General features: G+C 46.2%; 4 protein-coding genes and 2 long non-coding RNA genes across 7 annotated transcripts in view; all 6 read left to right on the top strand.

The window, feature by feature from the left end:
- LOC310891359 (zinc finger CCCH domain-containing protein 11A-like) overlaps nucleotides 1-3,048 on the top strand; it is a gene marked incomplete at its 5' end in the record, with an annotated part of 4,890 nt that extends 1,842 nt beyond the window's left edge. The window contains 5 exons of the mRNA XM_083853617.1: nucleotides 56-118; nucleotides 377-472; nucleotides 683-748; nucleotides 1,262-1,648; nucleotides 2,764-3,048. Of these exons, the coding sequence (XP_083709743.1) occupies nucleotides 56-118; nucleotides 377-472; nucleotides 683-748; nucleotides 1,262-1,648; nucleotides 2,764-2,972 (821 nt within the window). The 3' untranslated portion in view covers nucleotides 2,973-3,048. The remainder of the gene's footprint in view (nucleotides 1-55; nucleotides 119-376; nucleotides 473-682; nucleotides 749-1,261; nucleotides 1,649-2,763) is intronic.
- A 16,353-nt stretch (nucleotides 3,049-19,401) lies between these two features.
- LOC310891358 (zinc finger CCCH domain-containing protein 11A-like) lies at nucleotides 19,402-24,215 on the top strand (the record flags this gene model as incomplete). Its single annotated transcript, XM_083853616.1, has 8 exons — nucleotides 19,402-19,444; nucleotides 19,953-20,033; nucleotides 20,450-20,560; nucleotides 21,299-21,361; nucleotides 21,620-21,715; nucleotides 21,926-21,991; nucleotides 22,505-22,891; nucleotides 24,007-24,215. The coding sequence occupies 8 exons, from the start codon at nucleotides 19,402-19,404 to the stop codon at nucleotides 24,213-24,215; spliced, it is 1,056 nt and encodes a 351-aa protein (XP_083709742.1).
- Nucleotides 24,216-37,916: 13,701 nt separating this feature from the next.
- Nucleotides 37,917-45,453, top strand: LOC310891357 (zinc finger CCCH domain-containing protein 11A-like; the record flags this gene model as incomplete). The annotated part of the gene is made up of 10 exons (XM_083853615.1): nucleotides 37,917-38,445; nucleotides 39,228-39,351; nucleotides 40,563-40,682; nucleotides 41,191-41,271; nucleotides 41,688-41,798; nucleotides 42,537-42,599; nucleotides 42,858-42,953; nucleotides 43,164-43,229; nucleotides 43,743-44,129; nucleotides 45,245-45,453. The coding sequence occupies exons 1-10, from the start codon at nucleotides 38,434-38,436 to the stop codon at nucleotides 45,451-45,453; spliced, it is 1,269 nt and encodes a 422-aa protein (XP_083709741.1). The 5' UTR covers nucleotides 37,917-38,433.
- Nucleotides 45,454-47,210: 1,757 nt separating this feature from the next.
- LOC310891356 lies at nucleotides 47,211-48,603 on the top strand. The gene is made up of 3 exons (XR_014577540.1): nucleotides 47,211-47,405; nucleotides 47,877-48,274; nucleotides 48,586-48,603. It is a non-coding gene; the product is annotated as an uncharacterized lncRNA (long non-coding RNA).
- Nucleotides 48,604-56,596: 7,993 nt separating this feature from the next.
- Nucleotides 56,597-64,506, top strand: LOC310891353 (zinc finger CCCH domain-containing protein 11A-like). 2 transcript variants are annotated; one of them, XM_083853611.1, is made up of 10 exons: nucleotides 56,597-56,784; nucleotides 57,918-58,041; nucleotides 59,253-59,372; nucleotides 59,881-59,961; nucleotides 60,378-60,488; nucleotides 61,227-61,289; nucleotides 61,548-61,643; nucleotides 61,854-61,919; nucleotides 62,433-62,819; nucleotides 63,935-64,506. In XM_083853611.1, the coding sequence occupies exons 1-10, from the start codon at nucleotides 56,731-56,733 to the stop codon at nucleotides 64,141-64,143; spliced, it is 1,311 nt and encodes a 436-aa protein (XP_083709737.1). In that variant the 5' UTR covers nucleotides 56,597-56,730; the 3' UTR covers nucleotides 64,144-64,506. The 2 variants fall into 2 exon arrangements, with proteins under 2 accessions (XP_083709737.1, XP_083709738.1); XM_083853612.1 differs by lacking the exon at nucleotides 56,597-56,784 and adding an exon at nucleotides 57,117-57,135.
- Nucleotides 64,507-68,078: 3,572 nt separating this feature from the next.
- Nucleotides 68,079-68,829, top strand: part of LOC310891352 — a 6,506-nt gene continuing 5,755 nt past the window's right edge. The window contains exon 1 of the long non-coding RNA XR_014577539.1: nucleotides 68,079-68,605. This is a non-coding gene — a long non-coding RNA (uncharacterized lncRNA). The remainder of the gene's footprint in view (nucleotides 68,606-68,829) is intronic.

The raw sequence follows: 68,829 nt of genomic DNA, 5'->3' as shown, positions 1-68,829 counted from the left end.
TATTTCTATTGGCTACTGGTTTCTATGAAATAGAAAAATTTTACTTTTGTTTTAGGGGAGGAACCTGTGGTTCGACTAGATCTTGCTGAGAAACAAGGAAAACGGAAAGCCTCCGTGGGTAAGAACTTTTTATGAGCTGTTATTTAGGTGCCGCCTTCTCTATATGACTGCATTGAAGAGTATTTTTGACGTATGAGAGGAAAATGCATTGCAGTGGAGATCTGTGTTGACTGCAGAAATGGCAAAAAAACCATTTAGCAGCTGAAAGGCAATTTTATGAAAATATGCTTGAAAAATAGAAGCTTGTGGTTGACTGTTCTCAAATCTTCCTGCAAAGAAATGTTCTTAAAATATTCCTTGTTTTCTCTGTCTGAAGCTGATGTAAGCGCCCTTCCGGTGAAGCGCAGCCTTGCTGAAAGGCTGGGGAAGAAGGTGGAGGTTCCGGGAAATGCTGACAAAGCACCAAAGAGAGGTACAGCTACTAAACAGGCATCTGGATGTGATTCACGGGTTTTGTATTTAGGCTTTCTGTTTGTCCTTTTCCTGCGATGTTTCTTTTTGCATGTTGGCTGAGGTCTTAATCACCGGGATTCAAAGTTACCTTTCCTGCCTTGTTTTCGAATGTGAACACAAAGTTGACGTTTATGCAGCCTCCCTAATTTGGTCTTTTTCTGTTTTGCAGTTCAAGTTCCCAAGTCTGTGAAGGAGAGGCTAGGATTACCTTCTCAACGGACTAGTGCTGCGAAAGGTAACAACTGGCTATTAAATATACTTTCTCCTTCTTCCTTTCCGTGAACTTAGACCGTTTTCATACAGCCCTAAAAAGGAATTCAAATGAAAACAAAGAACTGATTCCTCTTGCTTGAGTGCTGAAGCTCTTCTGACAGCCACTATCAGAAATCTGCCTCTAGGTGTGTGTTTATTTTCCGCTTGTGCCTTGTCAAGGTTTTAAGCTGCTTCTGTGAACCATCATATACAATTAGAATAGAGCCACTGCCGGGAGCAGGAATTTGAAATGCAGTCTGAAAAAGTAATCAAGTAAACTAGCATTTCTGTGTAGCAACTCTCTCTGGATAGGGCTGGTCTTCAAAATACAACAAGTGGCTCAGAGGAGGAGGAGAATGTTAGGCTATTGTCCTAAGATGCGTTATTGGGAACGCTCAGGCTTAGTTTTCCTTAGTACTGTGACAAATTTTGGAGACTTAAACTATTGTTGGACTCTCTTTAAATGTTGGTGCTTCTCATTTCTTGATGATGACAGGGAAGGCTGCTAAGCCAAAGGGAGAGATCCATGTGAAAACACTGGAGGAAATCCGTCGTGAGAGAGCTCTTCAGAGACGAGAATGTCAAGCCAAAGCCCAGGCTGAATGGCATGGTAAAACCAAAGATCCCAGCGCAGGGGCAAAAATTGAGGGTGAGCCCAAGAAGCAGAGCGTGCTCACTCTTTCCGGGCCCAGCAAAGTGCAGTCGAAGGAGCCGGCAGGTAAAGCCAAGCCAGAAGGAGAAGTGCGTGTTAAAACCCTGGAAGAAATAAAGCGCGAGAAAGCTCTGCGGATGCAGCAGAGTGGAGGAAATGTGCCAGCTCCCCCAGCACAACCTGGACCTGCCCCAGCCGGGCAGAAATCGTTATGGAACACAAAGCTATCAGGTAATAAGATGCTTTAATACCTGCCCCGGTGAGGTGCTTCCCATATTGAGCAAGTTCCGTTTGCTCAGGATCTGCTTTGCTTTTTCCTTCAATGCAGAGGATAAAAGAGTTTAAGGCTACAAAGTTCAAAGGCAAAGAAGGGCCAGAACATGCAACCATGTCTGTTTTCGTTAATTACGTGATGGTATTCTGTATTTCCCACTAGAAAATTAACACATTGAGGGGCTTTTTAGTCTAATTTTGGTATTCTGTTTTTTTCTGCCATCTGTTTACGGTATGAAGTCCTCCCTGCGTTGAGTTCAAGTTCACCTTCCTCTTTGGCATGTGTTGCTTAACTTGACACGTGTATGTGTTTGTAAAGCATGCATCAGCGTCTTAATGTGGGGGGCCAGTTTCTGTCAAAAATGACAGAGGATCAAAGGCCTCGTTGTTAAGATTATATCAACTTTGTAAAATGAGATTGTGTGAGGGAGATAAGGAGGGCTTAAAGGCTGCATGCACTGCACATTGTAGCCTTTCTCTCTGTCTCATGGGACACGAGGAAATAAACACACAAAGAAAACAAGTACCCAGCCTTCTTTCGTTTCTTCTCCTGCCAGCCAGATGTTAGGTCAGGAATGGGAGACTAGAATATGACTCTACAAATTTGGATTTTGTAGAACAACTTAATAGATTTTGTGGGACATCACTGCAGGGGAGAGGAAGCTGGTACAACAGTTGCATACACTCTCTTGTCTTACTATACCTGCTGCTTTTCCTTTCCTAGAGGGAGCAAGACTTTAAATACAAAAGCTGTCAACATTTGTGAATCTTACTAGACTTCATACAACGTCTTAGAGTATTGCTTGCACTTGGGATCGCTCTGTGTCTGAGTTTCCCTCGTCCTGGATTATGATTTACTGTAGCTATTCAGTTCCTTTGTTCCTTTGTATGGATTGTTGGTAGACGGAGTTTACTATGTGGAAGATATTGCTGAGAATCCAGGCAATGGCAGTGTACTTCTGCTGGCCAAATACAGTTAACTGTGTAGACGGGCCGTGGAAATGAGGAAGAGAACGTGGATTTTTCATGAGGCAGAGCAAGACTGTATCAGTTCTCTCTTCCTTTTACTCTAGCCAACTTTGACATGTTTGCGAAGCCTTGGGATGGGAAAGTCGCTTCCCCCAAGAAGAAGGCACTGAAACGTAAGGCACCTGGCAGTTTTCCCTCTGCTGTAGCAGCTGTGAAGCCACGGACTGCCTCTGACGCTGACACAATGGGACCTCCAGCCAAAAAAGCAGCTATGGTAAGGACAGGGGCTAATGCAGAAATGGATCCCTTGTAAAATTTACACCCTCCTCTAGGAGAAAAGATGGAAAACTCAAAAGTTCTACAGGCTTTCTGTTTCCTTTTAAATCCAGTAGCTGCCTACAGAATTCTTGTAGTACCCTTCCATATTTATTAGATTAATGGCACTATTTACTTAGTCCTCTGTGATTCTGTGATTTCTCTGGTGTGGAGGATTTTGTCCATTAATGCTGTGTTCTTAAAAGACACAAGATCATTAGTAACCTCCAAGTGAATATTAACTTTCTTCAGGAGCACCTTGGTTTTGTATTTTGGCTAAGGCTCCGCAATGCCAGAGGAGAAGCAGCATGGAGGAAAAAGCTAGTAAGGAATCTTTTACCCATGAGTCCTAAATACTGTTTTGCTGCTTTCTAGGCTGTTCCAGCCACGCTGGAGCACGTCCCAGCCACCAGACTTGAAGAAAATCCCCAAAACAGGTGATGACCACAACTTGTTCTTTTTCTCAATCGGTGTATATCCCCAGTGAAACATAAGTTCTGTCACACGTGGGGAAAAAAGGAGGGTTCTGAGATAATTAAAGCCCAAATCCATCAGAGGAATAAGTCACGTGAAATGACTTTCTAGCAGCTAGCAGGAATGCTTAATTAGACTTACTTTCTTTAAATGCTGCAAGTCGGTACAGCTTTCCAGTGACTTCTTGCTCTGTCTGAATACCTAAATGAGGATGAGGTGAAGTTCTCCTACTTCCTCGTGAGGTGATAAATGATGAGTAGTGTCCTCTGCCTTTTGGTCCTCAAGAATGCCACCCGAACAAACATACAAGGTGACAAGAGTGCAGGGAGAGCAGAGGGAAGTGATGGCTGCAGATCAGCTTCCTGTAGTGGGGAGCAAACTCTGCTGAGTGTGCCGTGGGAAAAATGACTAACTTAGCAAACAGATATTTGCAGATGGAGACTTCTTACCATTTTTACAGGAAAATTAAGCAAGGTGGCAAAGTGCCTCTTGCTACAACAATTGAACCATCTTTGCTAGACTCCAGGTGCTCTGGCTTCACAGAGAAACCCCCAAACTGAAAAATGTACCTGCTAATATATTGGGCTCTAAATGTAGCCCTGGGTTAATTGAATAACAATCCCTGGGTAAGATTGAAGTGCAGGAGGGGTTGGCTACGGTTTTAAGAGCCGGTTTGCAGAAAAGGGATTTCCCGTTAAGAAATGGCATATACTGATTGTTCTCTTCCTTGCTCTGCCAAGACCTGAAGCACATCTTGGAAGCCAGGCAGAATCTGTGGAGCCAATGGAGTTCTCAAGCTCGACTTCAGCTTCTTCCCAGCTAGAAGAAGCAAGGACACGCCGGCTGAGTTCCACAGGCAACGCGCCCGTATCTGTAGACGAGGATTTAGAGACGCTACTTTGGGAACTCTCAGACGGCATACTGGAAGCCGAGCTCGACTTGGACCCAGGGAAGGATGAGGATGACCTCCTCCTTGAGCTTTCCAAGATGATTGATGATTGAACTGCATAGTCCTATGGTATATTAAAAAAAAAAAAAAAAAAAAAAAAAACAACTCTTCTTCTTGTTGGATACCCCGAGGTGATCCTTTTTCGAACTGAGGCTTTGCAATGAGACTTAAAGCACAGTTGGAACTGGTAGAAATTGGCAGGATCTGCACTCAGTTGTCCTAAGTTTCCCTGCTGGTCAGAGTTAAGGTCTTGTGCATGGTTCCGTAACTATAGGTGGCTACCTTTGATATCAAGAGGACAAAGCACTTGTTTCTTTTGGCACAGAAAGATGACCATCGGCACGCTGCGGTGGCTGTGAATTGACGTAGTGATGGAGCGATGCTCTGAAGGCTTAAACGGAAAGCTTCTTCCTTCCCCCCCGCCTTGGCACAGCTCGATGTTGGGCACATTGTGAAGCCTGGGTGTTCTGATTTCTCGGACAGTTGATACCCAAATCCCGGAGTTACTATGTCAACTCTTGACTTTTATTTGTGTATGCCATTGTTTTGACTGTAATCTTTTCAGATGATGAAGCTGTAGGGGCGGGAGGGAGCAGAATAATTATTCTAGCGTTGTGGACCAAACATGCTGCCAGGAGTGGTGGTGGTGGGGTCAGCCCACCCGGCCTTACTTTCAATTATCAGGGATGATAAAATGGTGTGAAAAGCAGCAGCTCTGCGATACGGCTACGCTACCCCCACTCCCTTCTCTTGTGCTGTACCAAAGTTCCCCCAAGCTTTGGTTGGTGCTTTTTGCTGGTGACAGTAGGACTCCAGGGCGAGTAGTCGGGACTCTCCTGCAGTAACTGGGTCAATTAAGGGTTGGTTTAAGTGCCTCCTGGTTTTTAAAATTGCTCCCCTGAGCTGCTGGCTCTGCTGCCTGCTACAGCAAATGTTCGGGTGCCATCAGCGTCGCACTTGGGCGTGGGCACTGACCCTGCGGAGGAGAGCTGAGACTCGCGTGTATTGTGTACCCTGCCGCCAGTGATCGTTTTCCCCTAGCAGATCTATTTTGAATCATTTCCCTAAATTTTAGAGGAACTTTAGGCTCTTTGTGCTATGATTTGTGAAGCTGTAGGGGCCCTCAGGCATTTGTTGCTGGCAGAGAAAAACCGCTTGTCGAATTTGTTGTAAATACTTTCTGTTTGGACAACAACGCCTGTGTGTGTGTGTGTGTGTGTGTGTGTGTACGTGCGTGCTTTGATGACCCCCTGCGACGCCCCAGCTCCGCGAGGGAAGCTTTGAAGCGGCTCTGCGAAAACCTCTGCGGAAGAAACTGCTGCTGGCGACTTGCGGAAAACGGACTCCACAATCAGTGAGATTGTAAAGTAGGTATGTTTATTCAGCGCTGGGCAGCACGGGAGGTCGTGGGCATGAAGATTGATGACTCTTCCTCGTCACCGCTAGTTGACCTCTTGTCTTTGCACAGACTCAGTTGCTCCTTGGCTCTTGTCCATCTGCAGGACCAGTTTCTCCCAGTTTCTTAAGATAGGCTCGCTCTCTTATTAGGAGACTGACCTTGGTAAGGGGCCCAAGGCTTCTTGCTTTAGTTAATTGGCACAATGCACCATAGTTAGCAAAGACACCAAGTAGCATCCTAGTTTAATGCCGTCAGCGCTCTATCTCTACTTGATAAGATTCTCCTAACTCCCTCTCTCACTGGAGCCCACGCAGCCCTCCGTCCTGCCGAAGGACTTCACGGGGACTTCTGCCGGCTCCGGGTGCCCGCACACAGACAGAAATGGCTTTGAGAGAAAACAATCAGGAGGAGGAGAGCTCAGAGACTGCGGCCGGCTTCGGCCACCTTCCCCTCGCTTTCCCTCTCCGAGTTCAAACCGAGCACTGTTCTGCCGTCAACCTTCGCTGCCTCTGCCCGCGGCGCTGGGCTTTCGCGTGTGCCATTGCTCCTCTACATATTTTATCCTTCCTTTTGTAAGGAATGGTCCAGCAATTCGTGTCACTAAGGGATTTGAAGGGTTAACATCGAGGTCCGGGTCTAGGTGATAAGAGAACAAAGGGGTTTTTAGGGAAAAGTGCTGACTACTGCAGGGGATGTTGCTAGAGTTTCTGAAATCCGGCGCAGAGGCTCCCAAACGAGGAGGAAGGGGGAGCTGAAGGACAATTGAAGGACAAAAGCCTGGGAGGAAGACAACCAGCATTCAGCCCGAGCAAGCCCCGAGAGACCACCAGAGACTGGTACGCAGGCGCCCCTGGGAGGGGTTTCGGATTCCGGAAACCAATTCTAATAACCCTGCCTCTTCTCGAAGTAGTAATGAATATGTATTAGCCTGGGAGCATCAAAACCAGCCGCCTTAAGTAACAGGTGTGCGTCCTGGGGGAGCAGAGACTCCCGGCGCACCCAGCGCTGCTTGCTTGCCTCTATTCGTTTAATAAATTGTAAACTTTGATTGTAATCCTATTTGGATTTATAACAGCCATTTATAACACTTTTTATATTTGTATTTTATTTAAGGCTGTCTTGCCCCCCTCCCCCCCCCAGCCTCGCTGCTCACCAATAAAGCTGGCGCAGGGACTCCTGCCTGCGACCATAGAGGCGCAGGGACTCCTGCCTGCGACCATAGAGACGCGGTCCTCCCGGCCTGCTAGAGCGGCCCGCCACGCTCCTCCAGCATCCCAGCGTCCCTTGCGCGCTCCCGCCCGGCCTCAGGGGCTTCCGGAGGCGGCCCAGCAGGGGCGGCGGGAGCAGCGAGGCGGCGGCAGCCATGGCGTACCGCGGGCAGGACCAGAAGGTGCAGACGGTGATGGTGCAGCCCATCGTAGCCTTCCTGCGGCTGGGGAGCGACGGGGGAGCGGGTGGGGGGCGGCCCGGGCCTCAGGGGTCTCGGCCCGGGCCTTGAGGCCTTGTCCCGGGGCCCTGGGGCCTCGTTGCAGGGTTTGAGGCCTTGTCTTGAGGCCTTGTCCCGGGCCTGGAGCTCTTGTCCCCGTGCTGAGCCCTTCACGCAGTGCCCCAGAACCTCATCTTCCGCTACCTGCAGAGCGTGAGTAGCGCGGGGAGAGGACGGGGAGGGGATGGGGATGGGGATTTGGGGGGGGTGGGGGGAGCGGGGAGGGTCCGGGGATCTCCCTCGCTGAGTTTTCGGCTCCCACCCGTTGCTCGGGGCAGGTTTGTGGGGAATGGAGAGCTGTGCGGCGTGCTGGTGGGTACAAGGAGCTGCTGCGCAGCCCGGCGTTTCCCCCTCGTGTTAACGGGAGTGGGATCGTGCAGCCGGGCGTGCAGGAGTGTTCCCTTGTGACTGGAAACGTGTCCTTCAGCAAACGTGTAGTATTCACCCAGTCATATAAGACTCTAAAATGTCAGACTGTTAATTGAAACTGCCCCTGAGAGTTGCTCCTTGGAGTGTTTGGGAGCTCTAGCGGCTATGGTTAGCGGGTATTTCTGAACACACGAGAGAGAACAAAACTGCTCGCGGTGTTTGTGTTCCAATTTACTCTCCTCCTTCGTTCTGCAGAGCTCGAGGATCCAGGTGTGGCTGAGCAAGTGAACGTGCGGATAGAAGGCTGCATCATCGTGAGTGTCAGCATGACCCCACGTTACATCGTTAGTTTGTTTTCCCTCATTCACAATCCTATTTTTTCTTGTCAAGAAAAACTAGCCCAAGGGAAAAAAGAAATCGTGCTTCTCTAACAATTAGTCTTCGTTGTCCAGCCTGGGTCAGCAAAGCTGACGATGGTTCGTGTTGTTGCTGAACTAATTGCCACTGTTGCCGATTTCTAGGGCTTTGACGAGTACGTGAATTTGGCGCTGGACGACGCAGAGGAGATTCACTCCAAGACAAAATCAAGGAAACAGCTGGGTGTGTCGTGTGTCTGTGCAACCCGAGTGACGCGCGGTCTGAAACCTGCCCGGGTGAGCCTTCTAGGTAGCAGCACTGAGACGTACCAACCGTGTGACGAGCCTTGCTGTTGAAGTTCAGTGAGCAATTCCTGGCTACATCTCTGTCCCTGATGATTTTTGAGCTGCTGATTTTGCTGGATGAAGGAGAATCTGTCCCTGCCTGAGACCAGTTCTGGTCTTTGAAACGTGTAATACCAGGCGGCCTGCACTCTGCATGATGGGCAAAACCCTGCTCAACCACACAAAACACTTTCTGAAAACACGAGATTATTCTCAGGTTCTGGGCTCTCTCTAATCCCCTCTTTCCCTTCTCTTTGCTGCAGGCCGGATCGTGTTAAAAGGGGACAACATCACTCTTCTACAGAGCGTTTCTAAGTAGAATTTGCCATCCTTAGAAGAAAGGTGGCTGCCGTGCTGCGGAGTGACTGAGTGCCAGGGGAACGCGGCCCGCTGGTAGATAGGAAGTTATTTGTAACTGGGGTTGCATGCTGAGGTCAAAAGTCTTTCCTTTGTGGGAGCGAGTTGTTTGTAGCTTGAAACAATACGTGATGTATTTCACAAATAGCCATTTTTCACATTAACTGTAAATGTAAACCACAAATCTGCTTGTTTTCAGTCTCTTCCTTCTGTGAATGGAGAAGGAGGAGAAATATAGAAGCGTGGGCTTTTCTTTTTGCTGTGGATCTGATAAGTTTCGATAACGCTATGTGCTTTCTTGACCATTACATCTGCATTATGTGGCCAGGGTGGACTCGTTCAGGGCACGGAAGCCCCACACAGTCCTTGAGCTAGCAGGGTGCTAAGGAGGGTGTTGGAGATTTTGCATACAATTGCAGCCCTTTGTTGCTGCAGTGACAGGTTCCTCAGATTCTTTCTAAACAGGGTTTAGCTTGTTGAGAATCTTTTTGGGAGTGTTTATTGTGGATCAGTCAGTAAAAGTATCTTAGTGGGCCCGTGAGGGATTTGGGGCTGTGGTGCAGTAACCCAGTGTTTACAAGTGTTACTGCTATGCATGCTTGTCCAATAACGTCTCCAGATCAGAGAGTGAGAGCGGGCAACTGGTTTGGATTAAATCTGTCACTTCTTGCTGCTTTGGACAGAGCCTGTAGATTAAACCCTTGTGCTGTTCAATAAGCTGGGGTATCAGATGTGTCGGTTGGGTTTTTATCATTTGATTTATTTTTTTTATCCGTTTGGAGATCTGTCTTTTCTATTTAAGTTTCCCCAAGAGAGCTGAGTTGCTTGATGCATCAACCAAAGAGAAGTTCCCCGGCTGACTTGGGACAGCCAGTCCCCTCGTTTTTCTGATCACAAAAAAAAAAAAAAAAAAAGGAAAAAAAAAAGAAAAAAATCGAAGAAGAAAAATTTTGACTGTAACTGTAACTCAGAAACTAAGATTACCTAAATGGAGAGAAATGAATTTTGATGCACAGGCTGTGCTAGAAATCTGTTAATCAGCATTCAGTTTTTCAAAACTTCAATTTGTGTATCATCATCATGAAAATTAATAAATTCAAGGTGGGAGATCCTTTCCTGAAAGGGAAGGACAGAAATACGAGTCTTGCTGTGGGGCCTACCCAGCGCAGTTCTGCCATTCCGAGAAGTAATACGTCAGGAGTGTCACAGCAGACGTTCCCAGGAAGAAACCTTTGAGGGGCAGCATGACACACTTGATTGGCTAAAGCAGCTTCAGCTGGACAGCCTGCTGCCGGGATGGGTAATTCTAAGTTGTGTTCAAGTTGCTGAGTTCCTTTCAGCATGTAGTAAAGATGTAACGTGCCGATGTCGTTTGGGAACAGGAGGCATTACGTGTCACCAGCAGTGGGCACGTAGGGAACAAAACAGTATCTTACGAGGTCCTCCACATCTGCCTTTCATTTTGTCCTTGGTTTGCCAGCTGGAGCTTTCAGGAGGTGAGGAAGGAGGCTGTCCCAGTGAATAGTTCAGGTGTTGCAGGGTATTTGTGATGCAGTGCTTGTAAAATTTACCTGCCCGCATCTCCTGTTACAGGCAGCCCCCCGCGGGCCCTGTGAGATGGGGAGCTGCTGCCCGGGGTTAGGCCCAAGGTGCCCTGTCAGGCCCAGGGCCGCCCTTCCCCTTCCCCTCGCCCTGCCCTTCCCTCCCGCTCCTCAGCCCTTGCTCAGGCCTTTTGGGCCGTCTGGCCGTCCATCTGGCCGTCTGTCCATCCATCCGGCCGTCTGGCCGTCCATCTGGCCCTGTGTCCCTCCATCCCACCGCCCTGCCCCGTCCCCGCCGTCTCCCTAGGGAAGCAAAGAGTCCCTGGGCTGCCTTCAGGGGGGAGGTTCTGCTCAGGAAATTAAAGCTTCCCCCTTAACGGGCGCCTTGCGAGTTATTTTGAGTTCCAACCTTCTGCCTTCCTTTCGTAGCAGTGCCTCTGAGGGGTGCGCTGTAAGGTAGCCGTCATCTGGCGCGCTGCTCCTGCGTTTCCCAAAGGAACTGCCTTCGGGATCTGACTAACTCTGGATGCACGCGGTTGTCACCTTAATTTCTCCGTTAGTTTGCTGAAAACAACCCGCTTGGGTGACCTTTGTGTTTGTTTCTTCAAACTTGGATCGAGGAGGTCTCTGTTTCCTTATGTTGATGTTCACGACGAAAGTGCAGAAGGGATGCTTACTGTTGCCCGGGTCAGTCCTGTTGCCAGGATGGGAATGTTTAGCCTACCGGCCCTCTGGTGCTGTTAGGCTGCACTCGGAGTGTGAGCTCTGGGCCTTATTTGGAAAAGACTGCGTTATTTGAGTGTACAAACCCGAGATATTCTGCGGATAGGTGATTCTCAAACCACGTCAGAACCACCGCTGTGACGTGTGCTGGAGTCGGACGCGCGTTTGACTGATCAGGCGGAGCAGGTGAATTGAATTTGTTGCTGGATGGCGAGGTGTTCTGGGGGAAGAGCTAGTCTAAGGAAAACTTCCTCTTACTGCCCCTTCCCATCTCAAATGGCCACTGCCTGGGGAAATTGCTTCTTTATGACATTAACTACAATGTTACAGTGAGGATGAGGAATCATCATTACTCCCATAGTTATTTGCTGCCAGGCCGCAGCGTTGATTTCAGAGATTTTAAAAAAAAAAAAAAACAGGAAAAAGAAAGGAAGTATGTATTCTTTCACATACTCTCTTTTCCCTGAGAGTAAATGTTGTAGCTTCAGCAGTACCCTTCCTCTGGAAACGATTCCCAGTGCCTGCTCAGACACTGGGGAGTAAAATGACAGAACAATGGAGGAGAGCCACCCGATATAAAGAAAGGAAAAAAGGGGTTATGGATGAAGGGAAAGCAACTACATAAAAAATTGGTGCTATCTAAAAATTGGTTAACGGTTTGGGACCTGCAGGTGCTGCCTACACGTGCGTGTGTTGCAGTCGTGCCTGTTGCCACTGCGCAAAATGGAGAGAGCTTCTTTGTCGAATGCAGCACGTTAAAGAATGCGCCATCCCTCGTGTGGGACTTCTTCCCCATTGATCTGTGGTTTACCTGAAGGTTTACCATAACCTACATAAGTTTCAAAAGCAAGCAAACAACCAACCAAAAAACAACACCAACATTAAAGAGTGGCAAGGCAGATGCTCATCTGGGGACTCTGACTCATCGGTGACATCACCAAGCAAAGCATTGTGAGCGCTTCGGGTCGGGGCTGCTGTGGCGAGCCTCGCAGCCGGGAGGGAGAGCGGGTACGGTTCGCCTCTGGTGGGTCTGTGTCAGCCCTCTGCCCTGGTGGCTTCGTTAGCAGTGAGAGTTTGACTGCTGTGTTCCCAGCTTTCGCTTCTGCACCGACCGTGTGGCAGAGCCCGCAAGCTGCTTCCTCGGCTGGAAGAGGAAGAGGAGTGACCTCAACTGTGCCGAGGTAAAGCAGAACCGTTGAAAAGATTTGTCAAAGATGCGGCTGGTACCAGCGCAGCCGCTGCAGCTGCAGCAGGTCCTGGAGCATTGGAGAAGATAGAGAGGGGTTTCTTCGTGAAAAGAATGCTGTGAAAGTGTTTTCACGCCAGAAATTAGGAGAAGCGCCTCTGTTGTTTGGATATCCTCTATTGACCTGGCACACGGGCATTACAGCATACCTGGCACACTCTTTGTATTGTTTGTAAAAGAAAAAAAAAAAAAAAGTGTTTTAGGGCAGGCCAAAAACCTGCCTTGGCACTTCCACATCGCAGCAGTGCTTGCAGGCCGTGCATCCTGGATGCCAGGCAAGGATCTAAATCCGATGGTGCTGTTGGTAACGTGAAGTTCAGGAAGCACTTCTGGTTTTTTCTGCTCTTCCATGTGAATTTTTGCCCTGTGAAGGTGGTGTACTGAGCTCTTTTCTTACCAACAAATAGGTTTAAAAGCAGTTACAGCAAGGATGAGCTGTGTTAGCAGGAGGCTGTTCTGTGCTTTGACCATGGGAAGATGAATGGTTTACCTATGCACCGTTAAATATAATTTGACACCTAGCACACAACACTTGCAGCCTGTGGGGTGCTTTAACAAGCAGGTAAATCAGCGGAGACTGTTTTGCAGCAAGGCTGATGCTGGGTGATTAAAAAGCAGGGTCACAACAAGGAGTTTATGCTGTTCTTTCTTGCTTGTCATCCGACTGTCCGCTTACACTGTTCTAAAAATAAAAAACCACCAAAACGGGGTAAGCATCTTTAATACCTTTATTATAAATGGAAGGCACAAAACAGGCCAGCAACAGAGACTGTCCAAGAGAAAGACTTTGCGCTTTATAAACAAACAAGAAATTACCCTTAGGTAGGTGTGATAATCCTTCCCTAATGCATTTTTTGGAGTGCAAAAATATTTTGTTCCCTTCTTGCTCTTCTCTCCAGGACAAAGGCAGAATAGCCAACTGGAAAGTTAGACCAGGGAGGTCAGTTTGTTCCGTACTGAGAAAGACAAGCCTGTAAAACAAACTAGGCAGGTTTTCTTTGGACTAGTTATCTTCCTTCAGCAAAGGCAAAGTTTATGACACTTGTTGGCATGTATTTCCAGACCCCCAGCTACCGTGACTGTAGTGCATCTGTAATTCTTTTGTACAAAAAGAGTTCAAAATCTCGTAACGCAAAAACTTTACTAGCACCCTGGAGAAAAAAGAAATCTAAAAATCTTGCCAACTTCTATTACAGACCTGCTGAGTGCACCAGAGTTACTCATTTTTATTCAGGCTTTCAGGGGCTAGTTCAGTTGGTTTCTGTTCAGCACTTGGATCGCCATATTGGCAGATGTCAGTTTAAAAAAAAAAAAAAAAGCTTTGGAGATCTTTTTTAAAATGAGACTGCTTTTTATGGCATTTAGGGCTGTGAGGTATCCTTGGTTTTTGCTTTCTTCCCATTCCTTAGACCAGATCCATTCATATCCTGAACAGCGTTCTGGGTCTGTTCAGGAAAATGGAAGGCAACAAGCAAAATGATGAGCTCCTTGGGCATTCAAAAGAGCTCAGTCTGGAAAAGATTTCAAGTCCAACTTCCATGCTAAGGAGCACCAGTAATTTTTAGAAGTAGATGCAGAGGAATCTGCATGGCACTAAGTGTGTTTCTGAAGGTGCTAAAGGTCAGAAGTGACGATTCCTCTCAATACTAAAGAAGAGAAGGAAACCTTGCACTTAACTACTGTTTTTATTCCCTTTGTCAAGCAGTCAAAACCAACAACTAATACGGGAACCCAACTTTTCCCCTCTTTACTTTAGATTTGGGAAAATTCCCTGCCAAAATAATACTTCCTGGAAAATTCACTAGTGTTTGTGTGAGTAAAAGGTTCCAACCTTTTATTATTAATTTGTAAGAACTATTTCATCCGCTTTTGTCCAGAAGAGTCAGAAATAATTTGCACAGAAATGTGCAGCATTTTAATGAAAGGATTCAGAATCACTCTAATTTGAACTTTATCTGGTCTGGTTGCAGGTTTTATGACATTTAGTGTCTTAAAAAAAAAATCAAAATATCTGACTTCACATCAGAAAAAAAAAACCTGCTTGTGGCTAAATAAAATCTGTTGCAGCTCTGGTCATTGAAAAATCATTGGCTGTTAAATTGGACCTAAGTCATCTTTTCTAACCTTTCATGATCTTGCAGCAATGGATGATGATGGATATATGGATTAGGGAACAGCACGTGATGGCAAACCTGTGGTATTTGCTACAGCGCAGAAAGAAAACAAATTGCTTCCAAAAAATCAAACTAATTCAAAATTCTTGGTATCATGCAGCCATGCCACTGGCAAAGTGAGCATTGCCCTGCCTCTCAAAGCTTGCTGTATCCTTGATCTGCTGTCTTCCTGCTGTTAATTGATTGCAAGTCTACGTGTCTGATCAGGGCTACGAGTTGTTCTCGATATGGATACCATACGACATATACTGTGCACGCTTGTGTGTATAGATATGTTTATCCTGTATGCATGTACATATTTGATCTGGATAGGCTGGAGCGATGGGCTGAGGTCAACTGTATGAAGATCAACAAGGCCAAGTGCCGGGTCCTGCACCTGGGGCGCAACAACCCCAAGCAGAGCTACAGGCTGGGAGATGAGTGGCTGGAAAGCTGCCTGGCCGAGAAGGACCTGGGAGTGTTGGTTGACAGTCGGCTGAATATGAGCCAGCAGTGTGCCCAGGTGGCCAAGAAGGCCAACAGCATCCTGGCCTGTATAAGAAGCAGTGTGGCCAGCAGGTCTAGGGAAGTGATTGTGCCCCTGTACTCGGCTCTGGTGAGGCCGCACCTTGAGTACTGTGTTCAGTTTTGGGCCCCTCGCTACAGGAAGGACATGGACGTGCTCGAGCGAGTCCAGAGAAGGGCGACCAAGCTGGTGAGGGGTCTGGAGAACAAGTCTTACGAGGAGCGGCTGAGGGAGCTGGGCTTGTTCAGCCTGGAGAAGAGGAGGCTCAGGGGCGACCTCATCGCTCTCTACAGTTACCTTAAAGGAGGCTGTAAAGAGGTGGGGGTTGGTCTGTTCTCCTACGTGCCTGGTGACAGGACGAGGGGGAATGGGCAAAAGTTGCGACAGGGGAGTTTTAGGTTGGATGTTAGGAAGTACTTCTTTACCGAAAGGGTTATTAAGCATTGGAACGGGCTGCCCAGGGAGGTGGTGGAGTCACCATCCCTGGAGGTCTTTAAAAGACGTTTAGATGTAGAGCTTAGCGATATGGTTTAGTGGAGTACTTAGTGTTAGGTCGGAGGTTGGACTCGATGATCTTGAGGTCTCTTCCAACCTAGAAATCCGTGATACTGTGTGATACATACGTATGCATATTTGTGTGCTGGCCCCCAGATCACTCATGGTATAAAGCATTGGCCTCGAAGGCATACTCATCAAAATATTTGGTAGATCCTCCATTTTTTTCTAGTTCCCTCAAAATGAGAGAGTTTTTACGCGCTCTCTGTGTCAAAAAGGCAAAACTTCTGATTTCCACTGTCGCTCTCGCTAACTTTCTATCACTCACTCCTCGTGTGTGTGTCTAAACACATATGTGTGTATGCGTATGCACATTTGTGTATTTCTGTGCACTGGTGTGTTTTTTGCTGTACAGGTAATAAAGACGGGGAAAGGTTTTAGTGTTTTCTTAATAGGTGAAGAAATCTTGAAGACCAGAGATTGGAACATACTGAATTTTGAATTAAAAAAAAAAAAAAAAAGTCAAATTTTCTGGCTGTGGAAGATGGAGCCTCATTTTTGCAGCCACTTTGAATCACGAGTTCATCTCTAAATGCACTGGGTTTTTTTGTTTTTGTTTTGTTTTGTGTTTTTTTTTTTTTGGTTTTTATTTTTTGAAGAGCTAACTAACCCTGGCTGTCTCCAGTCTGAGAGAGTGTTCAGATGGACTTGCTTCCTCCATTAGTTATAAGCTGTTTAAAAGCACATCCTATGTTTGAATTGTGGATGAGAGGCTCCCTTGGCAAAGTGAGGAGGCAAATTCTTCCTACCCCTTTATCATTAATTCACGGATTCAGTGTTGGTTCGGCCTCCAGGAGAAGTTAACTGGAAGTCTTTGAAGATCGATAACTTTGCTGAGGTTGTCCAGGTAGGTGAACTCGAAGACCCACAGTGACTGGAACGTGCTATTTAATGCGTCATACTGCGTTCTGTAGAAGTTACTCGTAGCCATAGTTGATCATTGCCTTGCATGTATGATCAGGTGGTTTTTGAAGAAGTGACTCCCTTTTCAGGCTTCCGGATGTGCTCCAAGGCATATTATTGAGGACGTGGAAGAGAACACTTGCTGACAAAGCTCCTGGCAGCTTTACAGAACTTTAGTTTAATATTGTGTTAGTTCCCGTAACAGCTGATTTCAAGGCATTGCTCTCCTCAAGAGACTAATTTGATGAACAGAAGAAAGCTGGAAAAATGCTTGTTACTCATTATTTTTCACTTGTTGGTACTTTCTTTAGGGTTACTTTTAAAAAGAAGATTTCACTGATCACAAGCCAGTGGAAGACTTTCAGCCCAAGCAAGGGTGAAGACAGCTCTCTCCAAGAGCAGAGGAAGTCCCTGTGGAGAGAACCCGAGCTTGTTATCAGAACTTGTCGGCATGTCTAAACAAGGAGACGATTGCTACTTCTATTTCTATTCTACCTGTACCAAGGTATGGCTGGGTTTCTTTTGCTTTGCTTTGCTTTGTTTTTTTGTTGTTTTTTTTTTTTTTTTTTCATTTTTTTCAGGAAGGGGTAGAGTAGGAGGAGGAGGCACACTGGTCTTTGGTTAACGTGATAACCAGATAGATTCTGAATTCAATCGTGGCAACCTGAGGCAGTAGCATGGACGTTTTTGAGGCTGTACTATATTTTCCTTGTTGGTTTCCTTTTGGTTACAGGGAGACAACTGTTCCTTCCGCCACTGTGAAGCTGCTCTGGGGAACGAGACAGTCTGCACGCTGTGGCAGGAGGGTCGTTGTTTCAGGAATGTCTGCCGATTCAGACACATGGAAATCGATGTGAGTGCCTAAAGATGTGTTCTCAAAATAAATCAACAAAAGCATTTTTCAGTGCTGTTGGTGTGCTGATTGTGCTTTTGCAGGACAGAGTCCTTTGCTTTGGAATTACACTGGTTTCTGTTAGCAGGGGAGGGGGTGGGAGGAAGGAGAGGGAAATAAAATCAATGCCTTAGGTATGTCTTAGCAAGATTTTCTTTTATTAGACGCCGACAGTATTTTCTCAACAGATGCAGAATAACCGCTAACTAGACTGCTAAAACCTGCTGGAGCAGGGGGGTAATAAACAGGCTGTACTAGCCTCCTGAGAGCAGGCTTGATAATGATCTATCAGGTCTCTTGTGTCCCGGAGTCCTTCAGATAATGCTGTTCTAGCTGCCTGGGCTAGGAAGCAGTGGGGAAAGTTAAAGGTGCAGAAGAACGAAGTCTCCGAGAAGTAGTTCTGGATAGAGTTAACGTAGGCAATTTAAGATGTTCTTTTTCCCTCTGAATAATCCTAGTATAATCCTAGGTGTATTAGTTTAACCCACCCTAAACTGATGTCTGAGAGTGCCTGTCTTCTCAAACTGAATGATGACAAGGCTAAACGTGCATAGTGGTTACAGCTTCTGCAAACTTTGTGAATATGCCCGGAAATACTATACTTCCGTGATAAACTGACCTTTGGAATGATGTTTCAGCACTGTATTGTGACAGCCCTATCGCTGTCGTGACCTGGAACTGTGCATCTCTTTGCAAACCTTAGGTGCATGTTATCACGAGCTTGTCTTTCTTTCTGTCTTCAGAAAAAGCGCGCTGAGATTCCCTGCTACTGGGAGAAGCAGCCAGTGGGCTGTCAGAAAGCCAACTGTGCTTTTCATCATGCAAAGGGACGTTACATCGATGGCGTCTTCTTACCACCAAGCAAGAGTGAGTTTAGGTCCTTTTTCTTTAAGTATTGAAGAATTAATTTTGCATATTACTTAGTGGGTGCCAATAGTGTAGGAGACATCAGGTAACCGTCCATTTGTGAGTGCAGGAAAAGGTCTGCAGTCCTAGGTGGTCAGCTAAACCGAGTGTACTGCTGCTGTACTGCTGGTATTTGTTTTCTGCTTTCATGCTCAGCTTCTCTCTGCTTTGTGTGATATTTGCCTTGCAGTTTGCTTTCTGTTGTTTCGTCTTCTGCTGGGTGGTAGGGAGATGTGTTGTTGTTTGAAGGCAAGTCATTGTTCACGGTGTAAACAGTGGCGGGATGGGCAAAAGGAGATGCTGCATTCATTGCCTGTGCAGGTTATCTGCCTTAGCTACCATCTTCGTGCATTGTGGTCAAAGTTTTAAACTGCCATATTACTGATGATCCTCCTCTTCCTCTAGCTACACTGCCAAGTCCGCCTGAGTCCGCGGACGATGATTTGAAAGTGGCTCAGATGTCACTGCAGCAAAACAAACTTTCTGTCCAGTCCAATCCCTCTCCATAGCTAAGGCGGGTGATGAAAGTGGAAAACTCGGAAAATGTCCCAAGCCCTACACACCCTCCAGTTGTAATCAATGCTGCAGATGATGATGAAGATGATGATGGTGAGCATGGTTTGGTTCTTGGAAGGAATTTGTGCTGTAAATGATTGTGTAAGTCTTTGGTTCTTGGAAGGAATTTGTGCTGTAAATGATTGTGTAAGTCTTTGGTTCTTGGAAGGAATTTGTGCTGTAAATGAATGTCTAAATCACAGATGACCTGAGGTCTGACTAGCGATAGGGCAGGCAGTCCGCTCAGGTCACTGGTGGCTTTGTCTGGCAGTCAGTGGACAGAACCTGAAATGTTGGAGGAAAGCTTAGAACCACTCTTGGCTTTAGCTGGTCTGTTGTGTAAAGCTCTATGTGAAACTAGGAAGGAAATTCCTTTTTTTTTGTCTGAAGAGTAATATGTTGTGTAGTAGTTAAAGCTGCAGAGAGAATCTAGAGTCCTAGATGTTTTGTCCTAGGGTAGTCTACTTACGAGTTCATCAGGTCAGTGTAGCTGTATTAAAAAAAAAAAAAAAAACAACTTTTTTATAGGAACCATGGACTGAAGTGTCATTGCATGAGCTACATAATCACGAACAATCTGGCCTATGCATAACTGAATAGATTTTTCCCCTTCAGACCAGCTTTCTGCGGAAGGAGAAGAAACTAAAACTCCCGTCCAGCAACCAGCTGAGGAAGGCCAAAATGGATTACGGATGATTTCCACTCGGAAAGCCAGTGCTACTACTGCTAAACAAGGTATTCCAGCACCTGTAGTAGGATAAATCGGAAGGAGAACTTGACAATTAACTCAAAAGCAATGTGGCGTAAAAACACAACAGAATGTAGGGGTGCTGAATGGACTCGGTTATTTCCATGATCTCATTTCTCCCTGATACCATCATGTGCCCATTGGGTCAGAAAGTTGAACTCCTTTTCTTTCCTTTTGGAGAACAAAACAGGGTCACAGCATGGAGTTTAAATGGCTGCACGTGCAGCCTGGCAACCACTGTTGAAAGCCATATCTAACGATAGAGGGATCTAATATCACGTAAATGGATTAAAATTAAAACTACAGTTTTTACCCTGAAGGGTGAAAGGAGGGGCAAAATGCCATTGATTCTATGGTTGTTTCACTTGTGAGGAGTGTTGACAGGCTTTATTCTAAATACTTCTGAAAGTTCCTGAGCACTAAGAAGCCTGAGGATCTGTGGTCCTCAGTGAGTGCCTCTAAGCCTTAGTCTCATTAACTGTTTTCTGTTTTCAGAGGACGGTCTGAATTTTGGAATAAAAACACTTGAAGAAATCAAATTGCAGAAAATGAAGGAAAAAACTAAGAGACACGGTGGTGAGTTAATATTCCCTGCTTCCTTACCCGGTTCACCTTCATCCTGTGTGATGATTTTTCTTTCAAAAAAAAACTCTTCCAGTAATACCGGGTAGCTGGCTATGCTTTGGTGAATCCAACTATTTTGCCAAAGAAGTGAAATTTGATTGGCTTCAGAATGGCAGGTGATGGTGGCTGGGAGCTGCTTGAGGGATAGACTTCCATGTTTAGCTGGGGGCATCGAGCAACCTGATTCTCAGCCAGCTGGTATTCTAGATGGGAATTCCAAGGGCAACCAGAGGCAAATTAGTCACCTCTCTTATTTGCATGCTCTGGTCACTGTATGTTTGACAGTAATGAATAATTAAAGTTTTTTGTTCTTCGTGATAGTTTTTTCTGTTTGGTAAACTTCCTTATGTTTTGCTTGCTCTGAGCAGAAGGTCCTTCAAGATCTTCTCTTCCTCCCGTCGATTCTATGATTTTTCCTGCTCCGGAAAAGGAAAATGTCCGGACAGTGGTGAGAACTGTGACACTGTCTACAGAGGAAGGTAATAATTCATGCTTTTGTTTTGATTTCATTACTCCTAAACTGGAAGGTTAAGCAAGAAGGAAGGCAATTCACCCCTGTTAGCCTCCTGGTGCTGCCGCCTTCTGTTCAAAACATGCTTTTATGCTGAAAGTCCCTGGTTGTACTGGAAAGCTTTGGTGCTCAGGTTAAGTGCAGTAGCAGGAGAAAGAAAAAAATGTGTCAGTATGCAAATAGGGGGATAACTGAAAAACAGGAGAGTAACGAGAAGAAAGAGCTCTAGAGGACAGTGCTATGTAAGAAGCAATTTCTGAAGCTTTAAAGAGGCTGACAGTGGCACGTGTGGACAGTAGTGCGATAGGAGTCTGTGTATAAATTATATTGTTTAGAGTTGTGCAAATTCCTTTGAAAGGGAAAGAAGTGAAGAAGTACTTCTACTCATAGACATTCACCTTAGAAAGGAATATTTCTCAGCATTTGTACCTAATAATATTCTGCTTGCTGATGCAGCTCTGTTCTGCACAAAGTATAGCTGTCAAGCAGACTCAGATTCATTCTCGACTACATTCAGCTGGAATTTGAGGCAAACACTGAGACTATGGATACTTTTTCTAAGTTAATTATAGTTGAAATGTGAGTTTGTGTGGTTTAGCTGTCAAAACAGTGCCTTGCTGGGTTTTTTTTGGACATGGGCTAACAGTATACTATTTCTATTGGCTACTGGTTTCTATGAAATAGAAAAATTTTACTTTTGTTTTAGGGGAGGAACCTGTGGTTCGACTAGATCTTGCTGAGAAACAAGGAAAACGGAAAGCCTCCGTGGGTAAGAACTTTTTATGAGCTGTTATTTAGGTGCCGCCTTCTCTATATGACTGCATTGAAGAGTATTTTTGACGTATGAGAGGAAAATGCATTGCAGTGGAGATCTGTGTTGACTGCAGAAATGGCAAAAAAACCATTTAGCAGCTGAAAGGCAATTTTATGAAAATATGCTTGAAAAATAGAAGCTTGTGGTTGACTGTTCTCAAATCTTCCTGCAAAGAAATGTTCTTAAAATATTCCTTGTTTTCTCTGTCTGAAGCTGATGTAAGCGCCCTTCCGGTGAAGCGCAGCCTTGCTGAAAGGCTGGGGAAGAAGGTGGAGGTTCCGGGAAATGCTGACAAAGCACCAAAGAGAGGTACAGCTACTAAACAGGCATCTGGATGTGATTCACGGGTTTTGTATTTAGGCTTTCTGTTTGTCCTTTTCCTGCGATGTTTCTTTTTGCATGTTGGCTGAGGTCTTAATCACCGGGATTCAAAGTTACCTTTCCTGCCTTGTTTTCGAATGTGAACACAAAGTTGACGTTTATGCAGCCTCCCTAATTTGGTCTTTTTCTGTTTTGCAGTTCAAGTTCCCAAGTCTGTGAAGGAGAGGCTAGGATTACCTTCTCAACGGACTAGTGCTGCGAAAGGTAACAACTGGCTATTAAATATACTTTCTCCTTCTTCCTTTCCGTGAACTTAGACCGTTTTCATACAGCCCTAAAAAGGAATTCAAATGAAAACAAAGAACTGATTCCTCTTGCTTGAGTGCTGAAGCTCTTCTGACAGCCACTATCAGAAATCTGCCTCTAGGTGTGTGTTTATTTTCCGCTTGTGCCTTGTCAAGGTTTTAAGCTGCTTCTGTGAACCATCATATACAATTAGAATAGAGCCACTGCCGGGAGCAGGAATTTGAAATGCAGTCTGAAAAAGTAATCAAGTAAACTAGCATTTCTGTGTAGCAACTCTCTCTGGATAGGGCTGGTCTTCAAAATACAACAAGTGGCTCAGAGGAGGAGGAGAATGTTAGGCTATTGTCCTAAGATGCGTTATTGGGAACGCTCAGGCTTAGTTTTCCTTAGTACTGTGACAAATTTTGGAGACTTAAACTATTGTTGGACTCTCTTTAAATGTTGGTGCTTCTCATTTCTTGATGATGACAGGGAAGGCTGCTAAGCCAAAGGGAGAGATCCATGTGAAAACACTGGAGGAAATCCGTCGTGAGAGAGCTCTTCAGAGACGAGAATGTCAAGCCAAAGCCCAGGCTGAATGGCATGGTAAAACCAAAGATCCCAGCGCAGGGGCAAAAATTGAGGGTGAGCCCAAGAAGCAGAGCGTGCTCACTCTTTCCGGGCCCAGCAAAGTGCAGTCGAAGGAGCCGGCAGGTAAAGCCAAGCCAGAAGGAGAAGTGCGTGTTAAAACCCTGGAAGAAATAAAGCGCGAGAAAGCTCTGCGGATGCAGCAGAGTGGAGGAAATGTGCCAGCTCCCCCAGCACAACCTGGACCTGCCCCAGCCGGGCAGAAATCGTTATGGAACACAAAGCTATCAGGTAATAAGATGCTTTAATACCTGCCCCGGTGAGGTGCTTCCCATATTGAGCAAGTTCCGTTTGCTCAGGATCTGCTTTGCTTTTTCCTTCAATGCAGAGGATAAAAGAGTTTAAGGCTACAAAGTTCAAAGGCAAAGAAGGGCCAGAACATGCAACCATGTCTGTTTTCGTTAATTACGTGATGGTATTCTGTATTTCCCACTAGAAAATTAACACATTGAGGGGCTTTTTAGTCTAATTTTGGTATTCTGTTTTTTTCTGCCATCTGTTTACGGTATGAAGTCCACCCTGCGTTGAGTTCAAGTTCACCTTCCTCTTTGGCATGTGTTGCTTAACTTGACACGTGTATGTGTTTGTAAAGCATGCATCAGCGTCTTAATGTGGGGGGCCAGTTTCTGTCAAAAATGACAGAGGATCAAAGGCCTCGTTGTTAAGATTATATCAACTTTGTAAAATGAGATTGTGTGAGGGAGATAAGGAGGGCTTAAAGGCTGCATGCACTGCACATTGTAGCCTTTCTCTCTGTCTCATGGGACACGAGGAAATAAACACACAAAGAAAACAAGTACCCAGCCTTCTTTCGTTTCTTCTCCTGCCAGCCAGATGTTAGGTCAGGAATGGGAGACTAGAATATGACTCTACAAATTTGGATTTTGTAGAACAACTTAATAGATTTTGTGGGACATCACTGCAGGGGAGAGGAAGCTGGTACAACAGTTGCATACACTCTCTTGTCTTACTATACCTGCTGCTTTTCCTTTCCTAGAGGGAGCAAGACTTTAAATACAAAAGCTGTCAACATTTGTGAATCTTACTAGACTTCATACAACGTCTTAGAGTATTGCTTGCACTTGGGATCGCTCTGTGTCTGAGTTTCCCTCGTCCTGGATTATGATTTACTGTAGCTATTCAGTTCCTTTGTTCCTTTGTATGGATTGTTGGTAGACGGAGTTTACTATGTGGAAGATATTGCTGAGAATCCAGGCAATGGCAGTGTACTTCTGCTGGCCAAATACAGTTAACTGTGTAGACGGGCCATGGAAATGAGGAAGAGAACGTGGATTTTTCATGAGGCAGAGCAAGACTGTATCAGTTCTCTCTTCCTTTTACTCTAGCCAACTTTGACATGTTTGCGAAGCCTTGGGATGGGAAAGTCGCTTCCCCCAAGAAGAAGGCACTGAAACGTAAGGCACCTGGCAGTTTTCCCTCTGCTGTAGCAGCTGTGAAGCCACGGACTGCCTCTGACGCTGACACAATGGGACCTCCAGCCAAAAAAGCAGCTATGGTAAGGACAGGGGCTAATGCAGAAATGGATCCCTTGTAAAATTTACACCCTCCTCTAGGAGAAAAGATGGAAAACTCAAAAGTTCTACAGGCTTTCTGTTTCCTTTTAAATCCAGTAGCTGCCTACAGAATTCTTGTAGTACCCTTCCATATTTATTAGATTAATGGCACTATTTACTTAGTCCTCTGTGATTCTGTGATTTCTCTGGTGTGGAGGATTTTGTCCATTAATGCTGTGTTCTTAAAAGACACAAGATCATTAGTAACCTCCAAGTGAATATTAACTTTCTTCAGGAGCACCTTGGTTTTGTATTTTGGCTAAGGCTCCGCAATGCCAGAGGAGAAGCAGCATGGAGGAAAAAGCTAGTAAGGAATCTTTTACCCATGAGTCCTAAATACTGTTTTGCTGCTTTCTAGGCTGTTCCAGCCACGCTGGAGCACGTCCCAGCCACCAGACTTGAAGAAAATCCCCAAAACAGGTGATGACCACAACTTGTTCTTTTTCTCAATCGGTGTATATCCCCAGTGAAACATAAGTTCTGTCACACGTGGGGAAAAAAGGAGGGTTCTGAGATAATTAAAGCCCAAATCCATCAGAGGAATAAGTCACGTGAAATGACTTTCTAGCAGCTAGCAGGAATGCTTAATTAGACTTACTTTCTTTAAATGCTGCAAGTCGGTACAGCTTTCCAGTGACTTCTTGCTCTGTCTGAATACCTAAATGAGGATGAGGTGAAGTTCTCCTACTTCCTCGTGAGGTGATAAATGATGAGTAGTGTCCTCTGCCTTTTGGTCCTCAAGAATGCCACCCGAACAAACATACAAGGTGACAAGAGTGCAGGGAGAGCAGAGGGAAGTGATGGCTGCAGATCAGCTTCCTGTAGTGGGGAGCAAACTCTGCTGAGTGTGCCGTGGGAAAAATGACTAACTTAGCAAACAGATATTTGCAGATGGAGACTTCTTACCATTTTTACAGGAAAATTAAGCAAGGTGGCAAAGTGCCTCTTGCTACAACAATTGAACCATCTTTGCTAGACTCCAGGTGCTCTGGCTTCACAGAGAAACCCCCAAACTGAAAAATGTACCTGCTAATATATTGGGCTCTAAATGTAGCCCTGGGTTAATTGAATAACAATCCCTGGGTAAGATTGAAGTGCAGGAGGGGTTGGCTACGGTTTTAAGAGCCGGTTTGCAGAAAAGGGATTTCCCGTTAAGAAATGGCATATACTGATTGTTCTCTTCCTTGCTCTGCCAAGACCTGAAGCACATCTTGGAAGCCAGGCAGAATCTGTGGAGCCAATGGAGTTCTCAAGCTCGACTTCAGCTTCTTCCCAGCTAGAAGAAGCAAGGACACGCCGGCTGAGTTCCACAGGCAACGCGCCCGTATCTGTAGACGAGGATTTAGAGACGCTACTTTGGGAACTCTCAGACGGCATACTGGAAGCCGAGCTCGACTTGGACCCAGGGAAGGATGAGGATGACCTCCTCCTTGAGCTTTCCAAGATGATTGATGATTGAACTGCATAGTCCTATGGTATATTAAAAAAAAAAAACAAACAAAAAAAACAACTCTTCTTCTTGTTGGATACCCCGAGGTGATCCTTTTTCTAACTGAGGCTTTGCAATGAGACTTAAAGCACAGTTGGAACTGGTAGAAATTGGCAGGATCTGCACTCAGTTGTCCTAAGTTTCCCTGCTGGTCAGAGTTAAGGTCTTGTGCATGGTTCCGTAACTATAGGTGGCTACCTTTGATATCAAGAGGACAAAGCACTTGTTTCTTTTGGCACAGAAAGATGACCATCGGCACGCTGCGGTGGCTGTGAATTGACGTAGTGATGGAGCGATGCTCTGAAGGCTTAAACGGAAAGCTTCTTCCTTCCCCCCCGCCTTGGCACAGCTCGATGTTGGGCACATTGTGAAGCCTGGGTGTTCTGATTTCTCGGACAGTTGATACCCAAATCCCGGAGTTACTATGTCAACTCTTGACTTTTATTTGTGTATGCCATTGTTTTGACTGTAATCTTTTCAGATGATGAAGCTGTAGGGGCGGGAGGGAGCAGAATAATTATTCTAGCGTTGTGGACCAAACATGCTGCCAGGAGTGGTGGTGGTGGGGTCAGCCCACCCGGCCTTACTTTCAATTATCAGGGATGATAAAATGGTGTGAAAAGCAGCAGCTCTGCGATACGGCTACGCTACCCCCACTCCCTTCTCTTGTGCTGTACCAAAGTTCCCCCAAGCTTTGGTTGGTGCTTTTTGCTGGTGACAGTAGGACTCCAGGGCGAGTAGTCGGGACTCTCCTGCAGTAACTGGGTCAATTAAGGTTTGGTTTAAGTGCCTCCTGGTTTTTAAAATTGCTCCCCTGAGCTGCTGGCTCTGCTGCCTGCTACAGCAAATGTTCGGGTGCCATCAGCGTCGCACTTGGGCGTGGGCACTGACCCTGCGGAGGAGAGCTGAGGCTCGGGTGTATTGTGTACCCTGCCGCCAGTGATCGTTTTCCCCTAGCAGATCTATTTTGAATCATTTCCCTAAATTTTAGAGGAACTTTAGGCTCTTTGTGCTATGATTTGTGAAGCTGTAGGGGCCCTCAGGCATTTGTTGCTGGCAGAGAAAAACCGCTTGTCGAATTTGTTGTAAATACTTTCTGTTTGGACAACAACGCCTGTGTGTGTGTGTGTGTGTGTGTGTGTACGTGCGTGCTTTGATGACCCCCTGCGACGCCCCAGCTCCGCGAGGGAAGCTTTGAAGCGGCTCTGGGAAAACCTCTGCGGAAGAAACTGCTGCTGGCGACTTGCGGAAAACGGACTCCACAATCAGTGAGATTGTAAAGTAGGTATGTTTATTCAGCGCTGGGCAGCACGGGAGGTCGTGGGCATGAAGATTGATGACTCTTCCTCGTCACCGCTAGTTGACCTCTTGTCTTTGCACAGACTCAGTTGCTCCTTGGCTCTTGTCCATCTGCAGGACCAGTTTCTCCCAGTTTCTTAAGATAGGCTCGCTCTCTTATTAGGAGACTGACCTTGGTAAGGGGCCCAAGGCTTCTTGCTTTAGTTAATTGGCACAATGCACCATAGTTAGCAAAGACACTAAGTAGCATCCTAGTTTAATGCCGTCAGCGCTCTATCTCTACTTGATAAGATTCTCCTAACTCCCTCTCTCACTGGAGCCCACGCAGCCCTCCGTCCTGCCGAAGGACTTCACGGGGACTTCTGCCGGCTCCGGGTGCCCGCACACAGACAGAAATGGCTTTGAGAGAAAACAATCAGGAGGAGGAGAGCTCAGAGACTGCGGCCGGCTTCGGCCACCTTCCCCTCGCTTTCCCTCTCCGTGTTCAAACCGAGCACTGTTCTGCCGTCAACCTTCGCTGCCTCTGCCCGCGGCGCTGGGCTTTCGCGTGTGCCATTGCTCCTCTACATATTTTATCCTTCCTTTTGTAAGGAATGGTCCAGCAATTCGTGTCACTAAGGGATTTGAAGGGTTAACATTGAGGCCCGGGTCTAGGTGATAAGAGAACAAAGGGGTTTTTAGGGAAAAGTGCTGACTACTGCAGGGGATGTTGCTAGAGTTTCTGAAATCCGGCGCAGAGGCTCCCAAACGAGGAGGAAGGGGGAGCTGAAGGACAATTGAAGGACAAAAGCCTGGGAGGAAGACAACCAGCATTCAGCCCGAGCAAGCCCCGAGAGACCACCAGAGACTGGTACGCAGGCGCCCCTGGGAGGGGTTTCGGATTCCGGAAACCAATTCTAATAACCCTGCCTCTTCTCGAAGTAGTAATGAATATGTATTAGCCTGGGAGCATCAAAACCAGCCGCCTTAAGTAACAGGTGTGCGTCCTGGGGGAGCAGAGACTCCCGGCGCACCCAGCGCTGCTTGCTTGCCTCTATTCGTTTAATAAATTGTAAACTTTGATTGTAATCCTATTTGGATTTATAACAGCCATTTATAACACTTTTTATATTTGTATTTTATTTAAGGCTGTCTTGCCCCCCTCCCCCCCCCAGCCTCGCTGCTCACCAATAAAGCTGGCGCAGGGACTCCTGCCTGCGACCATAGAGGCGCAGGGACTCCTGCCTGCGACCATAGAGACACGGTCCTCCCGGCCTGCTAGAGCGGCCCGCCACGCTCCTCCAGCATCCCAGCGTCCCTTGCGCGCTCCCGCCCGGCCTCAGGGGCTTCCGGAGGCGGCCCAGCAGGGGCGGCGGGAGCAGCGAGGAGGCGGCAGCCATGGCGTACCGCGGGCAGGACCAGAAGGTGCAGACGGTGATGGTGCAGCCCATCGTAGCCTTCCTGCGGCTGGGGAGCGACGGGGGAGCGGGTGGGGGGCGGCCCGGGCCTCAGGGGTCTCGGCCCGGGCCTTGAGGCCTTGTCCCGGGGCCCTGGGGCCTCGTTGCAGGGTTTGAGGCCTTGTCTTGAGGCCTTGTCCCGGGCCTGGAGCTCTTGTCCCCGTGCTGAGCCCTTCACGCAGTGCCCCAGAACCTCATCTTCCGCTACCTGCAGAGCGTGAGTAGCGCGGGGAGAGGACGGGGAGGGGATGGGGATGGGGATTTGGGGGGGGTGGGGGGAGCGGGGAGGGTCCGGGGATCTCCCTCGCTGAGTTTTCGGCTCCCACCCGTTGCTCGGGGCAGGTTTGTGGGGAATGGAGAGCTGTGCGGCGTGCTGGTGGGTACAAGGAGCTGCTGCGCAGCCCGGCGTTTCCCCCTCGTGTTAACGGGAGTGGGATCGTGCAGCCGGGCGTGCAGGAGTGTTCCCTTGTGACTGGAAACGTGTCCTTCAGCAAACGTGTAGTATTCACCCAGTCATATAAGACTCTAAAATGTCAGACTGTTAATTGAAACTGCCCCTGAGAGTTGCTCCTTGGAGTGTTTGGGAGCTCTAGCGGCTATGGTTAGCGGGTATTTCTGAACACACGAGAGAGAACAAAACTGCTCGCGGTGTTTGTGTTCCAATTTACTCTCCTCCTTCGTTCTGCAGAGCTCGAGGATCCAGGTGTGGCTGAGCAAGTGAACGTGCGGATAGAAGGCTGCATCATCGTGAGTGTCAGCATGACCCCACGTTACATCGTTAGTTTGTTTTCCCTCATTCACAATCCTATTTTTTCTTGTCAAGAAAAACTAGCCCAAGGGAAAAAAGAAATCGTGCTTCTCTAACAATTAGTCTTCGTTGTCCAGCCTGGGTCAGCAAAGCTGACGATGGTTCGTGTTGTTGCTGAACTAATTGCCACTGTTGCCGATTTCTAGGGCTTTGACGAGTACGTGAATTTGGCGCTGGACGACGCAGAGGAGATTCACTCCAAGACAAAATCAAGGAAACAGCTGGGTGTGTCGTGTGTCTGTGCAACCCGAGTGACGCGCGGTCTGAAACCTGCCCGGGTGAGCCTTCTAGGTAGCAGCACTGAGACGTACCAACCGTGTGACGAGCCTTGCTGTTGAAGTTCAGTGAGCAATTCCTGGCTACATCTCTGTCCCTGATGATTTTTGAGCTGCTGATTTTGCTGGATGAAGGAGAATCTGTCCCTGCCTGAGACCAGTTCTGGTCTTTGAAACGTGTAATACCAGGCGGCCTGCACTCTGCATGATGGGCAAAACCCTGCTCAACCACACAAAACACTTTCTGAAAACACGAGATTATTCTCAGGTTCTGGGCTCTCTCTAATCCCCTCTTTCCCTTCTCTTTGCTGCAGGCCGGATCGTGTTAAAAGGGGACAACATCACTCTTCTACAGAGCGTTTCTAAGTAGAATTTGCCATCCTTAGAAGAAAGGTGGCTGCCGTGCTGCGGAGTGACTGAGTGCCAGGGGAACGCGGCCCGCTGGTAGATAGGAAGTTATTTGTAACTGGGGTTGCATGCTGAGGTCAAAAGTCTTTCCTTTGTGGGAGCGAGTTGTTTGTAGCTTGAAACAATACGTGATGTATTTCACAAATAGCCATTTTTCACATTAACTGTAAATGTAAACCACAAATCTGCTTGTTTTCAGTCTCTTCCTTCTGTGAATGGAGAAGGAGGAGAAATATAGAAGCGTGGGCTTTTCTTTTTGCTGTGGATCTGATAAGTTTCGATAACGCTATGTGCTTTCTTGACCATTACATCTGCATTATGTGGCCAGGGTGGACTCGTTCAGGGCACGGAAGCCCCACACAGTCCTTGAGCTAGCAGGGTGCTAAGGAGGGTGTTGGAGATTTTGCATACAATTGCAGCCCTTTGTTGCTGCAGTGACAGGTTCCTCAGATTCTTTCTAAACAGGGTTTAGCTTGTTGAGAATCTTTTTGGGAGTGTTTATTGTGGATCAGTCAGTAAAAGTATCTTAGTGGGCCCGTGAGGGATTTGGGGCTGTGGTGCAGTAACCCAGTGTTTACAAGTGTTACTGCTATGCATGCTTGTCCAATAACGTCTCCAGATCAGAGAGTGAGAGCGGGCAAGTGGTTTGGATTAAATCTGTCACTTCTTGCTGCTTTGGACAGAGCCTGTAGATTAAACCCTTGTGCTGTTCAATAAGCTGGGGTATCAGATGTGTCGGTTGGGTTTTTATCATTTGATTTATTTTTTTTATCCGTTTGGAGATCTGTCTTTTCTATTTAAGTTTCCCCAAGAGAGCTGAGTTGCTTGATGCATCAACCAAAGAGAAGTTCCCCGGCTGACTTGGGACAGCCAGTCCCCTCGTTTTTCTGATCACAAAAAAAAAAAAAAAAAGAAAAAAAAAAGAAAAAAATCGAAGAAGAAAAATTTTGACTGTAACTGTAACTCAGAAACTAAGATTACCTAAATGGAGAGAAATGAATTTTGATGCACAGGCTGTGCTAGAAATCTGTTAATCAGCATTCAGTTTTTCAAAACTTCAATTTGTGTATCATCATCATGAAAATTAATAAATTCAAGGTGGGAGATCCTTTCCTGAAAGGGAAGGACAGAAATACGAGTCTTGCTGTGGGGCCTACCCAGCGCAGTTCTGCCATTCCGAGAAGTAATACGTCAGGAGTGTCACAGCAGACGTTCCCAGGAAGAAACCTTTGAGGGGCAGCATGACACACTTGATTGGCTAAAGCAGCTTCAGCTGGACAGCCTGCTGCCGGGATGGGTAATTCTAAGTTGTGTTCAAGTTGCTGAGTTCCTTTCAGCATGTAGTAAAGATGTAACGTGCCGATGTCGTTTGGGAACAGGAGGCATTACGTGTCACCAGCAGTGGGCACGTAGGGAACAAAACAGTATCTTACGAGGTCCTCCACATCTGCCTTTCATTTTGTCCTTGGTTTGCCAGCTGGAGCTTTCAGGAGGTGAGGAAGGAGGCTGTCCCAGTGAATAGTTCAGGTGTTGCAGGGTATTTGTGATGCAGTGCTTGTAAAATTTACCTGCCCGCATCTCCTGTTACAGGCAGCCCCCCGCGGGCCCTGTGAGATGGGGAGCTGCTGCCCGGGGTTAGGCCCAAGGTGCCCTGTCAGGCCCAGGGCCGCCCTTCCCCTTCCCCTCGCCCTGCCCTTCCCTCCCGCTCCTCAGCCCTTGCTCAGGCCTTTTGGGCCGTCTGGCCGTCCATCTGGCCGTCTGTCCATCCATCCGGCCGTCTGGCCGTCCATCTGGCCCTGTGTCCCTCCATCCCACCGCCCTGCCCCGTCCCCGCCGTCTCCCTAGGGAAGCAAAGAGTCCCTGGGCTGCCTTCAGGGGGGAGGTTCTGCTCAGGAAATTAAAGCTTCCCCCTTAACGGGCGCCTTGCGAGTTATTTTGAGTTCCAACCTTCTGCCTTCCTTTCGTAGCAGTGCCTCTGAGGGGTGCGCTGTAAGGTAGCCGTCATCTGGCGCGCTGCTCCTGCGTTTCCCAAAGGAACTGCCTTCGGGATCTGACTAACTCTGGATGCACGCGGTTGTCACCTTAATTTCTCCGTTAGTTTGCTGAAAACAACCCGCTTGGGTGACCTTTGTGTTTGTTTCTTCAAACTTGGATCGAGGAGGTCTCTGTTTCCTTATGTTGATGTTCACGACGAAAGTGCAGAAGGGATGCTTACTGTTGCCCGGGTCAGTCCTGTTGCCAGGATGGGAATGTTTAGCCTACCGGCCCTCTGGTGCTGTTAGGCTGCACTCGGAGTGTGAGCTCTGGGCCTTATTTGGAAAAGACTGCGTTATTTGAGTGTACAAACCCGAGATATTCTGCGGATAGGTGATTCTCAAACCACGTCAGAACCACCGCTGTGACGTGTGCTGGAGTCGGACGCGCGTTTGACTGATCAGGCGGAGCAGGTGAATTGAATTTGTTGCTGGATGGCGAGGTGTTCTGGGGGAAGAGCTAGTCTAAGGAAAACTTCCTCTTACTGCCCCTTCCCATCTCAAATGGCCACTGCCTGGGGAAATTGCTTCTTTATGACATTAACTACAATGTTACAGTGAGGATGAGGAATCATCATTACTCCCATAGTTATTTGCTGCCAGGCCGCAGCGTTGATTTCAGAGATTTTAAAAAAAAAAAAAAACAGGAAAAAGAAAGGAAGTATGTATTCTTTCACATACTCTCTTTTCCCTGAGAGTAAATGTTGTAGCTTCAGCAGTACCCTTCCTCTGGAAACGATTCCCAGTGCCTGCTCAGACACTGGGGAGTAAAATGACAGAACAATGGAGGAGAGCCACCCGATATAAAGAAAGGAAAAAAGGGGTTATGGATGAAGGGAAAGCAACTACATAAAAAATTGGTGCTATCTAAAAATTGGTTAACGGTTTGGGACCTGCAGGTGCTGCCTACACGTGCGTGTGTTGCAGTCGTGCCTGTTGCCACTGCGCAAAATGGAGAGAGCTTCTTTGTCGAATGCAGCACGTTAAAGAATGCGCCATCCCTCGTGTGGGACTTCTTCCCCATTGATCTGTGGTTTACCTGAAGGTTTACCATAACCTACATAAGTTTCAAAAGCAAGCAAACAACCAACCAAAAAACAACACCAACATTAAAGAGTGGCAAGGCAGATGCTCATCTGGGGACTCTGACTCATCGGTGACATCACCAAGCAAAGCATTGTGAGCGCTTCGGGTCGGGGCTGCTGTGGCGAGCCTCGCAGCCGGGAGGGAGAGCGGGTACGGTTCGCCTCTGGTGGGTCTGTGTCAGCCCTCTGCCCTGGTGGCTTCGTTAGCAGTGAGAGTTTGACTGCTGTGTTCCCAGCTTTCGCTTCTGCACCGACCGTGTGGCAGAGCCCGCAAGCTGCTTCCTCGGCTGGAAGAGGAAGAGGAGTGACCTCAACTGTGCCGAGGTAAAGCAGAACCGTTGAAAAGATTTGTCAAAGATGCGGCTGGTACCAGCGCAGCCGCTGCAGCTGCAGCAGGTCCTGGAGCATTGGAGAAGATAGAGAGGGGTTTCTTCGTGAAAAGAATGCTGTGAAAGTGTTTTCACGCCAGAAATTAGGAGAAGCGCCTCTGTTGTTTGGATATCCTCTATTGACCTGGCACACGGGCATTACAGCATACCTGGCACACTCTTTGTATTGTTTGTAAAAGAAAAAAAAAAAAAAAGTGTTTTAGGGCAGGCCAAAAACCTGCCTTGGCACTTCCACATCGCAGCAGTGCTTGCAGGCCGTGCATCCTGGATGCCAGGCAAGGATCTAAATCCGATGGTGCTGTTGGTAACGTGAAGTTCAGGAAGCACTTCTGGTTTTTTCTGCTCTTCCATGTGAATTTTTGCCCTGTGAAGGTGGTGTACTGAGCTCTTTTCTTACCAACAAATAGGTTTAAAAGCAGTTACAGCAAGGATGAGCTGTGTTAGCAGGAGGCTGTTCTGTGCTTTGACCATGGGAAGATGAATGGTTTACCTATGCACCGTTAAATATAATTTGACACCTAGCACACAACACTTGCAGCCTGTGGGGTGCTTTAACAAGCAGGTAAATCAGCGGAGACTGTTTTGCAGCAAGGCTGATGCTGGGTGATTAAAAAGCAGGGTCACAACAAGGAGTTTATGCTGTTCTTTCTTGCTTGTCATCCGACTGTCCGCTTACACTGTTCTAAAAATAAAAAACCACCAAAACGGGGTAAGCATCTTTAATACCTTTATTATAAATGGAAGGCACAAAACAGGCCAGCAACAGAGACTGTCCAAGAGAAAGACTTTGCGCTTTATAAACAAACAAGAAATTACCCTTAGGTAGGTGTGATAATCCTTCCCTAATGCATTTTTTGGAGTGCAAAAATATTTTGTTCCCTTCTTGCTCTTCTCTCCAGGACAAAGGCAGAATAGCCAACTGGAAAGTTAGACCAGGGAGGTCAGTTTGTTCCGTACTGAGAAAGACAAGCCTGTAAAACAAACTAGGCAGGTTTTCTTTGGACTAGTTATCTTCCTTCAGCAAAGGCAAAGTTTATGACACTTGTTGGCATGTATTTCCAGACCCCCAGCTACCGTGACTGTAGTGCATCTGTAATTCTTTTGTACAAAAAGAGTTCAAAATCTCGTAACGCAAAAACTTTACTAGCACCCTGGAGAAAAAAGAAATCTAAAAATCTTGCCAACTTCTATTACAGACCTGCTGAGTGCACCAGAGTTACTCATTTTTATTCAGGCTTTCAGGGGCTAGTTCAGTTGGTTTCTGTTCAGCACTTGGATCGCCATATTGGCAGATGTCAGTTTAAAAAAAAAAAAAAAAGCTTTGGAGATCTTTTTTAAAATGAGACTGCTTTTTATGGCATTTAGGGCTGTGAGGTATCCTTGGTTTTTGCTTTCTTCCCATTCCTTAGACCAGATCCATTCATATCCTGAACAGCGTTCTGGGTCTGTTCAGGAAAATGGAAGGCAACAAGCAAAATGATGAGCTCCTTGGGCATTCAAAAGAGCTCAGTCTGGAAAAGATTTCAAGTCCAACTTCCATGCTAAGGAGCACCAGTAATTTTTAGAAGTAGATGCAGAGGAATCTGCATGGCACTAAGTGTGTTTCTGAAGGTGCTAAAGGTCAGAAGTGACGATTCCTCTCAATACTAAAGAAGAGAAGGAAACCTTGCACTTAACTACTGTTTTTATTCCCTTTGTCAAGCAGTCAAAACCAACAACTAATACGGGAACCCAACTTTTCCCCTCTTTACTTTAGATTTGGGAAAATTCCCTGCCAAAATAATACTTCCTGGAAAATTCACTAGTGTTTGTGTGAGTAAAAGGTTCCAACCTTTTATTATTAATTTGTAAGAACTATTTCATCCGCTTTTGTCCAGAAGAGTCCGAAATAATTTGCACAGAAATGTGCAGCATTTTAATGAAAGGCTTCAGAATCACTCTAATTTGAACTTTATCTGGTCTGGTTGCAGGTTTTATGACATTTAGTGTCTTAAAAAAAAAATCAAAATATCTGACTTCACATCAGAAAAAAAAAACCTGCTTGTGGCTAAATAAAACCTGTTGCAGCTCTGGTCATTGAAAAATCATTGGCTGTTAAATTGGACCTAAGTCATCTTTTCTAACCTTTCATGATCTTGCAGCAATGGATGATGATGGATATATGGATTAGGGAACAGCACGTGATGGCAAACCTGTGGTATTTGCTACAGCGCAGAAAGAAAACAAATTGCTTCCAAAAAATCAAACTAATTCAAAATTCTTGGTATCATGCAGCCATGCCACTGGCAAAGTGAGCATTGCCCTGCCTCTCAAAGCTTGCTGTATCCTTGATCTGCTGTCTTCCTGCTGTTAATTGATTGCAAGTCTACGTGTCTGATCAGGGCTACGAGTTGTTCTCGATATGGATACCATACGACATATACTGTGCACGCTTGTGTGTATAGATATGTTTATCCTGTATGCATGTACATATTTGATCTGGATAGGCTGGAGCGATGGGCTGAGGTCAACTGTATGAAGATCAACAAGGCCAAGTGCCGGGTCCTGCACCTGGGGCGCAACAACCCCAAGCAGAGCTACAGGCTGGGAGATGAGTGGCTGGAAAGCTGCCTGGCCGAGAAGGACCTGGGAGTGTTGGTTGACAGTCGGCTGAATATGAGCCAGCAGTGTGCCCAGGTGGCCAAGAAGGCCAACAGCATCCTGGCCTGTATAAGAAGCAGTGTGGCCAGCAGGTCTAGGGAAGTGATTGTGCCCCTGTACTCGGCTCTGGTGAGGCCGCACCTTGAGTACTGTGTTCAGTTTTGGGCCCCTCGCTACAGGAAGGACATGGACGTGCTCGAGCGAGTCCAGAGAAGGGCGACCAAGCTGGTGAGGGGTCTGGAGAACAAGTCTTACGAGGAGCGGCTGAGGGAGCTGGGCTTGTTCAGCCTGGAGAAGAGGAGGCTCAGGGGCGACCTCATCGCTCTCTACAGTTACCTTAAAGGAGGCTGTAAAGAGGTGGGGGTTGGTCTGTTCTCCTACGTGCCTGGTGACAGGACGAGGGGGAATGGGCAAAAGTTGCGACAGGGGAGTTTTAGGTTGGATGTTAGGAAGTACTTCTTTACCGAAAGGGTTATTAAGCATTGGAACGGGCTGCCCAGGGAGGTGGTGGAGTCACCATCCCTGGAGGTCTTTAAAAGACGTTTAGATGTAGAGCTTAGCGATATGGTTTAGTGGAGTACTTAGTGTTAGGTCGGAGGTTGGACTCGATGATCTTGAGGTCTCTTCCAACCTAGAAATCCGTGATACTGTGTGATACATACGTATGCATATTTGTGTGCTGGCCCCCAGATCACTCATGGTATAAAGCATTGGCCTCGAAGGCATACTCATCAAAATATTTGGTAGATCCTCCATTTTTTTCTAGTTCCCTCAAAATGAGAGAGTTTTTACGCGCTCTCTGTGTCAAAAAGGCAAAACTTCTGATTTCCACTGTCGCTCTCGCTAACTTTCTATCACTCACTCCTCGTGTGTGTGTCTAAACACATATGTGTGTATGCGTATGCACATTTGTGTATTTCTGTGCACTGGTGTGTTTTTTGCTGTACAGGTAATAAAGACGGGGAAAGGTTTTAGTGTTTTCTTAATAGGTGAAGAAATCTTGAAGACCAGAGATTGGAACATACTGAATTTTGAATTAAAAAAAAAAAAAAAAGTCAAATTTTCTGGCTGTGGAAGATGGAGCCTCATTTTTGCAGCCACTTTGAATCACGAGTTCATCTCTAAATGCACTGGGTTTTTTTGTTTTTGTTTTGTTTTGTGTTTTTTTTTTTTTGGTTTTTATTTTTTGAAGAGCTAACTAACCCTGGCTGTCTCCAGTCTGAGAGAGTGTTCAGATGGACTTGCTTCCTCCATTAGTTATAAGCTGTTTAAAAGCACATCCTATGTTTGAATTGTGGATGAGAGGCTCCCTTGGCAAAGTGAGGAGGCAAATTCTTCCTACCCCTTTATCATTAATTCACGGATTCAGTGTTGGTTCGGCCTCCAGGAGAAGTTAACTGGAAGTCTTTGAAGATCGATAACTTTGCTGAGGTTGTCCAGGTAGGTGAACTCGAAGACCCACAGTGACTGGAACGTGCTATTTAATGCGTCATACTGCGTTCTGTAGAAGTTACTCGTAGCCATAGTTGATCATTGCCTTGCATGTATGATCAGGTGGTTTTTGAAGAAGTGACTCCCTTTTCAGGCTTCCGGATGTGCTCCAAGGCATATTATTGAGGACGTGGAAGAGAACACTTGCTGACAAAGCTCCTGGCAGCTTTACAGAACTTTAGTTTAATATTGTGTTAGTTCCCGTAACAGCTGATTTCAAGGCATTGCTCTCCTCAAGAGACTAATTTGATGAACAGAAGAAAGCTGGAAAAATGCTTGTTACTCATTATTTTTCACTTGTTGGTACTTTCTTTAGGGTTACTTTTAAAAAGAAGATTTCACTGATCACAAGCCAGTGGAAGACTTTCAGCCCAAGCAAGGGTGAAGACAGCTCTCTCCAAGAGCAGAGGAAGTCCCTGTGGAGAGAACCCGAGCTTGTTATCAGAACTTGTCGGCATGTCTAAACAAGGAGACGATTGCTACTTCTATTTCTATTCTACCTGTACCAAGGTATGGCTGGGTTTCTTTTGCTTTGCTTTGCTTTGTTTTTTTGTTGTTTTTTTTTTTTTTTTTTCATTTTTTTCAGGAAGGGGTAGAGTAGGAGGAGGAGGCACACTGGTCTTTGGTTAACGTGATAACCAGATAGATTCTGAATTCAATCGTGGCAACCTGAGGCAGTAGCATGGACGTTTTTGAGGCTGTACTATATTTTCCTTGTTGGTTTCCTTTTGGTTACAGGGAGACAACTGTTCCTTCCGCCACTGTGAAGCTGCTCTGGGGAACGAGACAGTCTGCACGCTGTGGCAGGAGGGTCGTTGTTTCAGGAATGTCTGCCGATTCAGACACATGGAAATCGATGTGAGTGCCTAAAGATGTGTTCTCAAAATAAATCAACAAAAGCATTTTTCAGTGCTGTAGGTGTGCTGATTGTGCTTTTGCAGGACAGAGTCCTTTGCTTTGGAATTACACTGGTTTCTGTTAGCAGGGGAGGGGGTGGGAGGAAGGAGAGGGAAATAAAATCAATGCCTTAGGTATGTCTTAGCAAGATTTTCTTTTATTAGACGCCGACAGTATTTTCTCAACAGATGCAGAATAACCGCTAACTAGACTGCTCAAACCTGCTGGAGCAGGGGGGTAATAAACAGGCTGTACTAGCCTCCTGAGAGCAGGCTTGATAATGATCTATCAGGTCTCTTGTGTCCCGGAGTCCTTCAGATAATGCTGTTCTAGCTGCCTGGGCTAGGAAGCAGTGGGGAAAGTTAAAGGTGCAGAAGAACGAAGTCTCCGAGAAGTAGTTCTGGATAGAGTTAACGTAGGCAATTTAAGATGTTCTTTTTCCCTCTGAATAATCCTAGTATAATCCTAGGTGTATTAGTTTAACCCACCCTAAACTGATGTCTGAGAGTGCCTGTCTTCTCAAACTGAATGATGACAAGGCTAAACGTGCATAGTGGTTACAGCTTCTGCAAACTTTGTGAATATGCCCGGAAATACTATACTTCCGTGATAAACTGACCTTTGGAATGATGTTTCAGCACTGTATTGTGACAGCCCTATCGCTGTCGTGACCTGGAACTGTGCATCTCTTTGCAAACCTTAGGTGCATGTTATCACGAGCTTGTCTTTCTTTCTGTCTTCAGAAAAAGCGCGCTGAGATTCCCTGCTACTGGGAGAAGCAGCCAGTGGGCTGTCAGAAAGCCAACTGTGCTTTTCATCACGCAAAGGGACGTTACATCGATGGCGTCTTCTTACCACCAAGCAAGAGTGAGTTTAGGTCCTTTTTCTTTAAGTATTGAAGAATTAATTTTGCATATTACTTAGTGGGTGCCAATAGTGTAGGAGACATCAGGTAACCGTCCATTTGTGAGTGCAGGAAAAGGTCTGCAGTCCTAGGTGGTCAGCTAAACCGAGTGTACTGCTGCTGTACTGCTGGTATTTGTTTTCTGCTTTCATGCTCAGCTTCTCTCTGCTTTGTGTGATATTTGCCTTGCAGTTTGCTTTCTGTTGTTTCGTCTTCTGCTGGGTGGTAGGGAGATGTGTTGTTGTTTGAAGGCAAGTCATTGTTCACGGTGTAAACAGTGGCGGGATGGGCAAAAGGAGATGCTGCATTCATTGCCTGTGCAGGTTATCTGCCTTAGCTACCATCTTCGTGCATTGTGGTCAAAGTTTTAAACTGCCATATTACTGATGATCCTCCTCTTCCTCTAGCTACACTGCCAAGTCCGCCTGAGTCCGCGGACGATGATTTGAAAGTGGCTCAGATGTCACTGCAGCAAAACAAACTTTCTGTCCAGTCCAATCCCTCTCCATAGCTAAGGCGGGTGATGAAAGTGGAAAACTCGGAAAATGTCCCAAGCCCTACACACCCTCCAGTTGTAATCAATGCTGCAGATGATGATGAAGATGATGATGGTGAGCATGGTTTGGTTCTTGGAAGGAATTTGTGCTGTAAATGATTGTGTAAGTCTTTGGTTCTTGGAAGGAATTTGTGCTGTAAATGATTGTGTAAGTCTTTGGTTCTTGGAAGGAATTTGTGCTGTAAATGAATGTCTAAATCACAGATGACCTGAGGTCTGACTAGCGATAGGGCAGGCAGTCCGCTCAGGTCACTGGTGGCTTTGTCTGGCAGTCAGTGGACAGAACCTGAAATGTTGGAGGAAAGCTTAGAACCACTCTTGGCTTTAGCTGGTCTGTTGTGTAAAGCTCTATGTGAAACTAGGAAGGAAATTCCTTTTTTTTTGTCTGAAGAGTAATATGTTGTGTAGTAGTTAAAGCTGCAGAGAGAATCTAGAGTCCTAGATGTTTTGTCCTAGGGTAGTCTACTTACGAGTTCATCAGGTCAGTGTAGCTGTATTAAAAAAAAAAAAAAAAAAACAACTTTTTTATAGGAACCATGGACTGAAGTGTCATTGCATGAGCTACATAATCACGAACAATCTGGCCTATGCATAACTGAATAGATTTTTCCCCTTCAGACCAGCTTTCTGCGGAAGGAGAAGAAACTAAAACTCCCGTCCAGCAACCAGCTGAGGAAGGCCAAAATGGATTACGGATGATTTCCACTCGGAAAGCCAGTGCTACTACTGCTAAACAAGGTATTCCAGCACCTGTAGTAGGATAAATCGGAAGGAGAACTTGACAATTAACTCAAAAGCAATGTGGCGTAAAAACACAACAGAATGTAGGGGTGCTGAATGGACTCGGTTATTTCCATGATCTCATTTCTCCCTGATACCATCATGTGCCCATTGGGTCAGAAAGTTGAACTCCTTTTCTTTCCTTTTGGAGAACAAAACAGGGTCACAGCATGGAGTTTAAATGGCTGCACGTGCAGCCTGGCAACCACTGTTGAAAGCCATATCTAACGATAGAGGGATCTAATATCACGTAAATGGATTAAAATTAAAACTACAGTTTTTACCCTGAAGGGTGAAAGGAGGGGCAAAATGCCATTGATTCTATGGTTGTTTCACTTGTGAGGAGTGTTGACAGGCTTTATTCTAAATACTTCTGAAAGTTCCTGAGCACTAAGAAGCCTGAGGATCTGTGGTCCTCAGTGAGTGCCTCTAAGCCTTAGTCTCATTAACTGTTTTCTGTTTTCAGAGGACGGTCTGAATTTTGGAATAAAAACACTTGAAGAAATCAAATTGCAGAAAATGAAGGAAAAAACTAAGAGACACGGTGGTGAGTTAATATTCCCTGCTTCCTTACCCTGTTCACCTTCATCCTGTGTGATGATTTTTCTTTCAAAAAAAAACTCTTCCAGTAATACCGGGTAGCTGGCTATGCTTTGGTGAATCCAACTATTTTGCCAAAGAAGTGAAATTTGATTGGCTTCAGAATGGCAGGTGATGGTGGCTGGGAGCTGCTTGAGGGATAGACTTCCATGTTTAGCTGGGGGCATCGAGCAACCTGATTCTCAGCCAGCTGGTATTCTAGATGGGAATTCCAAGGGCAACCAGAGGCAAATTAGTCACCTCTCTTATTTGCATGCTCTGGTCACTGTATGTTTGACAGTAATGAATAATTAAAGTTTTTTGTTCTTCGTGATAGTTTTTTCTGTTTGGTAAACTTCCTTATGTTTTGCTTGCTCTGAGCAGAAGGTCCTTCAAGATCTTCTCTTCCTCCCGTCGATTCTATGATTTTTCCTGCTCCGGAAAAGGAAAATGTCCGGACAGTGGTGAGAACTGTGACACTGTCTACAGAGGAAGGTAATAATTCATGCTTTTGTTTTGATTTCATTACTCCTAAACTGGAAGGTTAAGCAAGAAGGAAGGCAATTCACCCCTGTTAGCCTCCTGGTGCTGCCGCCTTCTGTTCAAAACATGCTTTTATGCTGAAAGTCCCTGGTTGTACTGGAAAGCTTTGGTGCTCAGGTTAAGTGCAGTAGCAGGAGAAAGAAAAAAATGTGTCAGTATGCAAATAGGGGGATAACTGAAAAACAGGAGAGTAACGAGAAGAAAGAGCTCTAGAGGACAGTGCTATGTAAGAAGCAATTTCTGAAGCTTTAAAGAGGCTGACAGTGGCACGTGTGGACAGTAGTGCGATAGGAGTCTGTGTATAAATTATATTGTTTAGAGTTGTGCAAATTCCTTTGAAAGGGAAAGAAGTGAAGAAGTACTTCTACTCATAGACATTCACCTTAGAAAGGAATATTTCTCAGCATTTGTACCTAATAATATTCTGCTTGCTTATGCAGCTCTGTTCTGCACAAAGTATAGCTGTCAAGCAGACTCAGATTCATTCTCGACTACATTCAGCTGGAATTTGAGGCAAACACTGAGACTATGGATACTTTTTCTAAGTTAATTATAGTTGAAATGTGAGTTTGTGTGGTTTAGCTGTCAAAACAGTGCCTTGCTGGGTTTTTTTTGGACATGGGCTAACAGTATACTATTTCTATTGGCTACTGGTTTCTATGAAATAGAAAAATTTTACTTTTGTTTTAGGGGAGGAACCTGTGGTTCGACTAGATCTTGCTGAGAAACAAGGAAAACGGAAAGCCTCCGTGGGTAAGAACTTTTTATGAGCTGTTATTTAGGTGCCGCCTTCTCTATATGACTGCATTGAAGAGTATTTTTGACGTATGAGAGGAAAATGCATTGCAGTGGAGATCTGTGTTGACTGCAGAAATGGCAAAAAAACCATTTAGCAGCTGAAAGGCAATTTTATGAAAATATGCTTGAAAAATAGAAGCTTGTGGTTGACTGTTCTCAAATCTTCCTGCAAAGAAATGTTCTTAAAATATTCCTTGTTTTCTCTGTCTGAAGCTGATGTAAGCGCCCTTCCGGTGAAGCGCAGCCTTGCTGAAAGGCTGGGGAAGAAGGTGGAGGTTCCGGGAAATGCTGACAAAGCACCAAAGAGAGGTACAGCTACTAAACAGGCATCTGGATGTGATTCACGGGTTTTGTATTTAGGCTTTCTGTTTGTCCTTTTCCTGCGATGTTTCTTTTTGCATGTTGGCTGAGGTCTTAATCACCGGGATTCAAAGTTACCTTTCCTGCCTTGTTTTCGAATGTGAACACAAAGTTGACGTTTATGCAGCCTCCCTAATTTGGTCTTTTTCTGTTTTGCAGTTCAAGTTCCCAAGTCTGTGAAGGAGAGGCTAGGATTACCTTCTCAACGGACTAGTGCTGCGAAAGGTAACAACTGGCTATTAAATATACTTTCTCCTTCTTCCTTTCCGTGAACTTAGACCGTTTTCATACAGCCCTAAAAAGGAATTCAAATGAAAACAAAGAACTGATTCCTCTTGCTTGAGTGCTGAAGCTCTTCTGACAGCCACTATCAGAAATCTGCCTCTAGGTGTGTGTTTATTTTCCGCTTGTGCCTTGTCAAGGTTTTAAGCTGCTTCTGTGAACCATCATATACAATTAGAATAGAGCCACTGCCGGGAGCAGGAATTTGAAATGCAGTCTGAAAAAGTAATCAAGTAAACTAGCATTTCTGTGTAGCAACTCTCTCTGGATAGGGCTGGTCTTCAAAATACAACAAGTGGCTCAGAGGAGGAGGAGAATGTTAGGCTATTGTCCTAAGATGCGTTATTGGGAACGCTCAGGCTTAGTTTTCCTTAGTACTGTGACAAATTTTGGAGACTTAAACTATTGTTGGACTCTCTTTAAATGTTGGTGCTTCTCATTTCTTGATGATGACAGGGAAGGCTGCTAAGCCAAAGGGAGAGATCCATGTGAAAACACTGGAGGAAATCCGTCGTGAGAGAGCTCTTCAGAGACGAGAATGTCAAGCCAAAGCCCAGGCTGAATGGCATGGTAAAACCAAAGATCCCAGCGCAGGGGCAAAAATTGAGGGTGAGCCCAAGAAGCAGAGCGTGCTCACTCTTTCCGGGCCCAGCAAAGTGCAGTCGAAGGAGCCGGCAGGTAAAGCCAAGCCAGAAGGAGAAGTGCGTGTTAAAACCCTGGAAGAAATAAAGCGCGAGAAAGCTCTGCGGATGCAGCAGAGTGGAGGAAATGTGCCAGCTCCCCCAGCACAACCTGGACCTGCCCCAGCCGGGCAGAAATCGTTATGGAACACAAAGCTATCAGGTAATAAGATGCTTTAATACCTGCCCCGGTGAGGTGCTTCCCATATTGAGCAAGTTCCGTTTGCTCAGGATCTGCTTTGCTTTTTCCTTCAATGCAGAGGATAAAAGAGTTTAAGGCTACAAAGTTCAAAGGCAAAGAAGGGCCAGAACATGCAACCATGTCTGTTTTCGTTAATTACGTGATGGTATTCTGTATTTCCCACTAGAAAATTAACACATTGAGGGGCTTTTTAGTCTAATTTTGGTATTCTGTTTTTTTCTGCCATCTGTTTACGGTATGAAGTCCTCCCTGCGTTGAGTTCAAGTTCACCTTCCTCTTTGGCATGTGTTGCTTAACTTGACACGTGTATGTGTTTGTAAAGCATGCATCAGCGTCTTAATGTGGGGGGCCAGTTTCTGTCAAAAATGACAGAGGATCAAAGGCCTCGTTGTTAAGATTATATCAACTTTGTAAAATGAGATTGTGTGAGGGAGATAAGGAGGGCTTAAAGGCTGCATGCACTGCACATTGTAGCCTTTCTCTCTGTCTCATGGGACACGAGGAAATAAACACACAAAGAAAACAAGTACCCAGCCTTCTTTCGTTTCTTCTCCTGCCAGCCAGATGTTAGGTCAGGAATGGGAGACTAGAATATGACTCTACAAATTTGGATTTTGTAGAACAACTTAATAGATTTTGTGGGACATCACTGCAGGGGAGAGGAAGCTGGTACAACAGTTGCATACACTCTCTTGTCTTACTATACCTGCTGCTTTTCCTTTCCTAGAGGGAGCAAGACTTTAAATACAAAAGCTGTCAACATTTGTGAATCTTACTAGACTTCATACAACGTCTTAGAGTATTGCTTGCACTTGGGATCGCTCTGTGTCTGAGTTTCCCTCGTCCTGGATTATGATTTACTGTAGCTATTCAGTTCCTTTGTTCCTTTGTATGGATTGTTGGTAGACGGAGTTTACTATGTGGAAGATATTGCTGAGAATCCAGGCAATGGCAGTGTACTTCTGCTGGCCAAATACAGTTAACTGTGTAGACGGGCCATGGAAATGAGGAAGAGAACGTGGATTTTTCATGAGGCAGAGCAAGACTGTATCAGTTCTCTCTTCCTTTTACTCTAGCCAACTTTGACATGTTTGCGAAGCCTTGGGATGGGAAAGTCGCTTCCCCCAAGAAGAAGGCACTGAAACGTAAGGCACCTGGCAGTTTTCCCTCTGCTGTAGCAGCTGTGAAGCCACGGACTGCCTCTGACGCTGACACAATGGGACCTCCAGCCAAAAAAGCAGCTATGGTAAGGACAGGGGCTAATGCAGAAATGGATCCCTTGTAAAATTTACACCCTCCTCTAGGAGAAAAGATGGAAAACTCAAAAGTTCTACAGGCTTTCTGTTTCCTTTTAAATCCAGTAGCTGCCTACAGAATTCTTGTAGTACCCTTCCATATTTATTAGATTAATGGCACTATTTACTTAGTCCTCTGTGATTCTGTGATTTCTCTGGTGTGGAGGATTTTGTCCATTAATGCTGTGTTCTTAAAAGACACAAGATCATTAGTAACCTCCAAGTGAATATTAACTTTCTTCAGGAGCACCTTGGTTTTGTATTTTGGCTAAGGCTCCGCAATGCCAGAGGAGAAGCAGCATGGAGGAAAAAGCTAGTAAGGAATCTTTTACCCATGAGTCCTAAATACTGTTTTGCTGCTTTCTAGGCTGTTCCAGCCACGCTGGAGCACGTCCCAGCCACCAGACTTGAAGAAAATCCCCAAAACAGGTGATGACCACAACTTGTTCTTTTTCTCAATCGGTGTATATCCCCAGTGAAACATAAGTTCTGTCACACGTGGGGAAAAAAGGAGGGTTCTGAGATAATTAAAGCCCAAATCCATCAGAGGAATAAGTCACGTGAAATGACTTTCTAGCAGCTAGCAGGAATGCTTAATTAGACTTACTTTCTTTAAATGCTGCAAGTCGGTACAGCTTTCCAGTGACTTCTTGCTCTGTCTGAATACCTAAATGAGGATGAGGTGAAGTTCTCCTACTTCCTCGTGAGGTGATAAATGATGAGTAGTGTCCTCTGCCTTTTGGTCCTCAAGAATGCCACCCGAACAAACATACAAGGTGACAAGAGTGCAGGGAGAGCAGAGGGAAGTGATGGCTGCAGATCAGCTTCCTGTAGTGGGGAGCAAACTCTGCTGAGTGCGCCGTGGGAAAAATGACTAACTTAGCAAACAGATATTTGCAGATGGAGACTTCTTACCATTTTTACAGGAAAATTAAGCAAGGTGGCAAAGTGCCTCTTGCTACAACAATTGAACCATCTTTGCTAGACTCCAGGTGCTCTGGCTTCACAGAGAAACCCCCAAACTGAAAAATGTACCTGCTAATATATTGGGCTCTAAATGTAGCCCTGGGTTAATTGAATAACAATCCCTGGGTAAGATTGAAGTGCAGGAGGGGTTGGCTACGGTTTTAAGAGCCGGTTTGCAGAAAAGGGATTTCCCGTTAAGAAATGGCATATACTGATTGTTCTCTTCCTTGCTCTGCCAAGACCTGAAGCACATCTTGGAAGCCAGGCAGAATCTGTGGAGCCAATGGAGTTCTCAAGCTCGACTTCAGCTTCTTCCCAGCTAGAAGAAGCAAGGACACGCCGGCTGAGTTCCACAGGCAACGCGCCCGTATCTGTAGACGAGGATTTAGAGACGCTACTTTGGGAACTCTCAGACGGCATACTGGAAGCCGAGCTCGACTTGGACCCAGGGAAGGATGAGGATGACCTCCTCCTTGAGCTTTCCAAGATGATTGATGATTGAACTGCATAGTCCTATGGTATATTAAAAAAAAAAAAAAAAAAACAAAAAACAACTCTTCTTCTGCTTCTTCTTCCGCTGCTAGAGCGGCCCGCCACGCTCCTCCAGCATCCCAGCGTCCCTTGCGCGCTCCCGCCCGGCCTCAGGGGCTTCCGGAGGCGGCCCAGCAGGGGCGGCGGGAGCAGCGAGGCGGCGGCAGCCATGGCGTACCGCGGGCAGGACCAGAAGGTGCAGACGGTGATGGTGCAGCCCATCGTAGCCTTCCTGCGGCTGGGGAGCGACGGGGGAGCGGGTGGGGGGCGGCCCGGGCCTCAGGGGTCTCGGCCCGGGCCTTGAGGCCTTGTCCCGGGGCCCTGGGGCCTCGTTGCAGGGTTTGAGGCCTTGTCTTGAGGCCTTGTCCCGGGCCTGGAGCTCTTGTCCCCGTGCTGAGCCCTTCACGCAGTGCCCCAGAACCTCATCTTCCGCTACCTGCAGAGCGTGAGTAGCGCGGGGAGAGGACGGGGAGGGGATGGGGATGGGGATTTGGGGGGGGTGGGGGGAGCGGGGAGGGTCCGGGGATCTCCCTCGCTGAGTTTTCGGCTCCCACCCGTTGCTCGGGGCAGGTTTGTGGGGAATGGAGAGCTGTGCGGCGTGCTGGTGGGTACAAGGAGCTGCTGCGCAGCCCGGCGTTTCCCCCTCGTGTTAACGGGAGTGGGATCGTGCAGCCGGGCGTGCAGGAGTGTTCCCTTGTGACTGGAAACATGTCCTTCAGCAAACGTGTAGTATTCACCCAGTCATATAAGACTCTAAAATGTCAGACTGTTAATTGAAACTGCCCCTGAGAGTTGCTCCTTGGAGTGTTTGGGAGCTCTAGCGGCTATGGTTAGCGGGTATTTCTGAACACACGAGAGAGAACAAAACTGCTCGCGGTGTTTGTGTTCCAATTTACTCTCCTCCTTCGTTCTGCAGAGCTCGAGGATCCAGGTGTGGCTGAGCAAGTGAACGTGCGGATAGAAGGCTGCATCATCGTGAGTGTCAGCATGACCCCACGTTACATCGTTAGTTTGTTTTCCCTCATTCACAATCCTATTTTTTCTTGTCAAGAAAAACTAGCCCAAGGGAAAAAAGAAATCGTGCTTCTCTAACAATTAGTCTTCGTTGTCCAGCCTGGGTCAGCAAAGCTGACGATGGTTCGTGTTGTTGCTGAACTAATTGCCACTGTTGCCGATTTCTAGGGCTTTGACGAGTACGTGAATTTGGCGCTGGACGACGCAGAGGAGATTCACTCCAAGACAAAATCAAGGAAACAGCTGGGTGTGTCGTGTGTCTGTGCAACCCGAGTGACGCGCGGTCTGAAACCTGCCCGGGTGAGCCTTCTAGGTAGCAGCACTGAGACGTACCAACCGTGTGACGAGCCTTGCTGTTGAAGTTCAGTGAGCAATTCCTGGCTACATCTCTGTCCCTGATGATTTTTGAGCTGCTGATTTTGCTGGATGAAGGAGAATCTGTCCCTGCCTGAGACCAGTTCTGGTCTTTGAAACGTGTAATACCAGGCGGCCTGCACTCTGCATGATGGGCAAAACCCTGCTCAACCACACAAAACACTTTCTGAAAACACGAGATTATTCTCAGGTTCTGGGCTCTCTCTAATCCCCTCTTTCCCTTCTCTTTGCTGCAGGCCGGATCGTGTTAAAAGGGGACAACATCACTCTTCTACAGAGCGTTTCTAAGTAGAATTTGCCATCCTTAGAACAAAGGTGGCTGCCGTGCTGCGGAGTGACTGAGTGCCAGGGGAACGCGGCCCGCTGGTAGATAGGAAGTTATTTGTAACTGGGGTTGCATGCTGAGGTCAAAAGTCTTTCCTTTGTGGGAGCGAGTCGTTTGTAGCTTGAAACAATACGTGATGTATTTCACAAATAGCCATTTTTCACATTAACTGTAAAAGGAAACCACAAATCTGCTTGTTTTCAGTCTCTTCCTTCTGTGAATGGAGAAGGAGGAGAAATATAGAAGCGTGGGCTTTTCTTTTTGCTGTGGATCTGATAAGTTTCGATAACGCTATGTGCTTTCTTGACCATTACATCTGCATTATGTGGCCAGGGTGGACTCGTTCAGGGCACGGAAGCCCCACACAGTCCTTGAGCTAGCAGGGTGCTAAGGAGGGTGTTGGAGATTTTGCATACAATTGCAGCCCTTTGTTGCTGCAGTGACAGGTTCCTCAGATTCTTTCTAAACAGGGTTTAGCTTGTTGAGAATCTTTTTGGGAGTGTTTATTGTGGATCAGTCAGTAAAAGTATCTTAGTGGGCCCGTGAGGGATTTGGGGCTGTGGTGCAGTAACCCAGTGTTTACAAGTGTTACTGCTATGCATGCTTGTCCAATAACGTCTCCAGATCAGAGAGTGAGAGCGGGCAAGTGGTTTGGATTAAATCTGTCACTTCTTGCTGCTTTGGACAGAGCCTGTAGATTAAACCCTTGTGCTGTTCAATAAGCTGGGGTATCAGATGTGTCGGTTGGGTTTTTATCATTTGATTTATTTTTTTTATCCGTTTGGAGATCTGTCTTTTCTATTTAAGTTTCCCCAAGAGAGCTGAGTTGCTTGATGCATCGACCAAAGAGAAGTTCCCCGGCTGACTTGGGACAGCCAGTCCCCTCGTTTTTCTGATCACAAAAAAAAAAAAAAAAAAGGAAAAAAAAAAGAAAAAAATCGAAGAAGAAAAATTTTGACTGTAACTGTAACTCAGAAACTAAGATTACCTAAATGGAGAGAAATGAATTTTGATGCACAGGCTGTGCTAGAAATCTGTTAATCAGCATTCAATTCAAGGTGGGAGATCCTTTCCTGAAAGGGAAGGACAGAAATACGAGTCTTGCTGTGGGGCCTACCCAGCGCAGTTCTGCCATTCCGAGAAGTAATACGTCAGGAGTGTCACAGCAGACGTTCCCAGGAAGAAACCTTTGAGGGGCAGCATGACACACTTGATTGGCTAAAGCAGCTTCAGCTGGACAGCCTGCTGCCGGGATGGGTAATTCTAAGTTGTGTTCAAGTTGCTGAGTTCCTTTCAGCATGTAGTAAAGATGTAACGTGCCGATGTCGTTTGGGAACAGGAGGCATTACGTGTCACCAGCAGTGGGCACGTAGGGAACAAAACAGTATCTTACGAGGTCCTCCACATCTGCCTTTCATTTTGTCCTTGGTTTGCCAGCTGGAGCTTTCAGGAGGTGAGGAAGGAGGCTGTCCCAGTGAATAGTTCAGGTGTTGCAGGGTATTTGTGATGCAGTGCTTGTAAAATTTACCTGCCCGCATCTCCTGTTACAGGCAGCCCCCCGCGGGCCCTGTGAGATGGGGAGCTGCTGCCCGGGGTTAGGCCCAAGGTGCCCTGTCAGGCCCAGGGCCGCCCTTCCCCTTCCCCTCGCCCTGCCCTTCCCTCCCGCTCCTCAGCCCTTGCTCAGGCCTTTTGGGCCGTCTGGCCGTCCATCTGGCCGTCTGTCCATCCATCCGGCCGTCTGGCCGTCCATCTGGCCCTGTGTCCCTCCATCCCACCGCCCTGCCCCGTCCCCGCCGTCTCCCTAGGGAAGCAAAGAGTCCCTGGGCTGCCTTCAGGGGGGAGGTTCTGCTCAGGAAATTAAAGCTTCCCCCTTAACGGGCGCCTTGCGAGTTATTTTGAGTTCCAACCTTCTGCCTTCCTTTCGTAGCAGTGCCTCTGAGGGGTGCGCTGTAAGGTAGCCGTCATCTGGCGCGCTGCTCCTGCGTTTCCCAAAGGAACTGCCTTCGGGATCTGACTAACTCTGGATGCACGCGGTTGTCACCTTAATTTCTCCGTTAGTTTGCTGAAAACAACCCGCTTGGGTGACCTTTGTGTTTGTTTCTTCAAACTTGGATCGAGGAGGTCTCTGTTTCCTTATGTTGATGTTCACGACGAAAGTGCAGAAGGGATGCTTACTGTTGCCCGGGTCAGTCCTGTTGCCAGGATGGGAATGTTTAGCCTACCGGCCCTCTGGTGCTGTTAGGCTGCACTCGGAGTGTGAGCTCTGGGCCTTATTTGGAAAAGACTGCGTTATTTGAGTGTACAAACCCGAGATATTCTGCGGATAGGTGATTCTCAAACCACGTCAGAACCACCGCTGTGACGTGTGCTGGAGTCGGACGCGCGTTTGACTGATCAGGCGGAGCAGGTGAATTGAATTTGTTGCTGGATGGCGAGGTGTTCTGGGGGAAGAGCTAGTCTAAGGAAAACTTCCTCTTACTGCCCCTTCCCATCTCAAATGGCCACTGCCTGGGGAAATTGCTTCTTTATGACATTAACTACAATGTTACAGTGAGGATGAGGAATCATCATTACTCCCATAGTTATTTGCTGCCAGGCCGCAGCGTTGATTTCAGAGATTTTAAAAAAAAAAAAAAAACAGGAAAAAGAAAGGAAGTATGTATTCTTTCACATACTCTCTTTTCCCTGAGAGTAAATGTTGTAGCTTCAGCAGTACCCTTCCTCTGGAAACGATTCCCAGTGCCTGCTCAGACACTGGGGAGTAAAATGACAGAACAATGGAGGAGAGCCACCCGATATAAAGAAAGGAAAAAAGGGGTTATGGGTGAAGGGAAAGCAACTACATAAAAAATTGGTGCTATCTAAAAATTGGTTAACGGTTTGGGACCTGCAGGTGCTGCCTACACGTGCGTGTGTTGCAGTCGTGCCTGTTGCCACTGCGCAAAATGGAGAGAGCTTCTTTGTCGAATGCAGCACGTTAAAGAATGCGCCATCCCTCGTGTGGGACTTCTTCCCCATTGATCTGTGGTTTACCTGAAGGTTTACCATAACCTACATAAGTTTCAAAAGCAAGCAAACAACCAACCAAAAAACAACACCAACATTAAAGAGTGGCAAGGCAGATGCTCATCTGGGGACTCTGACTCATCGGTGACATCACCAAGCAAAGCATTGTGAGCGCTTCGGGTCGGGGCTGCTGTGGCGAGCCTCGCAGCCGGGAGGGAGAGCGGGTACGGTTCGCCTCTGGTGGGTCTGTGTCAGCCCTCTGCCCTGGTGGCTTCGTTAGCAGTGAGAGTTTGACTGCTGTGTTCCCAGCTTTCGCTTCTGCACCGACCGTGTGGCAGAGCCCGCAAGCTGCTTCCTCGGCTGGAAGAGGAAGAGGAGTGACCTCAACTGTGCCGAGGTAAAGCAGAACCGTTGAAAAGATTTGTCAAAGATGCGGCTGGTACCAGCGCAGCCGCTGCAGCTGCAGCAGGTCCTGGAGCATTGGAGAAGATAGAGAGGGGTTTCTTCGTGAAAAGAATGCTGTGAAAGTGTTTTCACGCCAGAAATTAGGAGAAGCGCCTCTGTTGTTTGGATATCCTCTATTGACCTGGCACACGGGCATTACAGCATACCTGGCACACTCTTTGTATTGTTTGTAAAAGAAAAAAAAAAAAAAAGTGTTTTAGGGCAGGCCAAAAACCTGCCTTGGCACTTCCACATCGCAGCAGTGCTTGCAGGCCGTGCATCCTGGATGCCAGGCAAGGATCTAAATCCGATGGTGCTGTTGGTAACGTGAAGTTCAGGAAGCACTTCTGGTTTTTTCTGCTCTTCCATGTGAATTTTTGCCCTGTGAAGGTGGTGTACTGAGCTCTTTTCTTACCAACAAATAGGTTTAAAAGCAGTTACAGCAAGGATGAGCTGTGTTAGCAGGAGGCTGTTCTGTGCTTTGACCATGGGAAGATGAATGGTTTACCTATGCACCGTTAAATATAATTTGACACCTAGCACACAACACTTGCAGCCTGTGGGGTGCTTTAACAAGCAGGTAAATCAGCGGAGACTGTTTTGCAGCAAGGCTGATGCTGGGTGATTAAAAAGCAGGGTCACAACAAGGAGTTTATGCTGTTCTTTCTTGCTTGTCATCCGACTGTCCGCTTACACTGTTCTAAAAATAAAAAACCACCAAAACGGGGTAAGCATCTTTAATACCTTTATTATAAATGGAAGGCACAAAACAGGCCAGCAACAGAGACTGTCCAAGAGAAAGACTTTGCGCTTTATAAACAAACAAGAAATTACCCTTAGGTAGGTGTGATAATCCTTCCCTAATGCATTTTTTGGAGTGCAAAAATATTTTGTTCCCTTCTTGCTCTTCTCTCCAGGACAAAGGCAGAATAGCCAACTGGAAAGTTAGACCAGGGAGGTCAGTTTGTTCCGTACTGAGAAAGACAAGCCTGTAAAACAAACTAGGCAGGTTTTCTTTGGACTAGTTATCTTCCTTCAGCAAAGGCAAAGTTTATGACACTTGTTGGCATGTATTTCCAGACCCCCAGCTACCGTGACTGTAGTGCATCTGTAATTCTTTTGTACAAAAAGAGTTCAAAATCTCGTAACGCAAAAACTTTACTAGCACCCTGGAGAAAAAAGAAATCTAAAAATCTTGCCAACTTCTATTACAGACCTGCTGAGTGCACCAGAGTTACTCATTTTTATTCAGGCTTTCAGGGGCTAGTTCAGTTGGTTTCTGTTCAGCACTTGGATCGCCATATTGGCAGATGTCAGTTTAAAAAAAAAAAAAAAAGCTTTGGAGATCTTTTTTAAAATGAGACTGCTTTTTATGGCATTTAGGACTGTGAGGTATCCTTGGTTTTTGCTTTCTTCCCATTCCTTAGACCAGATCCATTCATATCCTGAACAGCGTTCTGGGTCTGTTCAGGAAAATGGAAGGCAACAAGCAAAATGATGAGCTCCTTGGGCATTCAAAAGAGCTCAGTCTGGAAAAGATTTCAAGTCCAACTTCCATGCTAAGGAGCACCAGTAATTTTTAGAAGTAGATGCAGAGGAATCTGCATGGCACTAAGTGTGTTTCTGAAGGTGCTAAAGGTCAGAAGTGACGATTCCTCTCAATACTAAAGAAGAGAAGGAAACCTTGCACTTAACTACTGTTTTTATTCCCTTTGTCAAGCAGTCAAAACCAACAACTAATACGGGAACCCAACTTTTCCCCTCTTTACTTTAGATTTGGGAAAATTCCCTGCCAAAATAATACTTCCTGGAAAATTCACTAGTGTTTGTGTGAGTAAAAGGTTCCAACCTTTTATTATTAATTTGTAAGAACTATTTCATCCGCTTTTGTCCAGAAGAGTCCGAAATAATTTGCACAGAAATGTGCAGCATTTTAATGAAAGGCTTCAGAATCACTCTAATTTGAATTTTATCTGGTCTGGTTGCAGGTTTTATGACATTTAGTGTCTTAAAAAAAAAATCAAAATATCTGACTTCACATCAGAAAAAAAAAACCTGCTTGTGGCTAAATAAAACCTGTTGCAGCTCTGGTCATTGAAAAATCATTGGCTGTTAAATTGGACCTAAGTCATCTTTTCTAACCTTTCATGATCTTGCAGCAATGGATGATGATGGATATATGGATTAGGGAACAGCACGTGATGGCAAACCTGTGGTATTTGCTACAGCGCAGAAAGAAAACAAATTGCTTCCAAAAAATCAAACTAATTCAAAATTCTTGGTATCATGCAGCCATGCCACTGGCAAAGTGAGCATTGCCCTGCCTCTCAAAGCTTGCTGTATCCTTGATCTGCTGTCTTCCTGCTGTTAATTGATTGCAAGTCTACGTGTCTGATCAGGGCTACGAGTTGTTCTCGATATGGATACCATACGACATATACTGTGCACGCTTGTGTGTATAGATATGTTTATCCTGTATGCATGTACATATTTGATCTGGATAGGCTGGAGCGATGGGCTGAGGTCAACTGTATGAAGATCAACAAGGCCAAGTGCCGGGTCCTGCACCTGGGGCGCAACAACCCCAAGCAGAGCTACAGGCTGGGAGATGAGTGGCTGGAAAGCTGCCTGGCCGAGAAGGACCTGGGAGTGTTGGTTGACAGTCGGCTGAATATGAGCCAGCAGTGTGCCCAGGTGGCCAAGAAGGCCAACAGCATCCTGGCCTGTATAAGAAGCAGTGTGGCCAGCAGGTCTAGGGAAGTGATTGTGCCCCTGTACTCGGCTCTGGTGAGGCCGCACCTTGAGTACTGTGTTCAGTTTTGGGCCCCTCGCTACAGGAAGGACATGGACGTGCTCGAGCGAGTCCAGAGAAGGGCGACCAAGCTGGTGAGGGGTCTGGAGAACAAGTCTTACGAGGAGCGGCTGAGGGAGCTGGGCTTGTTCAGCCTGGAGAAGAGGAGGCTCAGGGGCGACCTCATCGCTCTCTACAGTTACCTTAAAGGAGGCTGTAAAGAGGTGGGGGTTGGTCTGTTCTCCTACGTGCCTGGTGACAGGACGAGGGGGAATGGGCAAAAGTTGCGACAGGGGAGTTTTAGGTTGGATGTTAGGAAGTACTTCTTTACCGAAAGGGTTATTAAGCATTGGAACGGGCTGCCCAGGGAGGTGGTGGAGTCACCATCCCTGGAGGTCTTTAAAAGACGTTTAGATGTAGAGCTTAGCGATATGGTTTAGTGGAGTACTTAGTGTTAGGTCGGAGGTTGGACTCGATGATCTTGAGGTCTCTTCCAACCTAGAAATCCGTGATACTGTGTGATACATACGCATGCATATTTGTGTGCTGGCCCCCTGATCACTCATGGTATAAAGCATTGGCCTCGAAGGCATACTCATCAAAATATTTGGTAGATCCTCCATTTTTTTCTAGTTCCCTCAAAATGAGAGAGTTTTTACGCGCTCTCTGTGTCAAAAAGGCAAAACTTCTGATTTCCACTGTCGCTCTCGCTAACTTTCTATCACTCACTCCTCGTGTGTGTGTCTAAACACATATGTGTGTATGCGTATGCACATTTGTGTATTTCTGTGCACTGGTGTGTTTTTTGCTGTACAGGTAATAAAGACGGGGAAAGGTTTTAGTGTTTTCTTAATAGGTGAAGAAATCTTGAAGACCAGAGATTGGAACATACTGAATTTTGAATTAAAAAAAAAAAAAAAAGTCAAATTTTCTGGCTGTGGAAGATGGAGCCTCATTTTTGCAGCCACTTTGAATCACGAGTTCATCTCTAAATGCACTGGGTTTTTTTGTTTTCGTTTTGTTTTGTGTTTTTTTTTTTTTTGGTTTTTATTTTTTGAAGAGCTAACTAACCCTGGCTGTCTCCAGTTTGAGAGAGTGTTCAGATGGACTTGCTTCCTCCATTAGTTATAAGCTGTTTAAAAGCACATCCTATGTTTGAATTGTGGATGAGAGGCTCCCTTGGCAAAGTGAGGAGGCAAATTCTTCCTACCCCTTTATCATTAATTCACGGATTCAGTGTTGGTTCGGCCTCCAGGAGAAGTTAACTGGAAGTCTTTGAAGATCGATAACTTTGCTGAGGTTGTCCAGGTAGGTGAACTCGAAGACCCACAGTGACTGGAACGTGCTATTTAATGCGTCATACTGCGTTCTGTAGAAGTTACTCGTAGCCATAGTTGATCATTGCCTTGCATGTATGATCAGGTGGTTTTTGAAGAAGTGACTCCATTTTCAGGCTTCCGGATGTGCTCCAAGGCATATTATTGAGGACGTGGAAGAGAACACTTGCTGACAAAGCTCCTGGCAGCTTTACAGAACTTTAGTTTAATATTGTGTTAGTTCCCGTAACAGCTGATTTCAAGGCATTGCTCTCCTCAAGAGACTAATTTGATGAACAGAAGAAAGCTGGAAAAATGCTTGTTACTCATTATTTTTCACTTGTTGGTACTTTCTTTAGGGTTACTTTTAAAAAGAAGATTTCACTGATCACAAGCCAGTGGAAGACTTTCAGCCCAAGCAAGGGTGAAGACAGCTCTCTCCAAGAGCAGAGGAAGTCCCTGTGGAGAGAACCCGAGCTTGTTATCAGAACTTGTCGGCATGTCTAAACAAGGAGACGATTGCTACTTCTATTTCTATTCTACCTGTACCAAGGTATGGCTGGGTTTCTTTTGCTTTGCTTTGCTTTGTTTTTTTGTTGTTTTTTTTTTTTGTTTTTTTTCATTTTTTTCAGGAAGGGGTAGAGTAGGAGGAGGAGGCACACTGGTCTTTGGTTAACGTGATAACCAGATAGATTCTGAATTCAATCGTGGCAACCTGAGGCAGTAGCATGGACGTTTTTGAGGCTGTACTATATTTTCCTTGTTGGTTTCCTTTTGGTTACAGGGAGACAACTGTTCCTTCCGCCACTGTGAAGCTGCTCTGGGGAACGAGACAGTCTGCACGCTGTGGCAGGAGGGTCGTTGTTTCAGGAATGTCTGCTGATTCAGACACATGGAAATCGATGTGAGTGCCTAAAGATGTGTTCTCAAAATAAATCAACAAAAGCATTTTTCAGTGCTGTTGGTGTGCTGATTGTGCTTTTGCAGGACAGAGTCCTTTGCTTTGGAATTACACTGGTTTCTGTTAGCAGGGGAGGGGGTGGGAGGAAGGAGAGGGAAATAAAATCAATGCCTTAGGTATGTCTTAGCAAGATTTTCTTTTATTAGACGCCGACAGTATTTTCTCAACAGATGCAGAATAACCGCTAACTAGACTGCTCAAACCTGCTGGAGCAGGGGGGTAATAAACAGGCTGTACTAGCCTCCTGAGAGCAGGCTTGATAATGATCTATCAGGTCTCTTGTGTCCCGGAGTCCTTCAGATAATGCTGTTCTAGCTGCCTGGGCTAGGAAGCAGTGGGGAAAGTTAAAGGTGCAGAAGAACGAAGTCTCCGAGAAGTAGTTCTGGATAGAGTTAACGTAGGCAATTTAAGATGTTCTTTTTCCCTCTGAATAATCCTAGTATAATCCTAGGTGTATTAGTTTAACCCACCCTAAACTGATGTCTGAGAGTGCCTGTCTTCTCAAACTGAATGATGACAAGGCTAAACGTGCATAGTGGTTACAGCTTCTGCAAACTTTGTGAATATGCCCGGAAATACTATACTTCCGTGATAAACTGACCTTTGGAATGATGTTTCAGCACTGTATTGTGACAGCCCTATCGCTGTCGTGACCTGGAACTGTGCATCTCTTTGCAAACCTTAGGTGCATGTTATCACGAGCTTGTCTTTCTTTCTGTCTTCAGAAAAAGCGCGCTGAGATTCCCTGCTACTGGGAGAAGCAGCCAGTGGGCTGTCAGAAAGCCAACTGTGCTTTTCATCACGCAAAGGGACGTTACATCGATGGCGTCTTCTTACCACCAAGCAAGAGTGAGTTTAGGTCCTTTTTCTTTAAGTATTGAAGAATTAATTTTGCATATTACTTAGTGGGTGCCAATAGTGTAGGAGACATCAGGTAACCGTTCATTTGTGAGTGCAGGAAAAGGTCTGCAGTCCTAGGTGGTCAGCTAAACCGAGTGTACTGCTGCTGTACTGCTGGTATTTGTTTTCTGCTTTCATGCTCAGCTTCTCTCTGCTTTGTGTGATATTTGCCTTGCAGTTTGCTTTCTGTTGTTTCGTCTTCTGCTGGGTGGTAGGGAGATGTGTTGTTGTTTGAAGGCAAGTCATTGTTCACGGTGTAAACAGTGGCGGGATGGGCAAAAGGAGATGCTGCATTCATTGCCTGTGCAGGTTATCTGCCTTAGCTACCATCTTCGTGCATTGTGGTCAAAGTTTTAAACTGCCATATTACTGATGATCCTCCTCTTCCTCTAGCTACACTGCCAAGTCCGCCTGAGTCCGCGGACGATGATTTGAAAGTGGCTCAGATGTCACTGCAGCAAAACAAACTTTCTGTCCAGTCCAATCCCTCTCCATAGCTAAGGCGGGTGATGAAAGTGGAAAACTCGGAAAATGTCCCAAGCCCTACACACCCTCCAGTTGTAATCAATGCTGCAGATGATGATGAAGATGATGATGGTGAGCATGGTTTGGTTCTTGGAAGGAATTTGTGCTGTAAATGATTGTGTAAGTCTTTGGTTCTTGGAAGGAATTTGTGCTGTAAATGATTGTGTAAGTCTTTGGTTCTTGGAAGGAATTTGTGCTGTAAATGAATGTATAAATCACAGATGACCTGAGGTCTGACTAGCGATAGGGCAGGCAGTCCGCTCAGGTCACTGGTGGCTTTGTCTGGCAGTCAGTGGACAGAACCTGAAATGTTGGAGGAAAGCTTAGAACCACTCTTGGCTTTAGCTGGTCTGTTGTGTAAAGCTCTATGTGAAACTAGGAAGGAAATTCCTTTTTTTTTGTCTGAAGAGTAATATGTTGTGTAGTAGTTAAAGCTGCAGAGAGAATCTAGAGTCCTAGATGTTTTGTCCTAGGGTAGTCTACTTACGAGTTCATCAGGTCAGTGTAGCTGTATTAAAAAAAAAAAAAAAAAAACAACTTTTTTATAGGAACCATGGACTGAAGTGTCATTGCATGAGCTACATAATCACGAACAATCTGGCCTATGCATAACTGAATAGATTTTTCCCCTTCAGACCAGCTTTCTGCGGAAGGAGAAGAAACTAAAACTCCCGTCCAGCAACCAGCTGAGGAAGGCCAAAATGGATTACGGATGATTTCCACTCGGAAAGCCAGTGCTACTACTGCTAAACAAGGTATTCCAGCACCTGTAGTAGGATAAATCGGAAGGAGAACTTGACAATTAACTCAAAAGCAATGTGGCGTAAAAACACAACAGAATGTAGGGGTGCTGAATGGACTCGGTTATTTCCATGATCTCATTTCTCCCTGATACCATCATGTGCCCATTGGGTCAGAAAGTTGAACTCCTTTTCTTTCCTTTTGGAGAACAAAACAGGGTCACAGCATGGAGTTTAAATGGCTGCACGTGCAGCCTGGCAACCACTGTTGAAAGCCATATCTAACGATAGAGGGATCTAATATCACGTAAATGGATTAAAATTAAAACTACAGTTTTTACCCTGAAGGGTGAAAGGAGGGGCAAAATGCCATTGATTCTATGGTTGTTTCACTTGTGAGGAGTGTTGACAGGCTTTATTCTAAATACTTCTGAAAGTTCCTGAGCACTAAGAAGCCTGAGGATCTGTGGTCCTCAGTGAGTGCCTCTAAGCCTTAGTCTCATTAACTGTTTTCTGTTTTCAGAGGACGGTCTGAATTTTGGAATAAAAACACTTGAAGAAATCAAATTGCAGAAAATGAAGGAAAAAACTAAGAGACACGGTGGTGAGTTAATATTCCCTGCTTCCTTACCCTGTTCACCTTCATCCTGTGTGATGATTTTTCTTTCAAAAAAAAACTCTTCCAGTAATACCGGGTAGCTGGCTATGCTTTGGTGAATCCAACTATTTTGCCAAAGAAGTGAAATTTGATTGGCTTCAGAATGGCAGGTGATGGTGGCTGGGAGCTGCTTGAGGGATAGACTTCCATGTTTAGCTGGGGGCATCGAGCAACCTGATTCTCAGCCAGCTGGTATTCTAGATGGGAATTCCAAGGGCAACCAGAGGCAAATTAGTCACCTCTCTTATTTGCATGCTCTGGTCACTGTATGTTTGACAGTAATGAATAATTAAAGTTTTTTGTTCTTCGTGATAGTTTTTTCTGTTTGGTAAACTTCCTTATGTTTTGCTTGCTCTGAGCAGAAGGTCCTTCAAGATCTTCTCTTCCTCCCGTCGATTCTATGATTTTTCCTGCTCCGGAAAAGGAAAATGTCCGGACAGTGGTGAGAACTGTGACACTGTCTACAGAGGAAGGTAATAATTCATGCTTTTGTTTTGATTTCATTACTCCTAAACTGGAAGGTTAAGCAAGAAGGAAGGCAATTCACCCCTGTTAGCCTCCTGGTGCTGCCGCCTTCTGTTCAAAACATGCTTTTATGCTGAAAGTCCCTGGTTGTACTGGAAAGCTTTGGTGCTCAGGTTAAGTGCAGTAGCAGGAGAAAGAAAAAAATGTGTCAGTATGCAAATAGGGGGATAACTGAAAAACAGGAGAGTAACGAGAAGAAAGAGCTCTAGAGGACAGTGCTATGTAAGAAGCAATTTCTGAAGCTTTAAAGAGGCTGACAGTGGCACGTGTGGACAGTAGTGTGATAGGAGTCTGTGTATAAATTATATTGTTTAGAGTTGTGCAAATTCCTTTGAAAGGGAAAGAAGTGAAGAAGTACTTCTACTCATAGACATTCACCTTAGAAAGGAATATTTCTCAGCATTTGTACCTAATAATATTCTGCTTGCTTATGCAGCTCTGTTCTGCACAAAGTATAGCTGTCAAGCAGACTCAGATTCATTCTCGACTACATTCAGCTGGAATTTGAGGCAAACACTGAGACTATGGATACTTTTTCTAAGTTAATTATAGTTGAAATGTGAGTTTGTGTGGTTTAGCTGTCAAAACAGTGCCTTGCTGGGTTTTTTTTGGACATGGGCTAACAGTATACTATTTCTATTGGCTACTGGTTTCTATGAAATAGAAAAATTTTACTTTTGTTTTAGGGGAGGAACCTGTGGTTCGACTAGATCTTGCTGAGAAACAAGGAAAACGGAAAGCCTCCGTGGGTAAGAACTTTTTATGAGCTGTTATTTAGGTGCCGCCTTCTCTATATGACTGCATTGAAGAGTATTTTTGACGTATGAGAGGAAAATGCATTGCAGTGGAGATCTGTGTTGACTGCAGAAATGGCAAAAAAACCATTTAGCAGCTGAAAGGCAATTTTATGAAAATATGCTTGAAAAATAGAAGCTTGTGGTTGACTGTTCTCAAATCTTCCTGCAAAGAAATGTTCTTAAAATATTCCTTGTTTTCTCTGTCTGAAGCTGATGTAAGCGCCCTTCCGGTGAAGCGCAGCCTTGCTGAAAGGCTGGGGAAGAAGGTGGAGGTTCCGGGAAATGCTGACAAAGCACCAAAGAGAGGTACAGCTACTAAACAGGCATCTGGATGTGATTCACGGGTTTTGTATTTAGGCTTTCTGTTTGTCCTTTTCCTGCGATGTTTCTTTTTGCATGTTGGCTGAGGTCTTAATCACCGGGATTCAAAGTTACCTTTCCTGCCTTGTTTTCGAATGTGAACACAAAGTTGACGTTTATGCAGCCTCCCTAATTTGGTCTTTTTCTGTTTTGCAGTTCAAGTTCCCAAGTCTGTGAAGGAGAGGCTAGGATTACCTTCTCAACGGACTAGTGCTGCGAAAGGTAACAACTGGCTATTAAATATACTTTCTCCTTCTTCCTTTCCGTGAACTTAGACCGTTTTCATACAGCCCTAAAAAGGAATTCAAATGAAAACAAAGAACTGATTCCTCTTGCTTGAGTGCTGAAGCTCTTCTGACAGCCACTATCAGAAATCTGCCTCTAGGTGTGTGTTTATTTTCCGCTTGTGCCTTGTCAAGGTTTTAAGCTGCTTCTGTGAACCATCATATACAATTAGAATAGAGCCACTGCCGGGAGCAGGAATTTGAAATGCAGTCTGAAAAAGTAATCAAGTAAACTAGCATTTCTGTGTAGCAACTCTCTCTGGATAGGGCTGGTCTTCAAAATACAACAAGTGGCTCAGAGGAGGAGGAGAATGTTAGGCTATTGTCCTAAGATGCGTTATTGGGAACGCTCAGGCTTAGTTTTCCTTAGTACTGTGACAAATTTTGGAGACTTAAACTATTGTTGGACTCTCTTTAAATGTTGGTGCTTCTCATTTCTTGATGATGACAGGGAAGGCTGCTAAGCCAAAGGGAGAGATCCATGTGAAAACACTGGAGGAAATCCGTCGTGAGAGAGCTCTTCAGAGACGAGAATGTCAAGCCAAAGCCCAGGCTGAATGGCATGGTAAAACCAAAGATCCCAGCGCAGGGGCAAAAATTGAGGGTGAGCCCAAGAAGCAGAGCGTGCTCACTCTTTCCGGGCCCAGCAAAGTGCAGTCGAAGGAGCCGGCAGGTAAAGCCAAGCCAGAAGGAGAAGTGCGTGTTAAAACCCTGGAAGAAATAAAGCACGAGAAAGCTCTGCGGATGCAGCAGAGTGGAGGAAATGTGCCAGCTCCCCCAGCACAACCTGGACCTGCCCCAGCCGGGCAGAAATCGTTATGGAACACAAAGCTATCAGGTAATAAGATGCTTTAATACCTGCCCCGGTGAGGTGCTTCCCATATTGAGCAAGTTCCGTTTGCTCAGGATCTGCTTTGCTTTTTCCTTCAATGCAGAGGATAAAAGAGTTTAAGGCTACAAAGTTCAAAGGCAAAGAAGGGCCAGAACATGCAACCATGTCTGTTTTCGTTAATTACGTGATGGTATTCTGTATTTCCCACTAGAAAATTAACACATTGAGGGGCTTTTTAGTCTAATTTTGGTATTCTGTTTTTTTCTGCCATCTGTTTACGGTATGAAGTCCACCCTGCGTTGAGTTCAAGTTCACCTTCCTCTTTGGCATGTGTTGCTTAACTTGACACGTGTATGTGTTTGTAAAGCATGCATCAGCGTCTTAATGTGGGGGGCCAGTTTCTGTCAAAAATGACAGAGGATCAAAGGCCTCGTTGTTAAGATTATATCAACTTTGTAAAATGAGATTGTGTGAGGGAGATAAGGAGGGCTTAAAGGCTGCATGCACTGCACATTGTAGCCTTTCTCTCTGTCTCATGGGACACGAGGAAATAAACACACAAAGAAAACAAGTACCCAGCCTTCTTTCGTTTCTTCTCCTGCCAGCCAGATGTTAGGTCAGGAATGGGAGACTAGAATATGACTCTACAAATTTGGATTTTGTAGAACAACTTAATAGATTTTGTGGGACATCACTGCAGGGGAGAGGAAGCTGGTACAACAGTTGCATACACTCTCTTGTCTTACTATACCTGCTGCTTTTCCTTTCCTAGAGGGAGCAAGACTTTAAATACAAAAGCTGTCAACATTTGTGAATCTTACTAGACTTCATACAACGTCTTAGAGTATTGCTTGCACTTGGGATCGCTCTGTGTCTGAGTTTCCCTCGTCCTGGATTATGATTTACTGTAGCTATTCAGTTCCTTTGTTCCTTTGTATGGATTGTTGGTAGACGGAGTTTACTATGTGGAAGATATTGCTGAGAATCCAGGCAATGGCAGTGTACTTCTGCTGGCCAAATACAGTTAACTGTGTAGACGGGCCGTGGAAATGAGGAAGAGAACGTGGATTTTTCATGAGGCAGAGCAAGACTGTATCAGTTCTCTCTTCCTTTTACTCTAGCCAACTTTGACATGTTTGCGAAGCCTTGGGATGGGAAAGTCGCTTCCCCCAAGAAGAAGGCACTGAAACGTAAGGCACCTGGCAGTTTTCCCTCTGCTGTAGCAGCTGTGAAGCCACGGACTGCCTCTGACGCTGACACAATGGGACCTCCAGCCAAAAAAGCAGCTATGGTAAGGACAGGGGCTAATGCAGAAATGGATCCCTTGTAAAATTTACACCCTCCTCTAGGAGAAAAGATGGAAAACTCAAAAGTTCTACAGGCTTTCTGTTTCCTTTTAAATCCAGTAGCTGCCTACAGAATTCTTGTAGTACCCTTCCATATTTATTAGATTAATGGCACTATTTACTTAGTCCTCTGTGATTCTGTGATTTCTCTGGTGTGGAGGATTTTGTCCATTAATGCTGTGTTCTTAAAAGACACAAGATCATTAGTAACCTCCACGTGAATATTAACTTTCTTCAGGAGCACCTTGGTTTTGTATTTTGGCTAAGGCTCCGCAATGCCAGAGGAGAAGCAGCATGGAGGAAAAAGCTAGTAAGGAATCTTTTACCCATGAGTCCTAAATACTGTTTTGCTGCTTTCTAGGCTGTTCCAGCCACGCTGGAGCACGTCCCAGCCACCAGACTTGAAGAAAATCCCCAAAACAGGTGATGACCACAACTTGTTCTTTTTCTCAATCGGTGTATATCCCCAGTGAAACATAAGTTCTGTCACACGTGGGGAAAAAAGGAGGGTTCTGAGATAATTAAAGCCCAAATCCATCAGAGGAATAAGTCACGTGAAATGACTTTCTAGCAGCTAGCAGGAATGCTTAATTAGACTTACTTTCTTTAAATGCTGCAAGTCGGTACAGCTTTCCAGTGACTTCTTGCTCTGTCTGAATACCTAAATGAGGATGAGGTGAAGTTCTCCTACTTCCTCGTGAGGTGATAAATGATGAGTAGTGTCCTCTGCCTTTTGGTCCTCAAGAATGCCACCCGAACAAACATACAAGGTGACAAGAGTGCAGGGAGAGCAGAGGGAAGTGATGGCTGCAGATCAGCTTCCTGTAGTGGGGAGCAAACTCTGCTGAGTGTGCCGTGGGAAAAATGACTAACTTAGCAAACAGATATTTGCAGATGGAGACTTCTTACCATTTTTACAGGAAAATTAAGCAAGGTGGCAAAGTGCCTCTTGCTACAACAATTGAACCATCTTTGCTAGACTCCAGGTGCTCTGGCTTCACAGAGAAACCCCCAAACTGAAAAATGTACCTGCTAATATATTGGGCTCTAAATGTAGCCCTGGGTTAATTGAATAACAATCCCTGGGTAAGATTGAAGTGCAGGAGGGGTTGGCTACGGTTTTAAGAGCCGGTTTGCAGAAAAGGGATTTCCCGTTAAGAAATGGCATATACTGATTGTTCTCTTCCTTGCTCTGCCAAGACCTGAAGCACATCTTGGAAGCCAGGCAGAATCCGTGGAGCCAATGGAGTTCTCAAGCTCGACTTCAGCTTCTTCCCAGCTAGAAGAAGCAAGGACACGCCGGCTGAGTTCCACAGGCAACGCGCCCGTATCTGTAGACGAGGATTTAGAGACGCTACTTTGGGAACTCTCAGACGGCATACTGGAAGCCGAGCTCGACTTGGACCCAGGGAAGGATGAGGATGACCTCCTCCTTGAGCTTTCCAAGATGATTGATGATTGAACTGCATAGTCCTATGGTATATTAAAAAAAAAAAAAAAAAAAAAAAAAACTCTTCTTCTTGTTGGATACCCCGAGGTGATCCTTTTTCTAACTGAGGCTTTGCAATGAGACTTAAAGCACAGTTGGAACTGGTAGAAATTGGCAGGATCTGCACTCAGTTGTCCTAAGTTTCCCTGCTGGTCAGAGTTAAGGTCTTGTGCATGGTTCCGTAACTATAGGTGGCTACCTTTGATATCAAGAGGACAAAGCACTTGTTTCTTTTGGCACAGAAAGATGACCATCGGCACGCTGCGGTGGCTGTGAATTGACGTAGTGATGGAGCGATGCTCTGAAGGCTTAAACGGAAAGCTTCTTCCTTCCCCCCCGCCTTGGCACAGCTCGATGTTGGGCACATTGTGAAGCCTGGGTGTTCTGATTTCTCGGACAGTTGATACCCAAATCCCGGAGTTACTATGTCAACTCTTGACTTTTATTTGTGTATGCCATTGTTTTGACTGTAATCTTTTCAGATGATGAAGCTGTAGGGGCGGGAGGGAGCAGAATAATTATTCTAGCGTTGTGGACCAAACATGCTGCCAGGAGTGGTGGTGGTGGGGTCAGCCCACCCGGCCTTACTTTCAATTATCAGGGATGATAAAATGGTGTGAAAAGCAGCAGCTCTGCGATACGGCTACGCTACCCCCACTCCCTTCTCTTGTGCTGTACCAAAGTTCCCCCAAGCTTTGGTTGGTGCTTTTTGCTGGTGACAGTAGGACTCCAGGGCGAGTAGTCGGGACTCTCCTGCAGTAACTGGGTCAATTAAGGGTTGGTTTAAGTGCCTCCTGGTTTTTAAAATTGCTCCCCTGAGCTGCTGGCTCTGCTGCCTGCTACAGCAAATGTTCGGGTGCCATCAGCGTCGCACTTGGGCGTGGGCACTGACCCTGCGGAGGAGAGCTGAGGCTCGGGTGTATTGTGTACCCTGCCGCCAGTGATCGTTTTCCCCTAGCAGATCTATTTTGAATCATTTCCCTAAATTTTAGAGGAACTTTAGGCTCTTTGTGCTATGATTTGTGAAGCTGTAGGGGCCCTCAGGCATTTGTTGCTGGCAGAGAAAAACCGCTTGTCGAATTTGTTGTAAATACTTTCTGTTTGGACAACAACGCCTGTGTGTGTGTGTGTGTGTGTGTGTGTGTGTACGTGCGTGCTTTGATGACCCCCTGCGACGCCCCAGCTCCGCGAGGGAAGCTTTGAAGCGGCTCTGCGAAAACCTCTGCGGAAGAAACTGCTGCTGGCGACTTGCGGAAAACGGACTCCACAATCAGTGAGATTGTAAAGTAGGTATGTTTATTCAGCGCTGGGCAGCACGGGAGGTCGTGGGCATGAAGATTGATGACTCTTCCTCGTCACCGCTAGTTGACCTCTTGTCTTTGCACAGACTCAGTTGCTCCTTGGCTCTTGTCCATCTGCAGGACCAGTTTCTCCCAGTTTCTTAAGATAGGCTCGCTCTCTTATTAGGAGACTGACCTTGGTAAGGGGCCCAAGGCTTCTTGCTTTAGTTAATTGGCACAATGCACCATAGTTAGCAAAGACACCAAGTAGCATCCTAGTTTAATGCCGTCAGCGCTCTATCTCTACTTGATAAGATTCTCCTAACTCCCTCTCTCACTGGAGCCCACGCAGCCCTCCGTCCTGCCGAAGGACTTCACGGGGACTTCTGCCGGCTCCGGGTGCCCGCACACAGACAGAAATGGCTTTGAGAGAAAACAATCAGGAGGAGGAGAGCTCAGAGACTGCGGCCGGCTTCGGCCACCTTCCCCTCGCTTTCCCTCTCCGTGTTCAAACCGAGCACTGTTCTGCCGTCAACCTTCGCTGCCTCTGCCCGCGGCGCTGGGCTTTCGCGTGTGCCATTGCTCCTCTACATATTTTATCCTTCCTTTTGTAAGGAATGGTCCAGCAATTCGTGTCACTAAGGGATTTGAAGGGTTAACATCGAGGTCCGGGTCTAGGTGATAAGAGAACAAAGGGGTTTTTAGGGAAAAGTGCTGACTACTGCAGGGGATGTTGCTAGAGTTTCTGAAATCCGGCGCAGAGGCTCCCAAACGAGGAGGAAGGGGGAGCTGAAGGACAATTGAAGGACAAAAGCCTGGGAGGAAGACAACCAGCATTCAGCCCGAGCAAGCCCCGAGAGACCACCAGAGACTGGTACGCAGGCGCCCCTGGGAGGGGTTTCGGATTCCGGAAACCAATTCTAATAACCCTGCCTCTTCTCGAAGTAGTAATGAATATGTATTAGCCTGGGAGCATCAAAACCAGCCGCCTTAAGTAACAGGTGTGCGTCCTGGGGGAGCAGAGACTCCCGGCGCACCCAGCGCTGCTTGCTTGCCTCTATTCGTTTAATAAATTGTAAACTTTGATTGTAATCCTATTTGGATTTATAACAGCCATTTATAACACTTTTTATATTTGTATTTTATTTAAGGCTGTCTTGCCCCCCTCCCCCCCCCAGCCTCGCTGCTCACCAATAAAGCTGGCGCAGGGACTCCTGCCTGCGACCATAGAGGCGCAGGGACTCCTGCCTGCGACCATAGAGACGCGGTCCTCCCGGCCTGCTAGAGCGGCCCGCCACGCTCCTCCAGCATCCCAGCGTCCCTTGCGCGCTCCCGCCCGGCCTCAGGGGCTTCCGGAGGCGGCCCAGCAGGGGCGGCGGGAGCAGCGAGGCGGCGGCAGCCATGGCGTACCGCGGGCAGGACCAGAAGGTGCAGACGGTGATGGTGCAGCCCATCGTAGCCTTCCTGCGGCTGGGGAGCGACGGGGGAGCGGGTGGGGGGCGGCCCGGGCCTCAGGGGTCTCGGCCCGGGCCTTGAGGCCTTGTCCCGGGGCCCTGGGGCCTCGTTGCAGGGTTTGAGGCCTTGTCTTGAGGCCTTGTCCCGGGCCTGGAGCTCTTGTCCCCGTGCTGAGCCCTTCACGCAGTGCCCCAGAACCTCATCTTCCGCTACCTGCAGAGCGTGAGTAGCGCGGGGAGAGGACGGGGAGGGGATGGGGATGGGGATTTGGGGGGGGTGGGGGGAGCGGGGAGGGTCCGGGGATCTCCCTCGCTGAGTTTTCGGCTCCCACCCGTTGCTCGGGGCAGGTTTGTGGGGAATGGAGAGCTGTGCGGCGTGCTGGTGGGTACAAGGAGCTGCTGCGCAGCCCGGCGTTTCCCCCTCGTGTTAACGGGAGTGGGATCGTG

The sequence above is a fragment of the Anser anser genome (assembly GCF_964211835.1).
Source record: "Anser anser genome assembly, contig: HAP1_SCAFFOLD_134, whole genome shotgun sequence".
NCBI lineage: Eukaryota > Metazoa > Chordata > Aves > Anseriformes > Anatidae > Anser > Anser anser.
This window is presented reverse-complemented; position numbering and strand designations above follow the sequence as displayed.

Excerpts from the sequence above, each read along its gene's own strand:
- LOC310891353 (XM_083853611.1), top strand. The coding sequence starts at position 56,731 with ATGTCTAAACAAGGAGACGATTGCTACTTCTATTTCTATTCTACCTGT. Across the intron at positions 59,962-60,377 it reads AAAAACTAAGAGACACGGTG|AAGGTCCTTCAAGATCTTCT; the intron begins GTGAGTTAATAT and ends TGCTCTGAGCAG. Across the intron at positions 62,820-63,934 it reads ATGGAACACAAAGCTATCAG|CCAACTTTGACATGTTTGCG; the intron begins GTAATAAGATGC and ends CTTTTACTCTAG.